General features: G+C 49.1%; 1 protein-coding gene, 1 long non-coding RNA gene and 1 pseudogene across 8 annotated transcripts; 2 read left to right on the top strand and 1 right to left on the bottom strand.

The window, feature by feature from the left end:
• The first annotated feature begins 14,716 nt into the window (after positions 1-14,716).
• On the top strand, positions 14,717-19,552 carry LOC136453188 (receptor-like serine/threonine-protein kinase SD1-8). The gene is made up of 6 exons (XM_066453768.1): positions 14,717-16,160; positions 17,729-18,057; positions 18,204-18,414; positions 18,518-18,755; positions 18,841-18,991; positions 19,125-19,552. Exons 1-6 carry the CDS (start codon positions 14,840-14,842, stop codon positions 19,425-19,427), a joined length of 2,553 nt encoding a protein of 850 aa, XP_066309865.1. The 5' UTR covers positions 14,717-14,839; the 3' UTR covers positions 19,428-19,552.
• A 25,484-nt stretch (positions 19,553-45,036) lies between these two features.
• LOC136453186 (receptor-like serine/threonine-protein kinase SD1-8) lies at positions 45,037-59,209 on the bottom strand (annotated as a pseudogene).
• Positions 59,210-61,695: 2,486 nt separating this feature from the next.
• LOC136453185 (uncharacterized) lies at positions 61,696-66,496 on the top strand. Of its 7 annotated transcripts, XR_010758964.1 has the most exons (8): positions 61,696-61,859; positions 61,968-62,031; positions 64,821-64,888; positions 65,001-65,129; positions 65,239-65,485; positions 65,562-65,654; positions 65,759-65,977; positions 66,082-66,496. It is a non-coding gene; the product is annotated as an uncharacterized lncRNA (long non-coding RNA). The 7 variants fall into 7 exon arrangements; XR_010758965.1 differs by lacking the exon at positions 61,968-62,031; XR_010758966.1 differs by lacking the exon at positions 64,821-64,888.
• Positions 66,497-71,834: the final 5,338 nt, after the last annotated feature.

Below are 71,834 nucleotides of genomic sequence, written 5' to 3'. Positions count from 1 at the left end.
AGCTTGGGCCAGCCCGGATCAGTGGGTCCGGTCCACCAAAAGACGACGCGCGGCCCGACCAACCTGTTCGGAGTCCCGCGCAAGGAGTCAAGACAGATTTGGCGATCAAGCAAGATCTTAGTCGGTTAGAATAGGAATCCTTATCCGGCCACCTATGGCAATTGTAACTGACTAGGATTAGTCTCCAGATCTGTAACCCTGTCCCCCAGACTATATAAGGCGGGCAGGGGACCCCTCTAAAAACATCTCTCATTGACATACAGCAATACAATCAGACGCAGGACGTAGGTATTACGCCTTCTTGGCGGCCGAACCTAGATAAAACCTCGTGTCTGTCTTACGTCACCGTCTTGTTTGTGGCTTGCGCATCTGTCTGCCGACAATCTACTACCTTGGGCATACCCCTAGGTAGACTGCCGACTATATTTCGTCGACAGTGGCGCGCCAGGTAAGGGGTGTGCGTACTGCTCTCCAAGCAAACAAGATGGTCATCATCTCCGGCTCCATGGCTACGCCGAACAGCCTCACGTTCACCGTCGGCCAGATCACCTGGACCACCGGCTCTGATGACTTCATCGCCATGACCACGGAGGAGGCGTGGATTCAGTCTGCGCCAACCACTGCTTCACCTGCATCGGCTACGGCTCCGACCACGGTGGATACGGCTCCGACCACGGTGGATGCGGCTCCGACCACGGTGGATACGGCTCCGACCACGATGGATCTGGCTCCGACCACAGTACATCTGGCTCCGACCACGCCTGCATCATCCTCAGCCACGCCGATCACTCGTCGTCCGCTTCCCCGCTACAAAGGAAAGCAGATCGACAACACCGACCTGCTTGACTCCATCGATCGGGTCGGCACCAAACTCGCCGAAACCCTAGCTCTAGTAAGTGCAATTCAAAGTCGACCTAATGAACAGGTAACCGCCCCCCACAACAGATCTACCCGACCCGCTCGGGCCAGTCGTCCTGCACAACTTGGTACAGATCTCGTGGTCATATCTACTCCTGAAGGGCGCTCCGCTCGTCGCCAGCCAGCCTCCGCGACGGGACTCCAGCTCTCTGAGTGTGAAGCCTTGATGGAGAACTACCAGGTCCAGCCCTATGGCCTGCGAAACGCTGCCTCCAACTATTTGTATAACATACAGCGCTGCTCAGATCTGTGTCTTATGCATCGACCTCGGCCGAAGCCACGCAACTTTGTCAACATGATCCGGATTGAGGATTATCAGGAAGGATCCGTCCACACGGTCCAAGAGGGTGACTCCAGCTCCTTGTCTGGCATCGCATCTAGTGCCTCCGTCCACACCGAGCTCCAGCATCACGACGATGAAGGCGTTGAATACGATCTGGATATCCCAGACCACGCCCCGGGGTTCCCACAATTCCCGTCTTTCCCGCCAAGGCGAGGGGATTTGATCAATGTTGTCAGCAACGACGAACCGCCAGCAGCTGGCGAAACGGAACAAGAAAGGATTGCACGCGAGGCACGCAACATTGACCGGTTTAATCGCTGGCAAATCGAAGCTGAAGCAGAAGAGGAGGCACGACGCATAAGGGTCCCGCCACGTGACCTCAACAATGTTTTCGACAGGGTGGGGGACAAACAGGTCTTCGGGACTCCAAGCGCCAACGTAGCCGTCGCCATGGCGACAATGCAACGGCTACCCAACACCCCCGAAACCCAGGCAGTTCGTGATGATATACAAGCTTATCTGACGGCTACTATGGCTCAGACCGCAGAGATGGTGAATCAAGCCCGGGCTCCATCCGTTTCAGTCGAATCAAGCCACAGCCGCCAATACTCAAGTCACTCACAGCCACCCAACCAACGTGGCTCGCACAACAATGACCCATCAGATAACCGTCAGGGCGGAAACGGTGGTCATGATGGTGGTCGGGACGACAACCGCCGTCGGGAGGACAACCACCGCGACGTTCGGGATGACAACTGCCGAGATAACCGCGATAATCGTCGCGGTAACCACGGTCGCAGGGCTAATCAGGATGGCAACCGGGATTGCCGTGATGGCAATAACGATCTCCACTGCTACCTTGGGGAACGCGATCTGCGCGATCGCATCAACTAGAGAGCCAACGATCGAGCATCCCACGAAAGTTATCGCCGTATGGAATATGACACTGCCCACGGCCCGCCGGGTTTGAAGCAGTTTACTCCGCACTTTCGCCAAGTCATATGGCCCAAGAACTTCAAGCTTGAGAAACTTTAGAAGTACGATGGCAAGGAGAACCCTGAATTATGGGTCATGCTCTACGAAACTGCGTGCAGATCAGCCATGGCTGACGAGCACGTCATGTCTAACTACTTCCCAGTCGTTGTTGGCCATGCAGGTCACCAATGGCTAGTCAGCTTGCCGGCGAACTACTTTGATTCTTGGCAAGAGCTCAAGCAGGCTTTCATTGACAACTTCATTGCAACTTGCGAGCAACCGGGAAACAAATACGATCTGCAATGGATTCGAGATCGGAAAGATGAGCCACTGCACGAGTACGTCCGGCGTTTCTCGGAGATGCGCATCAAGGTCCCGTCAATCTCCGACAATGAGGCAATCGAGGCTTTCATCACTGGCCTCTGCTTCCACGATGCCCTAAGGGACAAGCTCCTGCGCAAAAGGCCCAAATCGGTTACAGCGCTCCTGGCCACCGCTAAGAAATATGCAGACGCCGACGACGCTAAAAAGATAATTATCAAAGAGGCAGCAAGGGTTCCACGCTCTGACCACCCCCCACACCGCGACGACTACCGTAGCAACCGTGGTCGGAACGACAATTTTGACCGCCGCAACCAGCGCAACGACTCCCGCGACCAACGTAATCAGCGGCGTAACCATCATGACGATTATAGGGGCAAGCGTGCTCGGGAAGACGACGATGAGGTCAACACCGTTAAAAAAGGCGGCAGACATCGTAACTACGAAGACGACTACGCCAAAGCATTGAAAGGGCCCTGCCAGCTCCATCCTAAGTCAAACCATACCATGGAGAATTGCCGCGTTCTCAAGTCCATCTACACGCGTCAACAGGCTTCGGATACGTCCGATAAGCCTAACGACGCAGGGGAACAACGGCAGCTCCATCGATATACTGTTCAAGAACAGTCTGCCCGCCCTGAAAATAGCCTAGGCGGACCTCAAGCCGTACGAGGCACAGTTCTGGGGTGTTCTCCCCGGACAGAGCTCTACACCTCTCGGGCAGATCACGTTACCTGTGCAATTTGGGACTCCAGACCACTTCCGCACTAACTACGTCAACTTCGTGGTCGCTGACTTCGACGGCACCTACCATGCTATTCTTGGTCGACCGTCGCTCACCAAGTTCATGGCCATACCTCATTACAGGTATCTGGTGCTCAAGATGCCTACCGAGAAAGGAGTTCTAACCCTCCGAGGCAACGTGTACGCGGCTTATACCTGCGAGGATGATAGTTTCAAAATAGCAGAGGCTCACGACCTCTCTATTCGCATGGCCGAGACCATGCTCGACGCCAAGAAGACCTTGGCCGACCACCTGGAGATCCCAGAGCTCGAGGCTCCACGCAAGAACATCAAGTCTAAGGAGCACAAGGTGATCCAGCTGGTCGACGGTGATACTAGCAAAACAGCCCTTATCGGAGCCAACCTAGATCCCAAATAGGAAGACGCGCTCGTTAGGTTCTTGAGGAGCAACATGGATGTATTCGCATTGAAACCTGCTGACATGCCCGGTGTACCTCGGAACTTGATCGAGCACTCTTTGAATGTCAATGGCAAGGCCAAACCTATCAAGCAGAAGCTACGACGGTTCGCTCGCGACAAAAAGGAGGCGATTAGGGTAGAAGTTACACGGCTTTTGGCAGCCGGATTTATCAAAGAAGTGCATCACCCGGAGTGGTTAGCCAACCCGGTTCTTGTACGCAAAAAGAATAATGAATGGAGAATGTGCGTTGATTACACTGATCTCAACAAACACTGCCCTAAAGACCCCTTCGGCTTACCTCACATAGATGAGGTCGTAGATTCAACCGCCGGTTGCGAGCTGCTTTCCTTTCTCGATTGCTCCTCTGGTTATCGCCAGATCGTTCTCAAAAAGGACGACCAGATCAAGACATCTTTTATCACGCCTTTCGGCGCCTACTGCTACATGACCATGTCGTTCGGGCTCAAGAACACCGGGGCTACCTACCAACGCGCTATACAAGCCTGCCTCAAAGACAAGATAAAAGACGACCTCATCGAGGCTTATGTTGATGATATAGTTGTCAAAACCAAGAAAGCAAATACCCTTGTTGACAACCTGGAACGCACCTTTGCAGCCCTTAACACATTCAAGTGGAAATTAAACCCAAAAAAGTGCATCTTTGGTGTTCCTTCTGGCATACTACTTGGCAACGTCATCAGTCACGACGGCATACGCCCTAACCCAGAGAAAGTCAAAGCTATCTTGGACATGAAGCCGCCCAAAAAGGTGAAGGATGTTCAGAAGCTTACCAGATGCATGGCCGCCCTCAGCTGTTTCATATCAAGATTAGGCGAAAAAGGATTACCGTTCTTTAAACTGCTCAAAGCATCCGACAAGTTCGAGTGGTCGGAGGAAGCAGACGCTGCCTTTACGCAGCTGAAACAATATCTTACGTCACCTCCGATCCTCACTGCTCCCAGAGAAGACGAAACACTCCTGCTTTACATTGCGGCTACTAATCGAGTGGTCTCCATGGCCATGGTGGTCGAGCGCGACGAGCCTGGCCACGTCTGCAAGGTACAGCGACCAATCTATTTCATCAGTGAGGTACTCAATGAGTCTAAGACTAGGTACCCACAGATTCAGAAGTTGATTTACGCCATACTGATAACATCCTGAAAGTTGAAACACTACTTCGACGGATATCATGTGGTGGTCATGACTAAGTACCCTCTGCGAGACATCATTAGCAACAAGGATGTGAATGGGCGCATCGTTAAATGGGCAATGGAGCTATGCCCCTTCTCCTTGGAATTTGCAAGCCGTACTATAATCAAGTCTCAGGCACTCGTCGATTTCATCGTCGAGTGGACAGACTTAAGCATGCCTGCCTCTCTGGGATCCGACGAGTATTGGACGATGTACTTCGACGGCTCTCTCAACATTGATGGTGTGGGAGCAGGGGTCCTTTTCGTGTCACCATCCAAGGAGCAGCTCCGGTACGTCCTCAGGATTTATTTCCCAGCATCTAATAATGCCGTCGAGTACAAAGCATGCCTACATGGTTTGCGCATCGCGGTTGAGCTTGGCGTTAAACGTCTCTATGTCTATGGAGCCTCGGCTCTAGTCATCAACCAACTCAACAAAGACTGGGACACGACCAGCAAAAAGATGGATGCATACTGCAAATCGATTAGAAAGCTGGAAGGCAGGTTCTATGGCATCGAGTACATACACGTGGACCGGGACAAGAATCAAGCAGCGGATGCGCTGTCAAAGTTAGGATCATCCCAAGCCAAAATCCCACATGGCGTATTTGTCCAAGACCTGCTCACGCCTTCCATCGAAGAGGAAGATTCCACGGTCAACAAGCCTCCAGACCAGCAATTGGTGGCTACGGTTCCGGCGTCGAGCACCACCGAGCCGCCTCCGACCACTCATGAGCCCGACTGGAGAATACCTTTCATCAAGTACCTAACAGATGGCAGCGGTTACACTGATCGGACAGAAAACGAGCGCCTGATGCGTCGCAGTAAGCAGTACCTACTCGTCGATGGCAAGTTATGGCACAAGAACGCAAAAGAGGAAATCTTGATGAAGTGTATAACCCAGGAGGATGGCGAACATCTCCTAGACCAAATCCACTCTGGCTCCTGCGGCAACCACGCGGCCTCAAGAACGCTGGTCGGTAAGGCTTTCCGAGCAGGGTTCTATTGGCCGTCAGCAGTAGCCGACGCAGAGAAGCTAGTCCGCCATTGTGAGGGTTGTTAGTTCCTCGCCAAGAGAATCCACGTACCAGCACATGAGATCCAGACAATACCAGCCTCTTGGCCCTTTGCATGCTGGGGACTGGATATGATCGGGCCCTTCAAACCAGCTCCTGGGAAATTTACATGCGTTTTTGTGCTGATCGACAAATTTTCTAAGTGGATAGAATACATGCCTTTGGTACAGGCATCCTCAGAAAAGGCTGTCACGTTCCTCGACTAGGTCATCCACCATTTCAGCATACCCAATAACATCATCACTGATCTGGGTACCCAGTTCACCGGGAACACTTTTTGGGACTTCTGCGATGAAAGGAGCATAGTAGTAAAATACGTCTTGGTGACGCACCCTAGAGCTAATGGACAAGTTGAGCAGGCGAATGGCATGATCTTGGACGCATTGAAGAAGAGGATGTACAGAGAAAATGACAAAGCTCCCGAAAGATGGCTCAAAGAGTTACCAGCCGTGGTCTGGGGCCTCAGAACTCAGCCTAGTCGCAACACCGGTGTCTCACCATACTTTATGGTTTACGGCGCTGAGGCAGTCCTCCCAGCAGATATAGCTTTCAGATCAGCACAGGCAGAGAACTTTGACGAAGGCAAGGTCAATGAAGTACGGGAGCTAGAAGTGAATAGTGCAGAAGAGAAGCGGATCGATTCTTGTATACATACAGCCAAATACCTTGCTATTTTGCGCATGTACTACAACAAGAACGTTAAAGAATGGTTCTTCGTGGTCGGGGACCTGGTCCTGAAGTGGAAGACGAACTAGGCTGGCGTCCATAAACTCGCAACCCCATGGGAGGGGCCGTTCATGATCAAGGAAGTCACACGACCAACGTCTTATAGGTTAGTTCACTTGGACGGTACGGACGTACCAAATTCATGGCATATCGACAAGCTTAGACGTTTCTATGCTTAACTACTGAGATATGTACTCCTCTTGTCCTTTCGATTTACTTCAATAAAGCTATTATGATTTCTCCGACCACTCTGATGTGTCACTTCGAATTTTACGGTTATTTTAACTTAGCCAGACAAAGCCGACCACCATTCCTTCTTAGGTTTTCAGAGCAGGCCCTATCTCTAGTTCCTCCCAACGCGTGCACGAGATCCGCTCTCTATGCTACGGTTGATTGGCAGGTCCCCCCTGGTTTGACTTATCTACGTCTACGTGTGCACAGGTCACGCACCTCACACTCTGACCACATGTCAAATTGGGGCCGTACAAACTTTTCAGGATGACGTGTCGAGTAAACTGGTACAACTAAACAGAATGCTAACATGTTCTCACTTAGTTACATAAAAAGGAATCTCAAGCTTAAATACGTTTTATACAAAACAAACAAGCTTATGATGATATACAGTTACGTTATTACAAGCTTGCCTGAAGAGGCCCAAGTTTACAATAACACAACTATGTCCTTCTTCTACAACTCTAGCCTATTCTATTGGCTGGTCGGGACACGTGGCACTCGCTGCTCGCTGCTTCCGATATCCTGCTCGAGTCTCGAGGACTCTTGTACTGGTCGAGCTGAAGGGGATGGCCCCACCGATGCCTGGCTGGTTGAGACCGTAGGTTTCGTCGGTTGGCTCGCAACTAATGGCATTTCCAACTGACTTGTCGATGGCGTACCCTGTACAGGTGCTGTTCCACCTCCACATAGGTTAATGTCGCCAATTATCTTTAACGACAGGTCCAGCTGGGTCATCCGAAGCTCCTCAGCCTTGTCTGGGTCTACCTCCTTCGGGTACCCAGCCTCTAGGCGCTTGAGGTCGATCAGGGGGTAGTGGGTGGGCATGCACCATGCTTAGCACATGTGCACCCGTGTACTCACCCGCCTCCTTCACGAACTCTTGGAACCAACCCCATGCCTTTCGGCATCTCTCGACCAGTCCGAGCTGCAGCGTCCTTAGCGCTTCCTCTGTAAGCGCTGGGTCGATGAGGTCGAGGACGGGCAAAATGCCAGTTGCCACCTCCTGGCACCGGTTCTTCCATGTGTCCTGATCCTTAGTGGTCTCTAGGCATCACGCCTTCCAGCCGTCACGATCTTTCATCACGACCTCCAGATGTTTCTTGGCATTTACTTTTAAAACTACAAATCGTACAAGACATCAAAATGTAATGGCATGACAAGATAAGACGGGCAACAGAATGAGCAAGGTGGTCTGGAACACTTACTTTTCAGTTCCTCCTTCATCTTGGTTGTGCGGTCCCGGAGTTGAGACTGGTCACGAGCCAGTTTCTCGTTGTCCTCCTTTAGGCGACCACACTCTATGGTCACACGGCTATTCTCCTCTTGGAGGCGGGTTACTTCGGCTTCTAAGCCTGCACTACAGCTGTCACTACCAACAATGCAACAACACGTGTCATGCACTTGCTGTGATAAAATGACAACTTACTTATTTTTTTCCTGCTCTGTGTTACTGAGCTGGACGACCAGGTTCTGGTTTTGTGCCTCTCGGTCCGTCCTCTCCTGGTCGGCGGCTTCAAGTTGGCGGTGCAAGCGTTCCACCTTGGCCGCCAGTTCTCTATTGTTTGCGGTGATTCCCTTAATCTGGTCGAAGCACCTTTTTCAGTACTTTGCGGTCTTCATCAAGTCCTGCATATAAACAATCTAAGTAAGACAGTTCAACTAAAGAGCAGGATCAAGTGGTCAAGCCAAACATACCTGGACTTCTGTCACCAGACGTTTTGCCGCTCGTTCAACTTTTAGGGTCTCTTCGACCTCTAGGATTTCCTCATGCATAACCCACTCGTCGTTCCGCCAGCGCGACACATATACATGTTGTCATTTGTCTTAGGGATGGCCCAGGACCTCTTCTACTTCATCCTCTTCGGCCTCTTGTTCAGGAGGCGGCGCTGGTCTGGAGTTTGTAGTCTCTGCGACCACTATGGCTTTCCCATGAGCCGTGGCATCGGCAAGCGTGCTCTGTGCCACCTCTGGCTGCTGCTCCTCGGCTTGGTCCGGTCCACTTGGCGCTGAAGTATCCCCCTCAGCAGGGTTAGTGCTCGGAGCACTTGAACTTGGCTCGGCTCTCCTCTCGACCAGCTGCTTGGGGACTATCGTCTGGCTGCTCGTCTGCTGAGGTTCTAGTGGATTTTCTTCTATAGGTTCCTCCACAGCCGACTACTGGGTAGTTCTTTCTGCCATTGCTGGCGAAGCCATGCCGCACCCGGCTAACTGGTCGGGATTTTCGGTGGACGCCGACCTAATATATTAGAGATCAGTTCAGAAGACAATACTATTCAATACAAATTGTAAGTTTACATCAAGGTTACAAAATACTTACAGCTTGGAAGCACGGAATGACATGGCGAAGGAGTGCCCCTTCGACCGTGCTTGCTCCACGTGCTCGGCGGGTTCCACCGGGTCTTTTTCCATGACCAGTACCGGCGTCAGGGCTTGGTGCTCGACCCCTTTGCCGCTTGTCCTCTGTGTTGCAGTGGTCAGTGATGTGATCCCTGCTGGCACCGAGGAGCCACCCTGCTCCGTCGACTCCAATTGTCTCCTCTTTCGAGGGACGAGTCGAAAGATGTCTGCATCCTCTATTTCATCATCTGACAGCGGGAAGATGGCCTGACGACGCCTGCTAGCCACCAGCCGCTTGCCAGCAGCCCTGGCCATTGCCTCCTCCCCAACCCCAAGTACCGCCCAGTCAACGTCTTCGGCCCCGGCACTGGTCTAGGCGGTTGGGCCGGCAACTTGCGGCCAATCCACACCAGGGGGTGGAGACACGAACACTGCTGCCCTGTCACGGCCATTACTCTGGGAAACATAAAGGCGACAACACAGTCAATTTTTGTTACAACATAACTCAACAGGTACAAGGAAGCATAATTTACCTTTGGGGGAGGTCGGGCCAGCTTGAAGGCATGCTCGATGTCGCTTAACCTGACATAATTGGGATCGGCTAGGTTGAATAGCTCCCCAATCCTGGCCTTGACTTCGATCTTGTCAAGCACCTCTTTTCTAGTCCTCGTTGGATCTGCGCTCCCCTGGTATTCGTAGCCAGGATGTACCCTCCTCTGGCAGGGCTGGATCCTTCGGCTGATGAAGTTCCCGACCACGCTTGAACCATCCAGCTTCCCCCACGGGATCATCCCGAGCAGTTCTACGATCTGTTCCAAGTGCTCAGGCTTCTCCGACCAGCTGTTCTTCTTCTCCAGAATCAACCCCACGTCGCATAGGGTGATCGTGTTCGGCTCTTCGCGGATGTAGAACCACTTCTTGTACCATTCATCCAGCGACGTATTCCAAGGGCAGTGTAAGTACTGGGCCTTCATCCCATCATGCAGGTTGAGGTATACGCCTCCGGCTATCTTCGAGCCACCACTCCCTTTCTTCCGCAGACAGAACAGATGGCGAAAGAGGTCGAAATGGGGCTGGAAGCCACCATATGCTTCGCAAAGATGGATGAAGGTGGAGACAAGAAGAATCGAGTTGGGATGCAGATTGCAAATCCCAATCTCGTAATACAAACAGAGCCCCTGAAGGAAAGGGTGCACTGGAACCCCAAAACCACGCTTGAAGAAATCCTCAAAAACCACAATCTCACCTGGTTGTGGATCAGGGTAGCTTTCTTCTTCCGGCGTGCGCCATCCCGCGAGTGCCTTGTTGTGGAGCACTCCCATGGTGACGAGGTCTTCGATGGTCTGCTCGTTGCTCCTTGACTTCCACCACTCCTTCGCCATGACTCCAGTTTTCTTCTAGGCGTCTCTCTTCGCCATTAATCCGTTCTTGCTAAAGGGCTGGATGCGGTGGAGGGGGGATTGGTGATGATTTCGGAGGTATAGGGTTCGGCAAGAGGAAGAAGAAGGCTACGACGGCGAATGCTAATGGGGATCAGTAAAAAGTAACTTACCAGTTCTATATTATAAATAACCAAGAGCTGCGTCGTTTCGTCCACCCGAGATTCTTGGGAGACGTGCGCACGCGCCACAGACGGTTGTTTTCACAACCTCAAGATCTACGCCAATAAACGCGCCCCTTCGTTACCAGTGTACGCGCCTCTTCGTTCCTAGCGTGAGAGGGCCCACACTGACGCACCTCCTTATAGGTGCCAAGCGACTATTTGCTACAAAGGGAAAGAAGACAGTGTGACGTGCTATACCCGTCTGCTTTTTTGACCGGACGTGTCAGATTGGATTTGACAGAGTAAGGAGATAAATAAATACACCAAATAATAGTATAAGTGGCGTTCGTTTCTTCGCTGCATGTCTTGTGCTCAAGGATGGACTAGACCACTGCAGTGCTCGGGGACTGCTCCGACCACTGCCGTGCTTAGGGACTGCTCCGACCACTACCGTATTCGATGACTGCTCCAACCACTACTGTGCTCGAGGACTGTCCCGACCACTGCTCGCAGACCGCTCTCCTCGGCTACATGTGATTTGTACTCACATACAGTTGAGAGACATTTATTTAGACCTTGCTACAAGGCTCATACTTCGTCTTCCAGCAAGCTCGGGGACTACATCGGTACGATGCACCTGCCGGTGCATCTCGTATCGCCTGTACAACGATTGGATTCTAAACTTTAGTGGAAATTCTTTTTTAGACCCTGGCACCACGTGCCTGCGTCACCTACTACCAGGCTCGGAGACTAAGTGGGCACACTTCACCTTGTGGTGAATGTGTTTATTTAATCGACCCGAATGCTTTGACTGATTGTAAGGATTACTATCGTGCTCGGGAGCTATCCCGACCACTGCTCGAAGATCGTTCTCCTCGGCTACATGTGATTTGTACTCACATACAGTTGAGAGACATTTATTTAGACCTTGCTACAAGGCTCATACTTCCCCTTCCAGCAAGCCCGGGGACTACATCGGTACGATGCACCTGCCGGTGCATCTCGTATCGCCTGTACGACGATTGGTTTCTCAATTTAACTGGGGATTCTTTTTAGACCCTGGCACCACGTGCCTACGTCACCTACTATCAGGCTCGGGGACTAAGTGGGCACACTTCACCTTGCGGTGAATGTGTTTATTTTTCGACCCCTACACCTCTGATGATCAAGGATGCTACGTTTCAAGATTCACTTACATTTCTTCTCAGAAATACAAGTGGGCACACTTCACAGGACGGAAATCTTTTTCTTTTTTTTTAAGAGCACCATACATTATTCGAACAACCTACTTCTCCGGCGATAACGGTGGTCAGAGATGTCAAGACTCAAGCCTCACTATTCGGAGAAGGTTAAAATGGCGTGTCGCAGCATAATACATGGTGCTCGGGGACTAACTGTGGGGGTATTAACCTCTATACCCATACGGCTAAGCTTGGGCCGGCCCGGATCAGTGGGTCCGGTCCACCAAAAGACGACGCGCGGCCCGACCAACCTATTCGGAGTCCCGCGCAAGGAGTCAAGACAGATTTGGCGATCAAGCAAGATCTTGGTCGGTTAGAATAGGAATCCTTATCCGGCCACCTATGGCAATTGTAACTGGCTAGGATTAGTTTCCAGATCTGTAACCCTGCCCCCCGGACTATATAAGGCGGGCAGGGGACCCCTCTAAAAAACATCTCTCATTGACATACAGCAATACAATCAGACGCAGGACGTAGGTATTACGCCTTCTTGGCGGCCGAACCTGGATAAAACCTCATGTCTGTCTTGCGTCACCGTCTTGTTTGTGGCTTGCGCATCTGTCTGCCGACAATCTACTACCTTGGGCATACCCCTAGGTAGACTGCCGACCATATTTCGTCGACAAATGGCGACGTGTCGTTTCAAGGAATGGTTGTATGGTCCTAAGAACCAATGGCCGGAAGAACCACGGAGGGTTAAGGAAAAGAAGAAAGAAAGGGTAATCTACAAAGCACCTCCTGTCATGTGCGAATGTAGTGTTAAATCCAACTATGGCCTAGTCCCTTCGGAGCTTGGAATATGCCATTATTACGGCCATATGATTGAGTATGATGAGGTTCGTTATTTTTGTGGTAAACATGAACCCGAGAGGGAGGAGAAAGAAGAGGAAGAACGCTCGGGCAGGAAGGTTGGGCCAAGGTTAAATGGCAAGGAGCTCGATGCCAGTGACTCTAGCGCCGAGCTCGGCGCTAGAGTGACTGGCGCCGAGCTTGGCGCCGAGCTCCCTGCCATGTCATCCACCGAGCCCAGGACCTCAGCGCCAGGGACGCTGGCGCCGAAACGTGTTAGCTCGGCGCCAGCATCAATGACGCCGAGCTAAGGGTCAATTTTCTAAATTCTTTCCGCCAGGAGTCTATTTGTGAGAAACTTTAAAAAAAGACTAAATTGTAAAAAATTCGCTCATCTCATCGTCTTCCTCGTGCAGCGCTGCCTTCTTTTGATGTCTACTGAATCAACAATGTTGGGCTCCAATCAACAAGCTTCGGAGTTAGGATCCACCCCCCGGTGCCCTCTCCTCGCCACATCCAGACCCGCCCGGCGATGTCCATGGTCCTCCGGAGCAGTAGCGTCGCGCGCATAGCGGTCCAGCCCTTCGACCGGCGCATGAGCAGCTGCATCCCCTTCCCCGCCGCCCCACTCCTCTCCTCCATCGATGTGCGGGCCATGCCTGGCCTGGGCGCCCTGGCCGGCGAGCGCAGGCAGACCTGGCTGGCGGCGCGGATGCCGCGACGCGGGCGCCTCTGCCGGCCTGGAGGCGCGACCCCGTCCGACGTCATCTTCGATTCTTTCTCTGCTTTCCTCGATTGAAATTCTTGCCCTAAATTTCCTCTTCAATCGATTCGTTTATGGACGGAGTTGATTTAATTTTATAAGCCGTTTGTCTTTCTAGAGTTAGGGAGATTTAGTGAATTGCCTCTTATTATTTTTGTTTATATTTATTTATTTATAAAAAATAATAGGGGTGAAAAAGTGAAAAAAAAGGTCCCATACAGAACTTGAGCGGTGGGGGGAGGAAACGGGAAAAAACGGAAAAGAAACAGGCATGTGGACAGGAGCGTTCTAAACAACATCTGTTAATATAGAAAAACGGATACGATTTTCCGGCTGTTGACCGAGACCGAGTCACTTTTGTATTAAAGTTGGATGAAAAATTATTTGTGGCAAGAAATTTTGCCTCTTTAGCATAAGGTATAAATAGATATTTTCATATGTTTTTCAAGAAAATCGTGAAACTTGATATTTAACTCTACCGACACATGGACAGTAGCAAAACTAAAGTTATGTAATATTCACAAGTACATATTTATGTCTTTACAATGAGAGAAAAATCTATCAAAATTCTATTTTAATTTGATATATGGATTTAATAAAGCATTGTCATATTATTACCAATATTAATTCATATTATGGTTGTCAGAGACTTCATAAAATAAGTTATAAATAAAAATCTAACACACATATATATTTTTATAGCTTTTTACTCCCGTGGCAACGCACAGACATGTTTGCTAGTTGTAATAATAACCGGAAACAAGAAACTAACCCGTCATCGTAAGTTTAGAAACTTCATGCGCATCGACGGAGTCACGGAGGTGAGTGCGGTGCGGATCGGCTGGTCGGCTGGCCCCGTTCATGATCATGAGGCTAGCCGTGCGGCGGAACAAAAACCTGAGCGCACGCGTGTGCTTGGTTCTGTGGATCGGATCAAACTCCGTCGCTGACCTACCTACCCACTGGCGACGCTCAACTCGACCGCCTGGAAAACGGCTAGCCGTTCCAGACTCCAACGTTGACCTGGCTGGCTTGTGTGCTGCTACACTGCTAGTACTCCAAATGCCAACCAACCCGCACTGGGATTGGATCAAAAGGTGATAAAGAAGGCACTCAAACGCGGCCACAGACCCATGTGATGGACCAGAATAACAAATTCTCGCGCGCAGCTGCAGCCCCGCACGGCCGCACCGTTTTGCACTGGCGCGGAGTGCGCGATTCAGGCGAGATCGATCGAGCATGAGGGCGTGCGCGCTCTCCCTCGTCCTCCTCGCCACCGCCGCGTTCTTCCCACGCTCCACCTCCACCGACACCATCGGGCCATCCGAGTCCATCACCACCGGCGATAACCAGACGCTCGTCTCGGCCGGCGGGGTCTTCCAGCTCGGCTTCTTCAGCCCGGATGGCGGCGCCAGGACGTACCTCGGCATCTGGTACTACAACATCACGGTGCACACCGTCGTGTGGGTCGCCAACCGCCAGAGCCCGGTCCGCAGCACCCCAGGCGTCCTCCGCCTCTCCGCCGACGGCCGCCTCGTCATCCTCGACGGCCAGAACGGCACGGTGTGGTCCTCGGCGGCGCCGACCAGGAACGTGACCGCCGGCGCCACGGCGCGGCTCCTGGACAGCGGCAACTTCATCCTAAGCTCGGACGGGAGCGGCTCCGACTCCGACCAGAGCGTGGCGTGGCAGAGCTTCGACTACCCGACGGGCACGCTGCTCCCGGGCATGAAGCTCGGGGTGGACGTCAAGGCCGGCATCTCCCGGAACATCACGGCGTGGCGCGGCGCGTCCGACCCGTCGCCGGGCGACGTCACGTTCAAGCTGGTCACCGGCGGGCTGCCTCAGTTCTTCCTCCTCCGCGGCGACGCGAGGCTGTACACGAGCGGGCCGTGGAACGGCGAGATCCTCACCGGCGTGCCGTACCTCAAGTCGAACGACTTCACCTTCAGGGTCGTGTACAGCCCCGACGAGACGTACTACAGCTACTCCATCGGCGTCGACGGGCTGCTGTCGCGGCTCGTCGTGGACGAATCGGCGGGGCAGGTGCAGCGGTTCGTGCTGCTCAACGGCGGGTGGAGCAACTTCTGGTACTACCCCAACGACCCGTGCGACTCCTACGCCAAGTGCGGGCCGTTCGGGTACTGCGACAACACCGGCCAGTCCCAGGCGTGCGTCTGCCTCCTGGGGTTCCAGCCACGGTCGCCGCAGCAGTGGAACCTCCGCGACGGGAAGGCCGGGTGCGTGAGGACGACCAGCCTCAGCTGCGGCGGCGGCGCGAACGCGAGCAGCGACGGGTTCTGGGTCGTCAACCAGATGAAGCTGCCGGAGGCCACCAACGCGACGGTGTACCCCGGCATGACGCTGGAGCAGTGCCGGCAGGCGTGCCTCAGCAACTGCAGCTGCCGGGCGTACGCCGCGGCGAACGTCAGCGGGGGTGTCAGCCGCGGCTGCGTCATCTGGGCCGTCGATCTGCTGGACATGCGGCTGTTCCCGACGGACGTGGAGGATGTCTACATACGGCTCGCGCAGTCGGAGATAGACGCGCTCAATGCCGCAGGTACTGACTCTGACGCCATCTTTTTAATTTTTGGGCACATACTACTGCTTTCATTTTCAGTACTTCTGCATAAAAAATAAAATTTAGTACAGTTTCAAGCAGCTCTTATGATCTTAGCTGTTTTTTTTTTTAAAAAGGAACGGCAAGAGCTTTGCTGTCAGATTATATTAGACAAGGAAAAAAGAAAAAAGAGGTACATAGAAGCTGCCAAAATTCCGCTACCCAAATGATCTTAGTTACTCACAGTCAGACTCACAGTTGAGCAATTATATGCATCACTACAAATCTATATGAATTTTGTACATCTTTGCTAGGAAGTTAGGAACCTGACATGACACATGTAGAAGTGTGGATTGGACCATACTGTTCTGAGATTTGGTTGACATTTCTCGTCACCAATAGCTGTCGATGATAATTAATTGGCCCCTCTGTCCCATCATCCGTCTAAGGGTGTTTGGATTGAGAGACTAAAGTTTAGGAGGTGTAACATGAAGATGTTGTATGGGTTGTTCGGATACTAATTAAAGAACAAATTACAGAATCCGTCAGTAATCCGCGAGATGAATTTATTAAGCCTAAGTAATCCATCGTTAGCACATATTTACTGTAGCACCACGTCGTCAAATCATGGACTAATTAGGCTTAGAAAATTCGTCTCGCAAAACCGTCTCAATCTGTGCATTTAGTTTCGTAAATAGTCTATATTTAATAATACATACATGTGTCAAACATCCGATTGGACAACGACTAAAGTTTAGGAGGTGGGACCAATCACCCCCCCCCCCCCCCCCCCCCCCCCTAACTTCGCTTGGAAGGATCACAATTCGCAAGACAGCGTGTGCACAAGTTGAATTCTGCAGCACGCCCATGTTTCTCGGTCAAGAATAGGCCATCTCATCATAGGAGAAAGTGTCACTGGCCACCACTTCCATCCTGAAAAACCACACTGGAATACTGCATACACATTTGAGGAAAAAGAAAACTTGCACATAGCTTTCTGTTCCTCGACCCAGTCACATTTGTTGCGTTATTATATATGATGGAGCAGACAATTCAAGGATCACCTTTGAATGGAAGCAAAAGTGGCATGCATGGGTCAACTATCAAAACGTGTAGCTTGGCCAAAAACCTTGTAAGCAATTGTTTTTTGCACCCACAAACCATGTATCACAATCGCTTGGTTAGGTACCGTGCAGCCTGCCGGAAACACGTCACTGTACGAGCTATCGTCCAACACCACCCAAATTGATAATGACACATCAAAAGTTGTCTAGATATCGTAAACTATACAGGGAAGACCGTTTACATCGACAACATGCATTTCTAGGTACGATTATTCTTAGCAGGTGGTAGAAATACGCACATTTTTCTAGTGGTAGCAGCGGCAAAAATCGTAAAGAATTCAAAGGGATACATGCATGTTGATAAAAGTAAGTGGAATGAAAGGTTTAGTATTTTTCTAGTCTAAAACTTTTGCAACGGTCGCGTATTGACTAGTCGCATGCAGAACATACAGTAAGCGTTTTGCATGTTCACCACCTAACGTTTTGCCGCTGCTTGTTTTCCAGCGAGACACCGGGCCCCAAGCAAGCGCGTGGTGATCGCCGTCGTCGCGGCAGTTGCCGGCGTGCTTTTCCTGCTATCGGTCGTCTGCTGCTGTGTCTGGAGGAAGAGGAGGAAACGTCACGGCGAGACGGATTCCTCGGCGCCGAGCGGCGGAGACGACGTGCTCCCGTTCAGGACAAGGAAGCAGCAGGCGTTGGACGAGGACTGGAAGAGTGCCGAGAAAGACGTTGACGACCTGCCGTTGTTTGATCTGGCGGTGATCCTGGCCGCCACGGACAGTTTCTCTGCGAGCAACAAGATTGGCGAAGGCGGGTTTGGTCCTGTTTACATGGTAAGAACGATAGGAATTGAAGGAGTGTGATTATTAACAGTAGGATGATAAAACCTGAACATGGTAGAATAATCTGAAAAAAGGGTTTGTCAGCCGATTCTCCCTGATTTCTAACGGGATGCTGGGACCTGCGAACTGTTGAACAGGGAAAGCTTGAGGACGGGCAGGAAGTAGCCGTGAAGAGGCTGTCCCGGAGATCGATGCAAGGGGCGGTGGAGTTCAAGAACGAGGTGAAGCTGATCGCCAAGCTTCAGCACAGGAACCTCGTGAGGCTGCTCGGCTGCTGCGTCGACGAGGAGGAGAGGATGCTCCTGTACGAGTACATGCACAACCAGAGCCTCGACACATTCATATTTGGTCAGTTTAACTTTGCAGAAACAAATATCTGCGCAAGAAGTTTAATTTACTGAATTGTACCTGCATATAAATTCTAGAATGCTAATGGTTATGCGTTGTGCAGATGAAGGAAAGCGGAAGTTGCTAAGGTGGCAGAAACGCTTTGACATCATTTTGGGGATTGCGAGGGGTCTACAGTATCTGCATGAAGACTCAAGGTTCAGGATCATCCATAGGGATCTGAAGGCTAGCAACGTGTTACTGGACACGAACATGGTCCCCAAAATTTCAGACTTCGGCATCGCAAGGATGTTCGGAGGTGACCAGACCACAGCATATACATTGAAGGTCATTGGAACATAGTAAGTTCTTTCTTGATCTCCTGGTCCTATGGTCCTCAAATTATGGTAATTCAAACTGACATGAAAGACGATTTTTGGTTTTCAGCGGCTACATGTCCCCGGAATATGCGATGGATGGCGTGTTTTCCATGAAGTCCGACATCTACAGCTTCGGCGTGCTAGTTCTAGAGATCATCACTGGCAGGAGAAACCGAGGCTTCTACGAAGAAGAGCTTGATCTCAACCTCCTCCGATATGTAAGTACTAACAGTAAGCAGCACATCTCCTCAAAAAAAAAAAAAAAACAGTAAGCAGCACACTTATACTACAACTGTTTCTTTCTCAACATTTTCATCTAACTATGCTGGTCTGGTCATTTCATTTCTCCAGGCGTGGATGATGCGGAAAGAAGGCAGGAGCGTTGATTTGGTGGACAAGGTCATGGACGGCAGCGGCGTCAACTACAGCGAGGTGCTGCGGTGCATCCAGGTCGCCCTCCTGTGCGTCGAGGTGCAGCCCAGGAACAGGCCCCTTATGTCGTCGGTAGTCATGATGCTGGCCAGCGAGAACGCGACGGTCCCCGAGCCGAACGAGCCCGGGGTGAACATTGGGAATAAGAACACGTCGGACACGGACTCGTCTCATGGCCTCACGGCCAACGGCGTGACCATAACCGCGATTGACGCTAGGTAGCTTGGATTTACCAGACACCAGTAGTAATTCTTTTCTTGGTGCTATAATGATGTAATCTGTGTTGAATTAAAACTTCGACTAACAGGATTTATCTTAGCCTAAACATGATCACTAACAAAATTTTATGCGGAAATTAATCTGATACTAACCAGAGTTTCTAGATGCCATTGAGTGTCTCCGTAGACGTAGAAGAGTTGATGTAGATATTAGTCTTCACCAGACTGAGGCTTGATGCTCCAAGTTTGTGAAGAACGCGATGTAGATCTGCAATAGTACCTGAGTGTGGGTAGACAGCCTTTCTAAACCCCCAAGCGCCTAATCGATCGGTTATGTGAATAGTCACATGAATTAGAGAGATTGTGACACTAGTGACGCCTCTCCTATTTATAATCGTGCTGTGGGTCAGGGGGGCGAACCCTTAGAATTTTAAGGGTTGCCGTCGATCACGACATTTCTTATTTAGTTGGAAATAAATGACGAATGGGTGGACCAAAAGCTTAACACTTAATTAATCTCATAATTAAGTTTAGGATTAGCTGAACTGGTCACATCCTAACATTCTCCCACTTGATCGAACGACTAATGCAATTATGCAACTAATGTTCACTTCACACTTATGTTCACACTCAGTACTACAACAAGACCAGAGCAATGCGTCGTCAGCAGCATTAATCGTCACTGGGACCCATTACCCATAGTTCACTGCAATACCTTGTTAGAATGCTTATTACTTATTCGTAGTACATGGCCCTATTACCAGGAATCAAGTCAGAGACTACACTAAAACCCAAATAGATTTGTGCGCTCATAAATAGGTAAGTGTTCGGACTCAAATAATCAAATATGCTAGCATCAGCTTAGTTCTTATTTTTCTCAAGCTTAATAATCTCGTCCTGGGTTCTTTCTTTCACAACATTTAATCAATGTGCTTGGCATCAGCATTTGATGCGTTATTACTCGAAATAATACTACAACTCAACTGTAGGCCTATAACAGTACGTCAATACTCAATATTGGGATAATATCTCTTAAGCCACATAGCATGTCTTATTCATGGCACTAATTGAGCTTATCTTAATACTAATTATATTTGGAGCTTTTAATAAAGTTGTCCTTTTCTCCAAGAGTAGGTATAATCTAATTGTGTACTTTCTTATACATACTCAAGAAAATTGGCAAATAATTCTTAATTCTTACGAGCGACATGATGACTCTTTTGGTGCCTCATCAATATCTTAAAATTCTTTAGCACCTTCTAGTGGACATGTCGGGTTCATAAACCCGGGGTCCCTCGAGCACCAGCTTCCACGCCCGGGCTCGACCCAGGAAAACAACATATAGTTCATGGGCCGGCCCTAAAATCTAAAACACAGCAGGCCTGAAGGGGAGTCCGGTCGTCGATCGGAAGGTCTACCCTTAAGAACAAGCGCCCGCTCGTCAACTTCTTCGGCCCACCTCTCCGACCGGAGCGCTCGCTTCGGGCACCAGCCGTCTCCGAGCGGTTTCTCCAATCGGAAGGCCAGAAACGCTGCTTCCTACTCCGACCCCGCGACTCCGACCCTGCGATCGGGGCTCGTGGGAACCCTGCTCACCGCTCTTCTCCGACCGACGCACTGAGAGCCGACTGGAGCCATCCGACCGGAGGCTCCCCGTTCGGAAGGAACTAGAAGACGTGCGGAGGAAGGCAAGGCATGGCTCATAAGTCAAAACCACTGTACCAGGGACCATACCCTGCACGAAACAGTGCTCTGCAGCCACCCTGGCACAAAGTATTGTAGGGGCCGCTAAAAACTCCCATACGGTAAGCCCCCGCGTGTCTCTGGACATCGATCGCAGTATGGGCTCCAGGATTTGCCATACCGGGTGAACATAGCGCGGCTCCTCACATGCCGCTAGGCATCAAGAAGTATTTGCAGGTATCGGCGTCCATCCTTCCTGAAGAAGATAGCTCGACCTCCCGTGCATATCTAACATCCTACAGCGACATCGACAGTATTGGGGGGCGTCAACCGTTATCCAGTTTTCATCAGCGTAGGCAACAAGGCTTAGAAACATCCGTACTCTCTCCCTCTCACCTATAAAGCCATCCCCTTCATCTATAAAAGGGGATGCGCTCCCTCCAACAAGGAGAGATCGACTTCTTCAAGCTTAGACTCACTGGATCGACATCAACACCTTACAACCGCAGGACCACCAAGTTCCGACCGCAACCCTTCCAGTCGGAGCCAACCGAACCTCTTGTACACCCCCTCCTTTCTCCTTCTCGTTTGTAACCCCACTACAAACTTCGAGCACCTAGGCTCAGGAATAAAGTCACCGACCGACCCCGACTAGACGTAGGGCACGTTGCCTGAACAAGTATAAATCCTGTGTCATTGAGTGCTAGGCCACCTCCGATCACAACGTACAGCAAAACTATAAATATTTATGAGTTGGTCACTTTCTGCACCGACAGCTGGCGCCGTCCGTGGGGAAGATGATGTACGTTCAACACTCTTTTGGTCATCAGATGGCCCATTTTTCTACCACCCCTGCCGTGGCGGGCTCGGGCGATACGATTCGTTTTGGCTCACTGGAGTTCCTCGCGCTCTCGCCCACCGGGATGCGGGTTCCACCCGTCTTCGAGCCATCCCAGGCCTTCTGCTTCGGGAGCCTGGACTTCGTCGCCGACCGGCTCGGCGTACTCCACCTCCGCGAGGAGACTCGTGACCCGGCACCCGTCAGAGGGATGTCCTCCATCGACTCCGGGACGCGCGACTTCGACAACACGGCATCTACGCTTCATTCCGAGCAAACTCTCTGCTCAAATCCCGCTCCGCCATACGGCCGGTTCCCCTATGGCCTCGCATCTTCCGTGGACGCATACGCCTGGGGACTCCAAAAGGTGCTGGCACCGCACCCTCTCATGTCTGAGTTCGTGGGGATGACGAGCTATGCTCCCACCTGTTTCCTCGACATCATGGATGACGACGTCGGGAGTGACGGCTCCAGCATCGGCGACGTGGCGCCTAGCCACCATCGGTCCCGGGAGTACGCTGCGGCGGACGCCCCAGAACAACCGCTAGGGGTAACGGAGTCCTTCTAGACCCACGCCCCATCGAGCCCTCACGCGAAGACCCCCGAGCTCACACGTGAGCGAGGATCTGCGACGATAGTGGCCGCATCAGCCTCCAACCGCACCAGCGTGCTCGGCGCACCACACTATGCCCCGTCCGCATAGACCGGCGAACGGCGCTCGGGGTCGTGCCCGTCAGCCCCAGCGCAACGCCCCGGTTCGGGGGACCGACCCCCCCACAGTTCGCTCGGGCCAGTCAGAACATTGCCGCCGCGGCAATGCTCCTGCGTGACCTACCCGAGCCGAACGACCCTCGTGGACGGGCAATCCACCAGAACCTCCGGGCACTGTTGGAGACCACCGCCGTTCAATAGGTGGAGTACTTCGTATCGCAACGCCGACTCGTGACCTCGCTCCCCGTCCGGGGAACAAGGACGCAACAGATGGGGCACTACACCCAGTCATCGCCACAACCATCGATTGCGGCACAAGAAGCCGCAACCGCACCTCATCTTGACTTGGCGACCGCCCTGTGCCGACTGCCTATCAACGTGCGGCTCGGGCCGAACCAAGACGCGCGCAGCGTCGATCGGAGTCCTAGCCCTGACAGCCTGGAACCATGGACCTTTATCCAACACCCCCAGTAAGCACCTTTTTCTACCATGCTTCAACGGGGGCCGCGACAAAGGTAAGGCCAAGCGCCAGGATCAAGACGAGGGCCCCTCCACGCAGAGGGGAAAGAAGAACAGAAAGGATCGCCGCCGACAGGCCAACTCCACGTTGGCCGCCGCGGCAGATTACGCGGGCACTCAGCCCCAGCAAGACCCTCCGGGCCACTTTCATGAGCTCATGGAGAGCCCGTGCACCAACCACAACTATCCCGTCAACCATCTCTACAAGGACTGCCAGCTCCTCAAGCACCTACTGAGGTAGGCCGACAGGCCAAAGGAAGAAAAAGGCGAGGAGGCAGCGACCGAGGAAGGGGGCGCAACGGACAAGGATCCAGACGACTAGAGCATGAAGTGATCCGACCGGAAGCCTACCGACTGAAGGACAACGACGACGACGCTCTCTTCGATGACCTTGGAACAGCTATGTCTTTTCTTCTTTTCCTAAGTTTTAGTCTTACCTTTACTTAGCGAACGCTCCTATAAGAGCACCCCGACCCGAACACTTTTCGGCTCAGGGCGCTCGGGGGCTCCACTAGGGGGCTCTACTACCCCTCTATTTTTGTTTTTACCTTAAGTACTCTTTTACTTTTGTATGAAGAAACTCCTTCCTATCCGAACAAAAGGGTAGTTCGTTCCTTTGTTTTACCTTATGTAACTTTGCTTTGGAACATTCCGACTGATCGCACCCCGCCTTTTCCTACGGCTACGACTGGCCAAGCCTCGCGGGCCACGTCCTGGGCTCGCAAAGTTGCAGCCCACAGAACAAATGGGCAGGTACGAGAGAGAAAGAAATTTAAAACAAAATTATGCTAAGGGAGAACTAAGGAACGAAAGGGAACAAGCTTCCCCGAACGGAGCAACTCCATCACAAAAACAAAAACCGATTGCAGTCATTAAAACACACATGAATGTTTTACACAGGGGTTCCCCCCCCCCCACGAACTTAAAATTCTTACATTTACTAACTACTTATATTTAAAAAGGTATTAAACCGACCCGGCGGCATCCACTGACGGCGTGACCGACGAAGGAGCATGCTGCTAGCTCCCTGGCAGTACGACGTTTGGCTCGATCAGGGCCGAGGTGACGTTCCCCCCCGAACCAGGCTCCGTGCTATCTGCAGGCTCAGAGACATCCTCTCCACGCATGCTTCGAGCCATGTCCTGACGGCAAACATCCATCACCCACTCGGTGGAGACATGCTCTGACACCGACCGCGCGTGCGGCAGTAGGCTCACCCCGATTGACTGGATGTCCTCCATGCTCGGGCCTTTAGCATACCTGCCGTAGATAGTGGTGAAGTCCAGATTCGGGTGGTACATCGCCACCGAGGTCAGCACCCCCGACGCTCCATAAAATAGCCCGCTCCTGACAAGGTCCTTGACTGTGTCCGTGACCTCCGCCAGCTGAACTACGGACACGCTGGTACTTGGCGCCACCCTGAGGACTTCCGAGATGACGAGCTGGGCAGCATTGCGGATCTGGCCGAGCTCCCCTTCGAGAGCACGTCGCTCTTCACGGGACTTGGCTAGCTCCTCGACATTCTGGCTGAAGTTCGCCTTGGTCGTCTCCAGGTCTCGCTCCAGCGCCTTCACCTTTTCACCCAGCTCTGCAAGAAGGGCGACAAGCTCAAAAATAGGCTTGGGGGAAAAAATCAACACCACGAGAAAACAAAAAGGTACGCACCGATGTGAGAAGCCTCAAGGGTGGAGAGATCCTCTGCCTGCCGAGCCACCTGCTCGCGCAGCCGGGCACTCGCGTCCTCCATTCCCATCACCTGGTCCCAGAGCATGAGCACCTCCCGATCCGCTTCCGACCGGGCCCTCTACTTTGTTTCTAGGGCCTTCTGTGCCGACTCCAGGGTGGCTCGCTCCGGCTCAAGGGCTACCAAGGCCTCTTGGAGCGCCACCTCAGTGTTCGCCAGGGATGTCCGTAGCCCCGCCTCCATCTCCGCCTGGCGGACCTTTGCCGCCTCGAGCCCTCGCTCGGCAGTAGTTGCCCGCTCTGCCACACGCTGCTCCTCCGCCCACGCCGCAGCCGCCTTGGCTACCCGGACCTGGGACTCGCGGCAAGCGGACTCCACCCGACGCTCAAGCTTGGCCATCCAGGCGTGTTCCGCCTGGAGGAAGTGAGACTTGTGGGACGACACCTTCCTTATTTCCTAGGGAAAACAGGCGTTATAAAAACAATCGACAAAAGATTCAAAGGGCAAGGAGAAGTACCAGAAACTCAACTCCGCGGCGAGCTGCAGGTCAACCTCAACCAGCTACCGGGCAAACTGAGCCTGCTTCCAGGCGCTCTCCAGCTTTGCGGACAACTCGGTGAGCTCGGACACCATGGCATGCCCTTGTCCCCCCAAAATTTCCCAGAGCTGGTGCTCCCAGGAATCCCAGAGGACGAACCTCACCTTCGACAGGTCTTCAGGGAAGGGCCACTCTAGGTCACCCTCCGATGAACCGCCAGAGGGCCCAGCCTCCAACCGGACCACCGCCAGCTCCCGCGGAGACACCGGCGGGTCCGCCACGGTATCCGCCTCGTCGTCAGACGGGATCTCCACCACCACGTTTGCATGGGATGCCGCTTGGCGTCCCAACTCTGTCCCAGCCATGCTTCCCTCTCGCGACTTTGGCCCCGACGGCAAGGTTGGGTCGTGCAGCCCTCCACCCGGCGAGATGGGGAGCTCGCCCCCCCCCCCCTCGTCTCCTCCACCGCAACCGGTGGAGGAGGGGACGCAAGAGTTACCTCCGACGCCACCCCCGCCATCGGCATCGGGATCACCGCCAGCAACGTCGCCGCCGCTATCATGTTACCAGCAGCCGTCCCAGGGGACACCACCCCCAGGAGGGAAGGGTTCACCGCCGCCACCCTGCTGCCCCCTTGCTCACCGCAACACGCTGCAGAGTGGGCCTCCAAACCTCCTGCACGGTGGCCGGGGCGATGCTCAACCCCGGCGTCCCCCGGCCGCTAACAAAAATCATGGGTAAGCCGCACTCCAAAAAGACTCGACCACCAAAAGTCAAAGAAGCAACAAAAAGAAACATACCGGGTGGCGAGCGGCACTACTCTAAAGACTGGCTCCGACGACGACGGGCCCACAGGACGAGGACCGCTCCCAGACTACGACCCACGCCCCCTCACTTCAGACAGGGTCGGAGTCATCCCAACCCGCTCCTGCCCGGCCTGCGGGTCGTTACGACCTCCGGCTCGGGGCTCCCCGACCAGAGCAGCGGGCGAGGCGTCCCCTGACTGCGAGTCATGCGTCGACCGGGCACCAGTCTGCCCCTCGGACCGCCCAGACTGTTTGGCCGCACCCACGGTAGGCGGGGCCTCCTCCGGCCGCAAGTTCGGCGTTGGCACCGGTCCTATCGCCGCACAGTCGCCGGGCCGCCCCTCGGACCGCCTGGCTCGTCCAGCCGCGTCCGCCACAGGCGATGATGGAGCTGGCAACGCCATCGAGGGGCGGGTTGACCACGTCCGCTTCACCACAAGCTCGCCAACGGCGTCCGCGCTAGCTGCATGCTTCCTCGACGCAGGAACCTCTGCGCGTCGCGCGGCCTCCTGCTCCTCACCAGCAGACATCGCCGTAGGGTCGCAACGCACCGCCGAGGTCACAATGACCTCCTGACTCTCCTCCTCATCGAAGAAGGCCATGTCATCTAGATCTGTAGGATCATCCGATGCGAGTTCTGACTCGACGTCGCTCGCACGTTCCCCGGCTCTCACGCGCCAATGAAAGGTCCTTGTTTGGTTTTGGTAATTGAGTGACAACTTAGGTGGATTAATTGTGTTTATGTGAGATACACAGGTGATTAGTCCACAGGTACATGTGTGTGAGCAACATATGCCATGGAGGTGAAAATGGCTTGGAGATGTTGGAAAGCTCACACATGTGATGATGGAGCTTAAATGCACATGAGACATGACATTGAGTCATGTGATCAAGGTGGAGAAGATCAAGACAAGACTTGGCTTGATGGACCGGTTGCAAGCGTGAAGGGCAAGTCGAAGGCTTTGGAGTGATGGACCGCGTGGCGGTGAAGCTTGAGCAAGACTTGGCGCCGATGGACGATGGCAACGGTGAAGAGCAAGTAGAGTCAAGATCGATGAACCAATATGATCATGTGATGATATGAAGTGGATCATATCATTGTTGATCATGTTGGTGCATGTGTTGCATCGACATTGAAGGAGATGGAATGGAATGCGCAAGGCAAAGGTATAACCTAGGGCATTTCATTTCACCAGTCATAGGTGTGTAGAGAAGTTTATAACTAGGTTTAGGATAGATGGCCATACTATCAAGAGGGGCAAACTTGTTTGCATATTGGTCATCTAGTGCCACTCGAGTGATCTAACTTTGCATTGTCGCTAGGATCGAGTGGCGTGGCAAGTTGAGTGGCTAACATCCTTTGGGAAATGATTGTGAAAAGCTAACACACATACACATGGTGGTGTACACTTGTTGGTGTTGGCACATTTACAAAGGAGGTAGTGTTTGCAGGGTTGAGATGGGTTTGGGTCCCTCTCTCCCTCCCGCCGAGCAAGCTCGGCGGGATTCGGCGCATTCGGGAAAATGGAATGCCTACTTTCTATTGCGCCGGATGCAACCTCTTGGTGGTTGGCACATTGGTGCAAGGGTGAAGAAGTTAGAAGTAAAAACGAGCTGATCGCGAAGACGCTGGCGTCGGTCAACTGACCGGACGCTGGGTCTGAATGCACCAGACACTGGCTGGCTGCGTCCGGTCAGGCTGACGTACGATGACGCAGAAGCTGGAGTGTGACCGGACGCTGGCTGTGTCCGATCAAGTGTGACTGGACGCGTCGGATCGAGGTCGGTACCTTACTGGAAACGACTGGACGCTGGGGGTTTAGCATCCGATCAGTTGAAAGCTGCTGCGTCCGGTCAAGTCAAGTGACCGTTGGAACCGGGACACGTGGCCGTCTGTGGGCGACCGGACACTGAGGTCCAGCGTTCGGTCAACACGACCGGAGCGTCCGGTCGGCCCGACCGTTGCCCAGTGAAGGGGTAACGGCTAGTTTAGCCCTTGGGGCTATAAATAGAAGTGGCCTTCGGCCATGGCTGGTGCTGAGCACCTCAAGGGACTTAGTGTCCATGCTTGTGAGTGCTTGGGAGCCCTCCATCACACATATACTTGATAGTGATCATTCGATTGTGTGAGTGAGTGATTCTAGTGCGATTGCATCGTGAGGTTGCATCGAGTGGCACTAGGTGATCGAGTTGCAAGCCGGTGGTGCTTGTTACTCTTGGAGGTTACCACCTCCTAGACGGCTTGGTGGTGGTCTCCGTGGAAGCCCGCAAGAAGCTTGTGCGGCGCTCCGGAGAAGTGCTTGTGAGGGGCATTGTGCTCGCCTCGCGGGAGCCGCGAAGAGCAACTCTAGTAAAGCGTGTCATTGAGCTACCCTCACTCAAGGGGTAGGTTCTTGCGGCGCCCGACGTGCGGGCTTAGCAGGTGATGCTAATTAGCCGCCGAACCACCAAGTGAGCGGTCGACACAACGGGGACTAGCGTGTTGGCAAACACGTGAACCTCGGGAGAAAAATCATCGTGTCAACCTTGTTCTTCCCGTTGGTTTGCATCCCCATTACACAAGCTTGCAATTACTTTTATACATATTAAGCTTGTGTAGTTGCTCTTGTAATTAGATAGCTTGTGTAGCTTGCTAGTTACCTTCTTGCTTGTGTAGCATAGAAGTAGCTCCCTTGAGTGGCTAATTTGGTTTTAGTAACCTTGTTAGTCACATTGCTTAGTTTGTGTAGCTAAGTATTTGCGCTCTCTAATTAGGCATTGGTTGCCTTGTTATTGAGCTTTGCTAGTGAGCTTAGTTGGCTTTGTGCTTTTGCTTACTAGCATGTGTAGGAGCTCCCTTGTTGCTTAAAGTACTAGTGGCATAGGTTTGTGTGACCTTGCTCCTAGAATTGTTTAGGAGAGCTCTAACTAGCCCGGCACCTTTGTTGCATAATTGTTATCTTTGCAAGGTGCTAGTGAACATATATAGTGGGGTATAGTCTTGGCTAGACCGATAGTTTTAATTCCACATTTGTATCGGTTAGCCGATGTGATTAAGATTCAAAAAGACTATTCACCCCCCCTCTAGTCCACCATCTCGACCCTTCAGCCGAGCGACCTCCTTCTTCTTCTCTTCTTTCCGATAAACCTCCTTGGTTTTCTTCTTCTTCCAGGTGTCTGCCACCTCCTTCTGGGCGGCCTATCGGGCCCGGCCCACTAGCCCCTTGGGAAGGTGCGGTCGGGACTTGTACCTCCCAAGCCCCTATAGAACGAATGAACTGAAATCAAAAAAGAAAGAGGGGCAGAGGAAAAAGCACGAGCAAAGTAAGGGAGCATACCAGCGAGGGCACGATCGAGGCATTAAACGGTATGGGTTTTCCCACCACAGTCTCTTTAGCCCTCAGCTACAGCACTCGGCCGACGCGACTCTAGATCTCATCGTCCGGCAGCTCCTCTGACGATGCACGGTCTGGGTCCGACCAGCCATCGTACTTCCACATCGGGTGCGTCCTCTCCGCCAACGGCTCGACCCAGCTGCGGGAAAGGGTGTGGAACACCCGCACCCTGTCGAGGCTGTCCCTTATGAGCTTCCAGAGCTCCTCCTCGATGGCCTCCACCTTGTGCCTCTCCATGTGGGCATAGCCCCACGACCAACTCTTCTGCTTCACCGGCCTCCCACTGGTAAACGCCGAAAACAGTGCCCCCACCAGATTCCTAATGTAGAACCACTCCCCATGCCATCCCCGGTTGGAGTCACATGGGGAGTACACGGGATACAAGCCTCCCACGCGTGGCTTCCTCTACAGGGCGAAGCCTCCAACTGGAGCGATCTCGGCCGAACTCCAGCCCGCCATGGCTCTCCCAGAGAAGAAGAGCTAGAAGAGGTCCACATGCGGCTCCATCCCGAGGAAAGCCTCGCAAACGGTGACAAAGCCAGCGATGTGCAGCACCCCCATTGGGTTGAGTTGCTGTAGTTCTAGACCCTACTCGTTGAGGAGCCTGCGCAGGAACCAGTGTGCAGGGTATCCTAATCCACGCTCGTGGAAGGTAAGGAAAAAAAACCACCTCATCGGGACGAGGTTGCGGAAACTCCTCCTTCCCGAGGACCCTCTAGTGCGCCACCTCCTACGGCGGCAGGAACCCCTTCGCGACGAACACCTCCAGCACTGATGCCCTCATGGTGGATGACCTCCAGTACGACATTTTGGTGAGTTCCTCTCTTCTCCCTTGCTCTCTCCCCTTCTTTCCTAGAAACCTCCGCAGCTCTCAGGAATGCTCACGACAAAGAGCAGGAGAGAAGGCGGCGGCAGATGAAGAACAGGCAAGAGAGCGGAACGAAAACCCTCTCCCCTCTCCTACTTAAGGAAAAGGAAGCGGCGATTATGGAGGGACGCACCGATTGGGGAAGCCAGAACGACGGGGCGAGATTTCTCTCTTTCTTTCATTTAATGCAGATAAGACGCGCCCTGCTCGATGGAATGGCTCCTGATCGGACGGGACGTGGCCTGGCCGTGGTCCACCACTACCGCATGATCAACCACTACCACATGATGGGCACAGGAATTGAAGCGCCACCGCACGCAGGTGGCTCCCCACTTCCCTAGGTCAGACCTAAAGGAACCAGAACAACAGGTAAGGATAGACACCGACTGACAGGTAAGGAAGCAAAGGGACGCCCCATGTAGGCCACGCCGACTCCATCGTGGAGGACGAGCATGGGTCCCGGTCAGACATTTCCGACTGAAGCTCTCCGAACCCCGTCACACAGGTCGTTAGAGTCCCAATCGGACTTTTCCGACTGAGGCTCTCCAAGCCCCGTCACTCCAGTCGTCAAGGTAAACATTACCAAAACCCCCTCTATTTCATTACAAATCATTCATACATCCATACGCGCATTCATCTCATACGCCTAAACCCCCCGGACGGTTAGGGCATGAACCGCTCGGGGGCTCAGGAACTAAGCATCGCACGTGCAGCGAAATGCACCAGAACGCTCCGTGTTGCACCACGAAGCGGTGGCTTGCCTCATTTGACATGAGCAACCAAACAGAGCCATGGGAGAAAACTGTAGATGAGCACCGTGCGGTCTTCGCCTGGTCTGGCAAACCGGGTCATCTCAACCTTCTCGTTCGATCCTGAACCTCTCGCCAGACCCATAGAATCTCCATCGAGGGGAGGCCGTCAGACCACCCGGGTCGGTCTCCGGAACGACATAGGCATCTGCCGGGTTGTAGGTAAAGGAGTAGTGGAATGCCACAAGAGGGCTATGACGACCCTATCACAAACGACGGACCCGGATTCCGCTCGATCACACCCGTTAGCGAGCTCACCGAGCTAGTCCTTGAGCCCGAGTGATCGGGACAGGCGACGAAACTCAGCCCCTTCGGTTGTGAGGAACCGGATGGGGTAGCGCAAAACAACTCACATCGACCCCCACGAAGGCCCGATAAGGCTCGGGGGCTCAAATGCCAAGGGACCGCGACTCTGAACTCGCGTCGACAGGATCGGCGACATCCTGCTACGGCTCTTGGGACCGTGACTCCGAACTCGCGTCGACAGGATAGGCGACATCCAGCTATGGCTCTTGGGACTGCGACTCCGAACTCGCGTCGATAGGATAGGCGACATCTGGCTACGGCTCTTGGGACCGTGACTCCAAACTCGCATCGACTGGATCAGCGACATCCGGCTACGGCTCTTGGGACCGCGACTCCGAACTCGCGTCGACTGTATCGGCGACATCTGGCTATGACTCTTGGGACCGCGACTCTAAACTCGTGTAACGGCTTCACTAACTAAAACTAACTCTCTCGATCCACGGCGAGCACCGATGCCTGGGTCTACCCGTGACTCTACCTTACCTGATCCCACGGCACGCACCGATGCCAAAGATCAAACTCTGTTGCATCCAAAACTAAGCTATCTCCGTTCACGGCGCTCACCGATGCCAGGGCTTGTCTCAAACTAAACTTCCTCGCCCGATCCCCGACGCGCACCAACGCCGGGATCAGTAAGTTCTGTCTCAATCCAATCCCCGCGCTTAAAAACACCTTAGCTACACAACGACGCCATGGTTAAACAAAATTACATCTCAAAACTCAAAACACGTGCACCCACAGACACAACACAAAGAACCCCCCAGTCGGTTCTGCCCGAACCACCTGGGGACTCGGGGGTACACCCGTGGGTGCGCTCGCGCGCACCCGCCAGCAAGACAAAAAATCCCCCGAACGATTCGGCTCAAATCGCCCGGGGGCTCGGGGGCTCCTGTTGGGTTCATAAACCCGGGGTCCCTCGAGAACCAGCTTCCACGCCCGGGCTTGGCCCAGGAAAACAACATATAGTTCATGGGCCGGCCCTAAAATCTAAAACACAGCAGGACGGAAGGGTAGTTTGGTCGCCGACCGAAAGGTCTACCCTTAAGAACAAGCGCCCGCTCATCAACTTCTTCGGCCTACCTCTCCGACCGGAGCGCTCACTTCGGGCACCAGCCGTCTCCGAGCGGTTTCTCCAATCGGAAGGCCTGAAACGCTGCTTTCTACTCCGACCCCACGACCGGGGCTCGTGGGAACCCTACTCACCGCTCTTCTCCGACCGGCGCACTGAGAGCTGACTGGAGCCATCAGACCGGGGGCTCCCCGTTCGGAAGGAACCAGAAGATGTGCAGAGGAAGGCAAGGCATGGCTCACAAGTCAAAACCACTGTACCAGGGATCATACCCTACACGAAACAGTGCTCTGTAGCCACCCTAACACAAAGTATTATAGGGGCCGCTGAAAACTCCCATATGGTAAGCCCCCGCATGTCTCTGGACATCGATCGCAGTATGGGCTCTAGGATTTGCCATACCGGGTGAACATAGCGTGGCTCCTCATATGCCACTAGGCATCAAGAAGTATTTGCAGGTACCGGCGTCCATCCTTCCTGAAGAAGATAGCTCGACCTCGCGTGCACATCTGATATCCTACAACGATATCGACAGTATTGGGGGGCATCAACCATTATCTAGTTTTCATCAGCGTAGGCAACAAGGCTTAGAAACATCCGTACTCTCTCCCTCTCACCTGTAAAGCCATCTCCTTCATCTATAAAAGGGGATGCGCTCCCTCCAACGAGGAGAGATCGACTTCTTCAAGCTCAGACTCACTAGATCGACATTAACACCTTACAACCGCAGGACCACCAAGTTTCGACAGCAACCCTTCCGGTCGGAGCCAACCGAACCTCTTGTACACCCCCTTCTTTCTCCTTCTCGTTTGTAACCCCACTACAGACTTCGAGCACCTAGGCTCAGGAATAAAGTCACCAACCGACCCCGACTGGACGTAGGGCACATTGTCTGAACCAGTATAAATCCTATGCCATTGAGTGCTAGGCCACCACCGATCACAACGTACAACAAAACTACAAATATTTACTAGTTGGTCACTTTCTGCACCGACAGGACCTATTCTGGATTAATAAACTAATATTTTGCCTAGTATCCCAATGCCAAGTCTAGACTAGTATTGACTTTGAGCATTCTTAAAGTTAATGACAGCCGAAGCATATGGAACGTCTTCCTCTTCAACTGTTACTAACTTATTCTTAAAATTATTTGGGATAATTAATCTTACTGCATTGTGCAATTACACTGTGCAAATAGCAGGTGTGGCATTACTTATTCAAACTCTATCACTTAAGCATTCATTTGATATGCCTTTTGTGATAGTCCTAGTACTCAATTGGTCCTGTATTGGTGTATTTCAATAGCCAAAAACTCAGAGACTTCACCAAAATATATCATATTAAAAATTTTGGTGAGTATAAAACTCTTATGTGACATTCCTATTGCCACATAACTCAACTTCACCCATGTAGAGTATGAGGACAATAAACTTCTCCACCCTTTTTTTATAAACATAATTGTCCACTTAATGAAATTCTAAATTATAGTGGGCTATGTTTTTAGTTTAAATCTTTTAAAACTCCCTTTGAAGTCACGCTAAGAATTATAGACCCTTTTATAGCCAACTGGTTTGACTTCATCAGGAAACTTATTAACACCCACACTTTATATATACTTATGGACTTAAGCTCATAAAATTGCTTAGTTTAGAATAACAAAATTCTTCTTCTTGTGCAATCATCTTATAGATTTATCATGGATCACAAGTAGATTAATAACAATAGAGGTTTACTTATGTGCCTACTTATCAACTAATGGTTGCTACATATATCTGTTGTGGCTTACTAATTGACTCTTAAAAATCCACATTAGAAACTCTAATAATTTAAATGGCGGTATACTAATGGCTTATGGCACAAACTAAGATATTTATGTTTTCTTGAGTCATTGATACAAAAAATTGTATCTCTCCAATATTTAATCTTCCTCCTTTGTGAACTCCCACTAACTCCCACTGATTTTTGCATTCTCTAGGAACACATCATATCTTAACAACTTAGTGAAACAGTTATAACAGTAGAAACGCAATCCCTTGGACTTTGCTTCCACTGATTTCTGTGTTCTCTAGGAACATAATCAGGGTGCCACATGGATAGCTCATTTACTTAGAATCTCATTTCTTATCCTTAGCTTGACGGTACTTATGTCTTGCTAAGGTTTTGTCCGGTAAAACTTTTATGGTCAAAGATTCATCAATCAGCGTTGACCAGAATGACAAACATAAGCCATATAAGTCTCCAAAAACAAGCTCTATGAACTAGTCTAATCAGCGTTGGCCAGAATAAACTACAACAAAAAACTTGGTGGACATGCAAACACTAATCAACTTTGGCTAGAAATAGTGAAAGCAAGCCATACGTCAATTAGAGACTAATGTTGGGCTGAGGGACAAAATTAGTATGATTTTCTTATTATTATTTCTTAAGTTCCATGCTTTCTTATTTGAATAGAGCATCTCTTTCTTGATGAGATAGTCCTTTCTCCCCTTCGAAATGTGGCTTAACTATAGTGACACAATTTCGACAAGGTCTCATCACCTGACTAATGATTAACTTAAAGATAATAACATAAGGAAACTCATATCATAGGAAATAAATCTCTGCCAATTAATAAGATAAACCATAATGGAATAAATTTGATGTATTCACTCCAAACTCAAGAACATTTGTTCAAAATATAAAGTATCTCATACTAAGATGACATAATCATCATTAAGAACTAAGTTTAAAACTAATCTAATGTGAAGCTCTAAGGCTCGACTTCATCTTTATTCCATCAATGGCTCTTTAGACTTTGCTCCCCTTGCTCCCCTAGTTTGGCAAGACCTGAGAAGTTAAGATATGCATTATTGCACCTTAGTTAATCCACCATATGTTGAGGAAATATCTTAAGTAAAACTTATGAGACAACTTAAGTTACCTGTCTTTCGAAGTCATTCTTATACTTATCATCAATTTGGTAACTTGCAAAATTTGCAGACCATTGGAAACTTATCATTTTGAGCATGTTTGGTATGGCTTTCTAGCATAGAACTCATAAGGCAATTTACGATAAACTCATGAGACACATGTAATCCAAGTGCCTTCAATTCATAAGCCATATCAAACAAGCTTTTAACATGGTTACCCAGGCCACTTATCCCATCATAATGGACATTAATTAAGTTATCAAAGAGTAAAACCTTTCTAAAATGTGCTTTTATGGAGTTGTGAAGCTCCTTAGCACTTAATTCCCTGTTATCCTTTTCAGTAGGGGAAAACTCCTTATATCAAAAAAGATTGAGTATCTTATGATCATTTTTGCAATCCTATTGGATTTCTCCCATTTTTCTAATTTAGGAGTGTATTCCTTCATCCTCTCAATATAGTAATCATAAATAGGAGAAGGAGCATGTGGTTTTTCCTCATTAAGCGCATAATCAAGGTCTAGCTCCTTAAGAATAGCATGCACCTGATTATTCCAAGTAGGAAAATTAGTGCAACTTAGGGGTTCTATGGTACTTATATAGTCTGCATAATTTACTGAAATTTTTTTGAAGCAAAATAATGTCACAATTAGTAAGCTGTATATATGATGTACTTAAAGCATGAAGTTAAAACAACGTTGGTCAGTATTAACAACATGCTTGAGAACTTTAATTTGCATCACCATTGGGCAGAAACAAACCAAAATTCATCTTAAATAACTCATAATTAAAGTCAATGTTGGTCAGAAATTAATTATGAGTAATCTCTATTTAAACTTCTCGTTGGTCCCATTCAACCAGAGACCATCATATTATTCAGTGGTGGATATAATGTATATATAAATATAAATACTTATTATTAAATGCAAAATTAATGCAAAACATAATCTTAGAGCATCAATATAAAACATAATAATGCTCAAGAAAACATAGAATTAATACTGAAACTAAAACTAAAAACTCAAACTTAAAACTTATTTAAATAGTGCATAAAACTAAGTAAAATTCTCTAAAGAAAAAATTCTTAAACTTAAATATTCTCAGCAACATATTCCCAAAAACATACTTAGATTAACTTAAAGATTACTAAATAAAATGGATAATAAACTTTATATGAAATAAGAATAAATATCATCACGAGGGCATTAAACTTATATATATAGTTGCTAAGAAAGAACTAAGCAAAACTGAACATAAATGAATGGTAATTCTTAGGAAAAGTGTTCCACGTAAACTTAAATGCCCTAAAACTCATTAAATATAACAAAAATGAACATATTAATAGTTGGGGAATGAACATAATTATTTGGGAAATAAACTTAATGTGTAGGCCTATGCTTATAATTAAACTCAATTCCGCCACATTGAATTAGCCTGACTAATGGAGTGACGGCCGACCATCATGTGGTCAGCTGCCGCCCCGTTTCACGCTCGCCTATACATCAATAGGCCGGATAACGGCCCATTCTCCTTCTAGCTAATGCGCGAGTTGTGTGATCCGTTGGATAGATAGATCAGCGGCTGGGAGATGCCAAAGACAAACGACGATCACATACTTAAGCCACTCTGAAAAAACCTAGCCACATTCCTCACACTCTTCTTCTTTTCACTCCCCTTGTTCCAGCCAGCTCTCCTGCTCGGCTGCTGCTCTGCAACACATCGCTGCTCCCGCACGAAGCCACAGGCACCACAGCGCGCGCATGCGGTAGGGTCGTGCGCAGCTCCGTCGAGCTCTGCAGCGGGGTGCACTCATGTGGCATGGCAACGGTGACCCGAAATCGGTCAAGCGACGGTGCGATGCACGCTAGGTGCGGCACCCGTGCAGGCGGGCACAAGCGCCAGTGCCCCTCAAGGCCGCAGCGACGACGGCGCTCCTGAAGCCCAACAAGTCAACGCAGCAGCGCCGTGAGACCAGCGTGGCGGCGGCTGCTACCCGAGGCCCTCACGCGCGCAACGCAGGGCAGCGGCGCCCTTAAGCCACCACGGTGGCGTCGGCGACCCGGCCAACAGCACGGGTACAAGCCACGCGCACGCATGGCTAGGGGCGGCACAGCCGGCAGCGGCGACCCGACCTACAACGCCGGGTACGAGCCACACGGGTGCACGCTCCATGTCTGATCTTAGGGTTAGTTAGTGTTGCTGATTTGGGGAAAGAATTTTTGGGGATTTTGTTTATCGCTGCTGATTTGATTCAATCCCTCCTAAATGCTTAACTCGGATTAATTTTGGTGAAAAACACCCTTAATCGTAGGAAAATATAAATTAATCCGAGACTAATTGCTTAGATTAATTCTTAATCTGAGACTGAATGCGTCTGATCTTATCTAACTGGTCACTCATGGCTTCCTCAAAAGTAATTAAGACAATCACTTAATCAGGCGAGAAAAAATGTCTTGTGCATGTTACTGGAATCATCATTAGATCATAATCATACATCTCGAACTCAAACTGCATATGCACGATCCAAAATTACAGCCAATAAACATGTGTTATGAAACAATCTTACTTAGTACTCATTTGTACTTAAACACGAAAACAGATCTAATCTCAGTACTAATGGCCCTTTAGAACTGACGTAAAAATCAGGAAACGGATATGCTTTGAGTGCTAATGTCCAACTTAAAATATAGTAGATTAAAACTGAATGGATCTTGAGAGAGGCATAAAACTAATACACTCTGGCCTAGGATCATGTTAGGATCTAAGCAAGCTCTTGATACCGATTGTTGAATTAAAACTTAGACTAATAGGATCTTATCTTAGCCTAAACATGATCACTAACTAAATCTTATGCGGAAATTAATCTGATACTAACCAGAGTTTGTAGATGCCATCTGAGTGTCTTCGTAGACATAGAAGAGTTGATGTAGATGAAGTAGATCTTAGTCTTCACTAGATTGAGGTTTGATGTCCCTAGTCGGTGAAGAACGCGATGTAGATCTGCAATAGTACCTAGATGTGGGTAGACGGCCTTCCTAAACCCTCCAGAGCCTAATCGATCGGTTATGTGAATAGTCACATGGATTAGAGAGATTGTGACACTAGTGGCACCTCTCTTATTTATAATCGCGCTGTGGATCAGGGGGCCAAACCCTTAGAATTTTAAGGGTTGCCATCGATCACGACCAGGGTTTTCAATTTCGGTATTGCAAAAATTTCGGCCACCACCGAAACTACCGAATTTCGCGAAATTCGGCCGAAATTTCAGCGAAATTTTTTTAGAGACTAGCACATGAAGTATGCTTTTTCTAAAAAAACATTTAAATCTAAACAAATATTAGTATGATTTATGACTACACATCTATTGAATACAAAAATATGCAATATAAACAATAAAAAATTGAGTCTAAAGTTATATAACACATGTATTAGCGTATTACAAAATTTCGGATTTTTCTTTCGGCCACCACCGAAATTACCGAATTTCACGAAATTTCGCCGAAATTTTGAACCCTGATCACGACAGTTCTTATTTAGTTGGAAATAAATGACGAATGGGTGGACCAAAAGCTTAACGTTTAGTTAATCTCGTAATTAAGTTCAGGATTAGCCGAACCGATCAAATTTCAACAATCTGTGCATTGTACTGTATACGTAGCTTTTGTACAGTACAGCAAAGGTCCCGTTGCCACAAAGGCCCGGCTCTCTGTTTTTTTAACCACTGGCCACACTCGAAACCCTCCTGTAAGATGTAAAGTTCAGAGCTTGTGTAAAGATTTATTTACATTCAAGTCACCCGGTTCAATTTATTGACAGAAACAACGAGTGCATTTTTCTTCCATGTAAACTTGAGCAGCTTCACTTTCGATTCGATGGGGGGCGCGTACCGGTGTACGTGAAGTCTGCGAGACAGTTCCTCTCCATCACCTCCGTAACCTCAACCTGCTCGGCTGCTGCTCCTTTCGTTAGGTCGTGTTCCGGCGTTCCGCTGGCCGCCGCCAGTCTGGACGTGGTTGTGAATCCAACGAATGATTGATTCTTTGACGACTGACGAGTCACACTCACACGGGCATAACCTTTGCTTACTAGTACCAAGTCATCGCGCGCGGTCGACTCGTGCACGTCGATTGCGATGCGAGCACCGCGGACACAAGAGAATTCTTCGTTGGCGATGCGTCGGTGAGACCGTCTCTGATGGTCGCACGCGCTAGCGCTACGCGGCCACGGGCTGGAACGAAGCGGAGATGAATCCGTGAACACAGATTTTCCTGCGATTTATGTTTTCTTCCGATATTCCATATAGGAACGGTAATCCTAGCGCCCGGATATCCGGTGCGCGAGACACGTCCGAACGCCGTGTCCTTCCTAAACCCGTCCCCTCTCCCACGGGAATAGAATAGAACGCCGCTCCCTGCTTTCCAAACCCGCCCGCCCCCCGCGTCACCCCGTTCCCCCACCGCACAACCTGTTCCAAGAGCACAAAAACACTTCAAAGTGCAACATGGCAAACATATGGAAAACTATGTAGTGCAACATCGACATATGAATATTGCAACATCGCAAAAATATATAGTACAACATCGAAAAATATATACTGCAACATCGAAAATTATGTGCTACAACGTCGCAAAAACATGTACTGCAACATCGAAAAACATTTCATGCAACATCGGAAAATATGTACTGCAACATCAAAAAATTATATGCTACAACATCGAAAATTATGTACTGCAACATCGAAAATTATGCAACATCGAAAAATATATACTGCAACATTGCAAAACCAACCATAAACCTTGGAAAATGGGACCATTCGGAAACTATCTGTTGCAACAACACAAAAATCTCATTGCAACAGTCGAAAACCATCTCTTGCAACATCCAAAAAAACCTATTGCAACACGGAGAAAATAGCAAAAGGGCGTACGGAACAACAAGGAGATGGGTTCGAAGTGCAGGCTGCTCCAGCCCTGTCCCATCACCTCCGAGCTCGCCGGAGGAAGCAGGGCAGGACCTTGGAGCTCACCGGAACCCTAACCACCGCGGCGTCCCTCAGATCCAGAGGAGGAGGAGGGCTCAGATCAAGAGAAGGATCGACCTACCTCATCGGAGACGCTGCCATCGTCCTCGTCTCCGGTCGGGGGCACGGGAGCTAGGCCGCTGGGGAGCATGGGGTCGCATGGAGCTCGCGGAGGGGGAGGGACGGAGGGAGGGAGGGAGCACGGGCGGGCGGGGGTGGCAGGAAGCTTGCGCGCGGTGCGGGAGCCGGTGTGGCGATGGGGGAGCGAGCGATAGAGTAGGTCCGGACGTAGTTCCCGCCGCCGTCGTCCTCGTCTTCACGTATGTTAGTGGTTTATTTTCTCTCTTCTTTTTTTATTGTCAAGGCAGTTTTCCTTACGGTAAGGTTAGCGCCACGACGTCTGGCCCTAGACACGTTCGGACGCAGCTCCCGCGCCCCCATGCCCGCATCGCATCCCACGACTTCGTCCCGTTCCCAACCAGCGCTAGCGTCCGGAACCGCACCTGAAAGGATCAAGGTGCCCAAGATGAGGGTGAATTGGGCTAATTCTAAAATTCTTTGCAATAATTAAACCCTACGGTTAGTCCACTTCATCCCTTGTGCCTAGAAAGTGTTTCTAGTGTTCTAACGCATAAAAAATTAGCAACCTATGTTCCAATCATACTCTAGCATGATAATTCTATGAATGTAAAGACAAGAATTGAATTGCTCAACGTAAATGCATAAAGTAAAGAGAGAAGGAGGAACGCGGCGATGTTTTATCGAGGGATCGGAGAGTCGCCACTCCCTACTATTCCTCGTTGGAGAACCCGCGTAAGGGTGTAGCTCCCCCTTGATCCGCGCAAGGATCAAGTGCTCTCTACGGGTTGATTCTTCGACACTCCATCGCGGTGAATCACCCACAACCGCTCACAACTTGAGTTGGGTCATCCATAAGCTCCGCCGGATGATCACCAAGCTCCCAATCACCACCAAGCCATCTAGGTGATGACGATCACCAAGAGTAACAAGCATAAACTCTCACTTGACCACGATAAGCCTAATGAGAAGGGTGGATGCACACTTTGCTACTCTTGCTTTCACTAATGATGCCTTTCTCTTGGATTCTCAAATCTCAATCACCTCACTAGGACCTTGCTCTTCTTGGCACTCTCAAGGGTGTTTCTCAGCTGTTGGAATGAGTAAAAGTGATCCCTTGAGTGAATAGAGGAAGTATTTATAACCCCTCATTCAAAACGAACCGTTATGTGCCACTGCGGGGTGACCGGACGCTCTGGTCAGTTCACCCGCCACTCAGCAGTTTAAGTTGTGACCAGACACTGACCAGCGTCTGGTCACAAACACTACCCTCTGGAACCTTACTGATGTTGACCGGACTCTAGAATCCAGCGTCTGGTCACTTTACTACTCAACGTCCGGTCAGTAGCCGGAACCTGACCAGCGTCTGGTCAGCACTAACCGGACGCGTCCGATCATGATTCTCCCTCTCTGCAACCTTACTGGAGTTGATCTGACTCTGGCACCCAGCGTCCGATTACATTTCACTTAGCGTCCGGTCGCATCCAGACGACTACACCTTGATCAAATGAACTGACCGGACTCTGCGCCAGGCCGCCAGCGTCCGGTCAACATTTGACCCTCTATTCACTTCCAACTCGCAATCATATGTGAATGAAGTTTGCTCCAAATGATCTAAGGGCTATTTTGGAGCTACCTAGTGCTAGATTTGACAAGTGTGCACCACACCTAACCCACTAGACTCACCTAGGTCAAGCTACCCGTCCATACCCCCCTTAATAGTACGACCAAAGGAAAAAACAAAGTCCTAAACTACTCTAAGTGTCTCTTCAACTCCAAACGACACTTAGAACTAGTCCATCCTTAATCTTGTCGTCCATCCTTTGAAAACCGAAACGATTTCCATCGTAGGGGCATGACAACCATGATTGCCCAATCAATTGCCATTACCATGACCTAACTTAATTGCATCTGCAAAACACACGTTAGTCACAGTAATCTCGTATTGTCATTAATCACCGAAACTCAACTAGAGACCTAGATGCTTTCAGCGCCCATCCTGCGCCCAGCATGGCGGAACCGTGACCCGCGCCCACCTTCCCTGCTTGCGGATGCACGCCGTGGAGGCATCTGTAGGCCTCAGGCACCGACACGTGAACCACGACGGCGCACTAGCAGCAGCAGTCGAACAGTGCCCTGCAACACAAGATCTATTTTTAAAATATCTAGATGTTGCAACATACGTCTAAAAAATAGATGAAACACTTGAAACATACGTTTGAAACATGCGTGTATAGCCATTACAACATATGCAACACCAGATCAACTTTTGAAACATCTAGATGAAACATTTGAAACAAACGTCTGAAACATCTAAAACACTTAAAACATAGGCTTGCAATATGCGTATATTGTCATTGCAACATATGCAACATCCCAAATCAACTTTTGCAATATTCAAATGAAACACTTGAAACATAAGTTGGAAACGTCTGAAACACTTTTAACACAGAGTAGCCGACAACCATGGTCTACCTGGTGGGGGACTGCGGTAACCAGCAAGCTCATGTCCAGAGGGAACGTCAAGAGCAAACGGCCCAGCGTGCGCAAGCCTCCCCTTCCTGCCGTGGGAGACGAAGTTCGAACTGGCGGCAACCTCCTCCTGGTGGCACCAGGGTGGTGGTGGCGTGGTGCTCGCGCGTGGCCGCGACGGGCATGATGGACGAGGTCGCGCCGGTGGATAGGGCCGAGGCGCGGGATGGTGGCATGGTGCGGCACAGCAGGGGGAAGGACGATGCGTCCGCGGGGGATGGGCACGCGGTGGGGTAAGGGGGTGCGGCGGGGCAAAGTGCTGCGGCGGATGTGCGGTGATGCCCTAACAGCCAGATGCGAGTGCGAAGGGGAAGAGCATGTCTGTTAGGCTGTCTGTGGCGTAGAGCCATGAAGATAGCGCGCGGATGGGGGCGGACACCCGTGGCCAAGTTTTCCTTAACTTGATTTTTGGCGGGCCCGCTCTAGGTAAGGTAGTAGGCGGCAGGTCTAGGCCACGAAGGAGAAAGTTGGCTGGCCAAGTCAACTCTATCCAACCTCGGGCACTCAATCGGACAACTGAGCGCCCTGTTCGCTTGGCTTGTAAGCCATACTTTTTTAGTCAACGAATAATTTTTTTTCTCACAACAAATCAGTCAACAGTATTTTTAGTCATGCCTTATCAGCCAAGCGACAGAGATGGTTGTTTGGACTAAACAACTTTGCCAGGATCTCAACCAAACAGGCCTGAAGTGCCCATCCCCCAAGTCTATGACATGTAGTAGTAGTATTCGCCTACTATTCGGTATGTATGACTAAAAAGTCTAAGAATTTAAGAAGACAGCAGCTCAGCATCAAGATGTATGCTAACTGACAGCAGCTCAACAAGTCGCAATGCCTCACCTTTCAGAGAGTCCGACTGCACCGCGACCCGCCGATTGCCGATTCTACGAGGCGAGACTCCGTGCAGGCGAATGATTCAGCAACAGTAGGCTGCCAGTCAGCACGAGATCAAAGTAAGCACTGTAGGTTCCCTTTCTCTTTCCGTAATTTCTAAATTCTAAAATTGAGAATCTATCCGTTAGTTTATCTAAATTCTGATTTTGTGGATCGTCTAAAAGCCCATTCTCTATTATATTGGTCTAAAGACTAATCATTGGTGTAGTATTTTGTACTCAGTCTCATTAGTTATTATAAGCAGTGACTGTGAGTTTTTATTTTACCAAGGGCCTCTGAGTTTTACTTCAGCTCCAAGCCCTGGAAAACTCAGTGTAACACCCAAGGTGTTAAGCAAGATCATTACATGTGCATCTCAAATAAGTTGCTGTTCATAGAAGGTGCATCCGTTTGTTGGATATTATGGTGACAAGAAATGATTTTTTTTTTTAACAAGTGCCGACCCAAAACATTTTTGCCGATATTGGTTACATCAACGGGTGCAGTTATAGCCATGTGAAGACAACAAGAAATGGATCATCCAAGTTATCCTAGACGCAGCTGCGATGCAATTATTTGCTTCGTTTAGATGTCCAAATAATGTTAGAATTGAGTTTTGAGATATACTTTGTTTTATATACCCTACTGTAATAAGTGGTTTGATTCTGTAGGCGCAAGAGATGAAGTTAGATTTAGTTCCTTTATCTACAAAAACGCAGTTGCTCAGGTGCTCACTTTGTATACGCACACGTTGGCCTTCGGAACCACTCATACGAAGTGTGTAATGAACTAGGACTGACATGAAGTGCTTCGTAATATTTGCAAAATTTCTTAATTTCTGACATCGTGTCACTTGTCGATGATAAAAGCAACAAAGATTCTACACCTGCTGCTATTATTTAATATTCATATAATTTTCTGCTGCTTAATCACACAAGATAGTGAAGAGGCCACCAAATTTACTCTACAATACACATTTCCCTAGTAGTTTAAGTTTCAATAAGGTGTCTTAGTCATAACTTCTATCGACCTTCAAGCATGGTGATTGTTGCACTGTCAAATATGCTGCAGTCTGGCTTGGTTGATGATGTGTCTGTTTCCATTAGAACTCTCCTAGCTGCAAAGCCAGGTTGCTTAGGAGTTGGCAGTGAGGTGGCATCAGGACTAGCTAACATCAGAAGCACCTGAGACATCAGTGGACGGTCGTCTGGATTCTCGTGCACACACAAGAGTCCAACTCTGTACTTCGTCTGAGTTGAATGATCCATTCATTCTTTCATCTGCTAACTCTATGCTCTTCTCCTCGTTCCATAAGCTCCATGCCTGCAGAAAGAACATGGTTACCAGGTTTCAGAAGTTTTATTGAGAAATACTACTTGTATTCGATAGACGAGGTAAGTTGTCACTTACATGACCTAGAAGGCTTTGGTTGTTTGAATAGGAATATACTCCTCTGTTTCTCCTACCACTAACAATTTCCAGCAATAATACTCCATAACTGAATACGTCTGACTTGACAGAGAAGATTCCATCCATTGCATACTCCGGAGACATATAACCACTGCAAAAGAGCCACATGAATTTGATTAGTACCGCAAAATGTATTTATATGATGAGCATTGCATTCCTTTTTTCTAGAAGTACATGGTATCCCCCTGTTACCACACTTACTATGTGCCAACCACTTTTCGGGTATTAATTTCTGTCTCTTCATTGCCAAATATTCTTGCCATGCCAAAGTCTGAAATTTTGGGAGTCATCTCCGTGTCTAGAAGAACATTAGCTGCCTTTAGATCTCTATGGATGATTCTGTATCTCGAGTCCTGGTGGAGATAGAGTAAACCTCGAGTAATGCCTTCTATTATGCGATACCGCACTAGCCAATCAAGTACAACATTGTCTTTTTCTGTTGACATACAGGAGGAGGTTATTTTTTTGCTGTGGAAATATATCATCAAATGTTCATGGTGAGAAAAGATAGGTTGAGACTCATACCAAGGCCTTGTTTAGATTACCTCCAAATTCCAAGTTTTTTCACTCTCTCTCCATCACATCAATTTTTGGACGCATACATGGAGCATTAAATGTAGGTAAAAAAAATAACTAATTGCACAGTTTGGTTGTAAATCACGATACGAATCTTTTAAGCCTAGTTAGTCCATGATCGGACAAAGTTTGTCAAATACAAATGAAACGTGCTACAGTGTCTAGGTTGCAAAAATTTGCAATCTAAACAAGGCCCAAATAGGAAATAGTCGAGGCTCTTGTTTGCCATGTACTCATAAACAAGCATCCTTTCTTGTCCACTAATGCTGCATCCAAGAAGCCGAACAAGATTGCGATGCTGGAGCTTGGCTATCAACAAAACCTCATTCTTGAACTCATCAAGACCTTGTGCAGATGTCTTTGAAAGTGTTTTCACTGCGATTTCCATTCCATCCTCGAGTTTACCCTGCAATATTATATTGATGGAAACCATTCCAATTAGCCATACAAGATCTGGAGTTCAGGACTTGGGATACTAGATAGAAAACTAAAAAAGGGCATTGGCATCATATCTCTTCTGTTTCATTTGGGATAAATGTGTTGTGTTGTGGTAGTCTCAAACAAGTAGTCTAATAGTTGCTTTAGATCAAGAATTTTGTTGAAAATCAATTAGCATCTTTTTTCTCGTTACTAAAAGAAATGTTAGCATGAATATGCATATCTGATTTTTAGATAAAGGAAAATCTGACTCTGTTCATATGGATTATTGAGTGGCACCTTATATACTGGTCCAAAGCCACCCTCGCCAAGCTTGTTGTTGATCGAGAAACCATCCGTAGCAGCCGCAATTGTCCCCAGATCAAATATTGGCAGTTCGAGGTCATCATCATGACTGCTCCCCTCGTACCGACGCCCGGTGCTGCGTGAGCCACTCCATTTACTGGATCCTGTTACATATTGTCATGTAAAAGTCAGGACAACATCAAGAAACATACATATATAGTCGTTTGTCCCTTGTCTTCAGTATTTGTGTCTTTCCGAGCCTGTTTGGTTCCCCTGCTAAAGTTTAATCTACTAAAGTGCCAAATAAATTGACTAAAAATGGACTAAAGTACTTCAGTCACAGTAATATCCCAAGAGTGACTAAAGTGGGCTAAAATGGAGAGTGGACTGAGACTGCCCCTCATTATTGCCGGTCTTCTAATCTGATTTGTGTATTCATTAGGGTAGTTTAGTCGTTGTTGAACTGTTTTAATGGCTTTTAGTCACTACAACCAAACAGAGGTAACTAAAGTTTAATTATTGATTTTAGTAGCTAAATTTTAGTCATGGAAACCGAACGGGGCCATTAGTGTGATGATAGTTTAGTGCGTGTTACCGGCTGTTCTTGTTAGCCTTCTCCTTCTTGACCAGATGAGGAGAGCAGCAACTGCTAGAAGAAGCGCCAGCACCGAGACGCTGACACCAACTGCGATCTTAATGCGTGTCTCCCTTGATTTAGCTTCTAGTACATCTGTATAAAAAGCATGCATGAATGTTAGTACTCTCAGCATATTGACCTAGAGGAATGAAGCATTTGGAAAAGCATGCATGAATGTTAGTACTCTCAGCATATTGACATAGAGGAATGAAGCATTTTTCAGGTATCAGCATGTTCGTTTGTTGGTTTTAGCTAGGGCTTATCAGCCAGTTAACAGTGTTTTCTCTCACAACAAACCAGCACCAACCAGGCTTATCAGCCTAGAAACCGACCAGCGAACAGGCCGTATATGGGTTATAAACAGTTTTTCATACTAATAAGACGAGGGAGATCATCGTTTGATTCAGTTTTTGCATGCATCATGTGACTAAAGGGTGGATCCAGACGAAAGCACTGTAATGGCATGCGATATATTCTTGGATGCGACATGCCAAACTAGCATCACATGCCCCCTGCCTCGATCAACAATCGAGGACGAGATCGGTTGGCATGGGACCTTGGTTTCGCAGATGGACGTGATCAACTGCCAAGTGGGTCTATATGTAAGATCGAATGGTTGTTAGCCTTTTGTGATTTGGGATGCGCTACAACACGGCGGCCCCAACATGCCTGCCGGCGCGCTGTTGCTTGGTGAGATGCTACTGCTAGCTGTTGGCCTTGCCTTACTGGCTAGGGGTTTGTATCCAGAGACTAAAGTTTAGTAGATGTCACATTGGATATTTAGATACTAATTAGAAAGACTAAACATGAGCCTAATTATGTTTAATAGATTTACCTCATAAATTAGTCTCCATCTGTATAATTAGTTTTATAAATAGTCTATGTTTAATAATGTATAAATATTTGATGTGACATGGATTAAATCTTATCGTAGATCTGTCAGCTGATTCAGGTCTGCATCATCACTTCGTCAGCGCATCCGAGGTCCTTTTCAGAGTGAGGCAAGACCGGAAAGGCCCTGCGCCCTCGGCGTGCTGCGCCAGCCGTCCAACCAACAGAAAACCGAGCAAAACTCATGGAGCGGCAGGAGCGCGCGCGTCCCAGCTCGGCAGCCTCCGACGTCCAAGGGCAGAGGCCACTAGCAGAGGGCAGAGGAGGCCAGAGGCGCTCTGGCGCGGCTGCCGCCTGCCGCGCCCGCGCTGCTTGTAGATTATTTAGAATTAGGCCCTGTTTGGCATGGCTCCAACTCTGGATGGAGCTGCTCCACTCCAGAACTCCAGGTGGAGCCAGTTCTAGTTGGAGTCGGAGCTCTAGGTGGAGCCAGCTCTAGGTGGAGTCGGAGCTGCAAAAGAGGTGCTCCAAAACTCCACCTCCATTTGCACTACAGCTTCATGGAATTGGCAGCTCCATGGAGTTTTGGAGTTGGGGTGTTTGGCTGAAAAATTGGCTGGAGTTGCTGGAGTTCAGCTCCAGAGCCATGCCAAACACCCCCTTACTCTATGGTGAAGCCAGAGTCGGTGGAGCAGTCCAACAGAACAACCTATGCCTTGATAGAAACGTGGAATGCATGTCAGATGGGATGGGACCGTCATTCGCCTCGCTCGGAGTCCTGAGTCGGAGCAGTCGGAGAGTTCGTATATAGGGACTAGGGCTGGGCCGTCGCGTAGCCCGATGATCTCTATGGAACGCTCAACACGTTTGTCCGCTTTCTTCCTCATGATTCTTGTTCACATGATTGATGCTTCAACTTCTGCCCCATCTGTCACCTATAATGATAAAGGTTAGCTTATCTTGTGGATCTATCCGTGTCCATCACCTCCCACTATACCCTCTCCGAAACGAGATTTCACCTACCAACACCTATAAATGTCCATACAGCTCGAGGCACGGCGACCCGACACGAAGCACGTAATTTTAACCCGGACCAAGCACGACACGGCCCGATGGTTAGCGGGCCTAGGCTGGCCTGGCCCGAGGGAGCAGACCGTGTCTGGGCCGCTGCTCAGGCCCGTGGGCTGGCACGGCACGGCACGGCCTGCGACGGTCGCGCCGGCCTCCCCCCTCCCCCTCCCCCTCCTCACTCCTCCTCCCCTCCCCAAGGCCCAGCGCGGCCCACCGTCCCTGCCTCTCCCCCCTTATATATAAGTGGCCGCCTGGGGCACCACCTCCACCTCCACTCCACTCCGCCTCCACAATCCCTCCATCCGGCCTCCCCATCCCCGGCCATGCCGCCGCCTCCACCTCCACTCCGCCTCCCCCCCATTCCCATGTCGCCGCCTCCAGAGCTCCATCTCCACCACGCGACGGCGGCCGCCGCCTCCATGGCCCCCCGCGCGTCTGGTTGTGGCCGCCTCCTCCGCGCCCCCCGCATGGCTTCGAGCGAAAAGCGGAGCGGCCTCCATCCCCTCCGCGGCGCCAACCCCGCTCCTTCTCGGCTCCTCCCTGTCCCTCGACCACGCTGAAGTCCAGCGCGACAGCAGCGCCGGCGCTGAGCACGGCAACGGCCGCCTCCTCCATGTCCCCCGCGCGTCTGGCCACCTCCTCCGCATCCCCCTACAGCGGCTTCGAGCGGAACGGCCTCGATCCGGCCTTCTACGCCCTCGATCCGGCCTTCTACGCCCTCGATCCAGCCGCTACTTCGCCGGACTCGCCTCCTCCGCCAGCTACTTCGCCGGATCCGGCATCAAGCGACCCGGGGGGAGCTCGCCGGCGGCCGCCGCCACCTCCACTCCTCGCCTCCCCCCTCTCTGTCGCATTTGGTGGGCCTCGGGCCGGCCCGACCTGCTAAAAAGGTCGGGCTCATCGGGCCAGCCCGGCACGGAAATTGGCCCGATAGGCCGTGCCTGGGCCGTCGGCCAGGCACGATGGACTGGTGTGGCACGGCCCGGTGGCCCGATGAACCCTTCCGTGTTGTGCCCTAGCACGGGCCTGTGCCGTGCTGGACCGGGTCGGCCCATTGGCCATCTGTACCAGCACCAGATTCTTCTTGTGCCCACAAGGTTGAGCTCTGCTCCCGTCTACATAGGCTTAAAGGCAACACGCAGGACCAGTTTTACATTTCAGCCCTCTCGCCACTCATACAAGTACGTACGTGTGCAACAGTCGTCCTTCTTTGAGCAGTGAGACTATCTCCAGCGACCGCTACCTAAAATACAAGATCTATTCCATGTTTGTGTAGCGCTACAGGTAAATGATTGAATACCTATTTTTTTATCTTCTCCAACAATATGACTTAAAAAGAACCATTTCTGTAAATGGGTCTACAGGAGAAAGGATACTCAGATTTAGGTTATACCTCTTCTGATACCTAAAATAAGTCGTTTATGTAGATACTCTGTTAGAGACTATAAGTATATTGTTGGATACTCATTTTAGATTTGGGTCTCTGAGCACACCCTGAAAAGCCAGACTTGCCTGTCGCTTTTCGGATTTTGACCAGTGGATGATAAAAGGAGGTACACGTCACCGCGTCAGGAACTCAAAAGGGTACCTCACATGCTAACAACCATGTGTTTATTTATACGAAATACTTTGTCACGGGCAGGGCAACTGACGTGGACGGCATCCGGGTTCTAGTAACCTGACAGGCTGCGCGACAGTTACAGGCTTGCAGCGCTCGGGAGATTTGCCACCGCAACCACGCAAAATTGGATTTGTCGGCGCGAGCGTGAGCGCGAATCTAAGGGAAACTGACGGGCCTAATTGACGACCACTATTTTTTATCTCTTCTTATAATAACATGTACAAGAGCCTAATTGCCAAATGCAGGCTAATTAATAAATGGTCTATTTTATATCGACGCAAAAAACAAGGGGAACAGAGATTTGAAACTTAGTTATACAAGATAAGATAAATGTGTCTTGAGTAAATGACTTTTCAAGTTGCATAATGAATAAAGGGTTTGACAAGAGCTTTTAAAAGACAAATTTGTTAAAGATAAGATATCTTGAGCATTTTGTATAGAGCAATGTTTTTCTAAACGTTAAACGGTGAACAGATGGTCACCTATCGTTTAGCAATTTACATGGTGTCTAAATGGGCTAAACGGCCGTTTAGGTGAATAGTGGTATAAAGACAAGCGATTCTCCTTTTATTATGAGTTTCATGGGTGTTAAAGAGGCCTTTTTAGCCTGTGTTTTTAGGTTGGCATCAAATCATATTTTGTGAAAAATATTTGGTTGGGTAATCATCCTCTAAAATCATAATACCCAACTTTGTATAATATAGCACACATTAAACATGCAAAGGTTACTGGGGTACTAAGCACAACAACACTTATAAATTTCTAGTTAATAAGGGGTTAACTTTTCATAAATAGTTTAGCGACTAAAGCTTCCTCTAAATATAAAAATCTTCATATGCTTCTTTAAAAAAGTATCATTCTAAAAAATATCAAAGAGAATTAGAATGGAGATACGACTTACTATTTTTGTAGTAAGCCAGAAACCATTTAAATCTCCAACCATGGCTTTTAGCAAATGACCTCTCCAATAGTAGAGCTATATAGTGGGCTATAGACGATAAATTGTACATGGACACAAATACCTTGATCTACCTCAAACCACTATAGCAGTAGTGCTAGCCGTAGATTTAAAACATTGATGGTTACTATGGAGGGTAGTTGTAGTCAGGGGCGGATCCAGGGCCCGGGCTGCCCGGGCTGCAGCCCGGGTCGAGTCCATATAGCCCCTGTAACATATGTGGTGTTTAGCCTAAAAAACTATAGTCTTAATTAGATAAAAGGAGGCCTAGGAAGCAAGATCAGACTGTTTTGAACGTGAATCAGCAGCTCAGCCCGGAGCGCAGCCCCGTTCTGGATCCGCCCCTGGTTGTAGTTCACATGGAGCTAGGTCTTAAACCACATTTGAATAAGGGATAGATATCTTAGATCCTTTTTATTAATAGGTATAGCGGTGAGTTGTTGATCTATCTAGCTGACAAAGATCTAAGTTTTTTTTGACAGATGACGACTTGAAACTCTTTTACATGTTCTATTCGGGGAACACTTTGGCTTAAGTTTTTGAACCCGATTACAACAGCCTAAGTAGCAGAAGAAGATGGTGTTGCTGGTAAGTTGCAAGCTAGAGCATGTGTCTATGCGTTTTTTAGCATCCTTTGAATTGCATTTTATTTCTCGAATTGAGTAATAAGTTTGTTTGTTTTGTAAATTCCCTCTAGTAATTATGATTTGATCAGTACGATTTGATCCTCGTAATAATATGGTCTGATTCCTCTATTTAGAAGATGAAGCTAGATGTTCTTTCAGTTGTCCAGAAAATGAGCGTTAATTAAGAGAAACGGACTAGCCCATCAGTACACGGGTGGCAGGTACTGGAAGCCTGTGCAACGAATGGTCTACATGCCTCACGTGATGCACGGTATTGCTATTGCACGGTGAAGTCGCACGTCAAGGGTCTACGTACGTGCCTCAGGCGATGCACGTATTATTGAGCTGCAGCGACAGCGAACCAGCAACAAGCAACAGTTCCTATCGTATTATCATTGACCTTTTGGCTTTTGTTGCAGCCAAAGCTTACTGCTTTCGGTAGTGCTCTACTTTTGGAAAGTACTCGAGGGGACGCTCAACGGGGCCGCTGTCTCACTCAACAAAAGCTCTTTTTTTGCTTACCTTTCTCCCTCTCCACTATTATTGCACGATCTCGGCATCTCACCGTCTCACATTGTTGGAGATAAAGGAATTGAAGGGTACTGTACACTACGGGAACAGGCGATTTACCGAGTGCCGGACTATTTGCCGAGTGTATTTTATCGGACACTCGGCAAAGACCGTGTTTGTCGAGTGCCAAATAAAATACACTCGGCAAACAAAAACATACGGCAAAATACGTCTTTGCCGAATGTTTTTTTTCTGGCACTCGGCAAAGATGTATTTTGTCGAGTGCTATTTTTTGGCACACGGCAAAATACGTCTTTGTCGAGTGTTTTTTTCTGGTACTCGGCAAAGATGTATTTTGCCGAGTGCCTTTGTTTTGGCACTCGGCAAACAGGCTTTTTGTCATGTGCATTTTTTTTGGCCCTCGGCAAATCAGTTTTTCGAAGCAATTTTTGACGCTCTAAATGAATTCAAATGAAAAACTTTTAAACTACAAAGTTGTATAACTTCTCAAGATCTACAAAGTTTATTTTGGTCATTTCTTCATTTAACAAAGCGACACTAACGTTATTCATAAAATCTACATCTCTCATATTAGTTTCATGAAAGTAGAAGACAGATATATAAGATTTGTGAACAATGTTACTACCACTATGTCGGATGAACAAATGACCAAAATAAACTTTGTAGATCTTGATAAGTTATGAAATTTTGTAGTTGGCAACATTTTGATTTGAAATCATCTTGTCATGCAAAAATGACGTTTGAATTTGAAAATTTTAAAATTTGAATTTTTCAAATGGCCTCGGATGGAAAAACTTCCTAAATGAAAATTGTAGATCTCCAAAAGTTATGAAACTATGTAGTTGACAACTTTTTATTTGAAATCATCTTATCATGCAAAACTACGTTTGAATCTCTCAAATTTAAAATTCAAATTTTTCAAACGACCTCGGATGGAAAAACTTACTAAATGAAAATTGTAGATCTCAAAAAGTTATGAAACTTTGTAGTTGACCACTTTTTTATTTGAATTCATTTAGGGCCTCAAACAAGCAATTTACTTTAAGTTTGCCGAGTGCCTTTTTTCTGCCACTCGGCAAAGCCATATTTTGCCGAGTGCCTATGTTTTGGCACTCGGCAAAGAGGCATTTTGCCGTGTGCAATTTTTTTGGCCCTCGGCAAATCAGTTTTTTGAATCAATTTTTGAGACCCTAAATGAATTCAAATGAAAAACTTTTCAACTACAAAGTTGTATAACTTCTTAAGATCTACAAAGTTTATTTTGGTCATTTATTCATTTGACAAAGCGACAATAACGTTGTTCATAAAATATATATGTCTCCTATTAGTTTCATGAAAGTAGAAGAGAGAGATATGATTTGTGAACAATGTCACTACCACTATGTCGGGTGAACAAATGATCAAAATAAACTTTGTAGATCTTGAGAAGTTATAAAATTTTGTAGTTGGCAACATTTTGATTTGAAATCATTTTGTCATGCAAAAACGACGTTTGAATTTGAAAATTTTAAAATTTGAATTTTTTAAAAGACCTCAGATGGAAAAACTTCCTAAATAAAAATTGTAGATCTCCAAAAGTTATGAAACATTGTAGTTGGCGACTTTTTGATTTGAAAACATCTTGTCATGCAAAACTGCGTTTGAATTTCTAAATTTTAAAATTCAAATTTTGTAAACGACCTCGAATGGAAAAACTTCCTAAACTAAAAGTGTAGATCTCGAAAAGTTATGAAACTTTGTAGTTCACAACTTTTTTATTTGAATTCGTTTAGGGCCTCAAACAAAAATTTACACTCGGTTTAGTATAATATATTAGGAACTAAAACGGAATCCAGACACAAGTGACAGTGTGGTGCAGTGGTAGAGGAGGTTTGTGCGCAGCGGGGGGTCTCGGGTTCGAATCCCGTCGGTCGCGTAGCCGTGAAATTGATGCGAAAAAAGCCGGAGATGGATGGGTGCTGACCGGTGGGGGCCTCCACCAATTAAAACAAATTTTCCATTTTTTTGGGGTAAAAATTTCTATTTTTTCGGGTTTTTTTCGGTTCCAACTTTGTCGAGTGTCGGGCACTCGACAAAGGCTTTGCCGAGTGTCGATTTTTGGCACTCGGCAAAGAAATTTTTGCCGATAAGATCTTTGCCGAGAGACCTTTGCCGAGTGTGGCACTCGACAAAGCCTTTGCCGAGTGCTTGGCTAGCTTTGCCGAGTGCCCCCAACACTCGGCAAAGAGGGCGTCTGCAGTTGTGGTAACAAGGACGGGTTAAAGTAAAGCGTAAAGATGATCGCTCGCGGTGACCAATTCGGCATCTCGCAGCAGCCCCTCCCATTCCAATAAAAACGGATAACACATGGCCTCCCTCCATCTCTCTCTCCATCGGCTGAACCACGCCTTGCTCGGTGCCTCTCGCCGTCTTCTTTGCCGGACAGTGGTCACCGACGACGGCGATCCGCGGAAAAAGGCAGGGGCAACTCTGTTTTGGACGGACTGAACCCTAGCAGCCATGTTTCCACGAGAGAACGAGAACGTGAAACAGGAACGAACGAGAACGTAAGTATCATTTTATAACGCGAGAACTTAAATATTTCGTAATCAGAAACGTGGATGTTCCCGGAACGAGGAACCTGATCATATTCCACGTTTCTGGTTAGCTGCTAAGGACTGAACAACGGTATTGATGCGAATATACGAGATCCCATGCAGCGAAGCATGGTACTACCATGGTGGACGTAAACGACGCAATACGGAGTGCATAAACAGGGCGGCGTTCGATTCGTACGTACCGAGATCCGCGGCGGCGAGGCGGACGAAGAGGTCCCGGCCGAGGTCGGGGTACGCGCGCAGGTCGGTGAGCCCCGTGGTCCACATGACGCAGCCGGAGCCGGCGCCGACGCTGACGTTGGCGCTCGCTTACGCGGTGCAGCAGCAGTTCCGGAGGCACGCCTGGCGGCACTGCTCCAGCGTGAGGCTCCCGCCCACCGCGCTCCGCTCCGTGTCGGGCACCTTGGCGTGGCGCACCGTGATGAAGCCGTCGGTGCCGCTACGGCAGTCCAGCGGCGTGGACCGCACGCACCCGTCGCGGCCGTCCCGCAGCGCCCACGCGGCGGGGGCCTTCGAGGTGAACCCGTGGAGGCAGGAGCAGACGGGCATGTTGTTGGTGTCGCACACGCCGTTGGGGCCGCAGGGAGACACCGCGTCGCACTGGTCCTTGGGAGCGTACCAGTACAGGTTCCACGCCCGCGCCGCCTCCACCCACGTCGAACGCTGCAGCAGCCCGTAGATCCCCGTGCTCACGACACCCAGATGCGAGATGATCGACGCATTGTGCACCTGCATCGTCGTCCAATGTGATGGTTACTTGCATCTAATAAGCAATCAAATGGAGCTACAACTAAAAAGAACAAAGTGCGGATATTTTTTTTTGTACGACATTTATTTTGGTTCGTCCATCTGCCCACGTCTACGATCCCACGACATCTCTTTGATATGGCTAAAATAGGAAGTGTGCCATTCTCCTTGATTGAATATTACCTGTCATGTGATAGAGGAATCACGGTAAAATAGAAAGTAGAAAATTATTGTGTTATCCATATACACATTGCATGTTTGCATGCACCAGCATACATGGCAATGAGCAAAAGCAAAGAGAATTAACACAGAAAGAAAGAGAATTAAGACAAAAGGAACCGCTTTACATTTCTGAGAACCTTGTCAAATCTGCCTACATTTAATTACTTTCCCTCTTTGCATTTATAAAAGAGACAGCCTTTTGCTCATTTCATTTGGTTTCACGCTCACGCGTTCTATCGTCCTCGTTTGTTGTTTCTTGCGTGAACCATAGTTGATATCATCTGTCTTCTATGGCTCAGCCTTCCAATTCCAAGAGAAGGTCCCTACCTCTTTCTGACTGGAGATCCGGCCTGCCAAAGGATCTCCTCGAGTCCATCGGGCAGCGTCTCGCGTCAGGCCACGACGCGGCGTCCTTCCGATCCGCTTGCTCCCTATGGCGCGCCGTCATCCCATTCGCGACCTTCGGGCCGCTCCTGCTGCTCCCGTTCGACTCCGACTCGGACCGCGTCGGCTTCTACTGAGTCCCAGAAAAGAAGGTCTTGTCCAAGACGCTGCCCGACGTGCGCGGCAAGGTGGCGTGCGGCTCCTCGTGTGGGTGGCTGGCGCTCATGGATGAGGCGGCGTCCGTGACGCTGTTGAATCCATTTGCCAGTGCCCGTGCCCCCCGCATTGAGCTCCCGCCAACAGACGAACACGTCGCGGCGGCGTCCTCATCGGAACGCGTGTCTAGGGTCCACGACTGGTGGGTCCTCTATCCCACCAACGACTATAGGGACGCGGATGCCGTAGGCAGAGCCATCCAGCTAGAAGACATGAGGGACGTGTTCTTCCGTGAGATCGTGCTCTCGGCGCCGCCTGACGCCGCCGGCCGCGAGTGCGTGACCATGGCCATGCTGGGTGCTCCACGGAGGTCGCGTTCTGCCGGGTTGGAATCGACAGCGCATGGACGCTGCTCGACACCAAACTGGAGTTCTCTGTGGGGTCCATCGTCCACTGCCAAGATAAGTTCTTGGCGATCGACTGCACTGGAGAAATCTCCGTCTGCACCAGCAACGCCACCGGCGCTACTCCAACCGCGGCACTGCTGCCATCGCTGTTGCCACCTGCAGGGCTCTGCCACCGCAGCTACTTGGAATCAAACGGTGAGCTGCACATTGTGGGTGTCATGGTGAGCACGTTCCACGAGACACAGAGCTTCACCTACAGCAACGCGATCTACAAGTGCAACCTCCACGACCGTACGCCGGAGTGGTCTATGGTGAGGGACATCGGTGATCAGACACTGTTCGTGTCTAAACATTTCAATGAAAACTTTAGTGAAACAAGTGTATCCAAGTACAAGGAGAACAAAATCTACATATCTTAGCCATTGTACGGGGATCCATACGACTTAGTCCATCGACTGGAGATCGTTGATATTGCTACCGGCGCATCCAAAGTGAAGCCCGTTCAGAAAAAGATGCAGGGTTCCGAGGCTCTAGGTTGGATTCGACCCAATTTCTGGAAGCTCTAGAGTTTGTGAGCCTACGACGCCGCGCACTTCGTAACTGTGTTAAATTTATAAAATTTGTTTTTTAAATTAAATGTCACTTTAACGTTGATATTTAATTTATATTTTTAGTATAAATTGTTATCCCTTAGCAGCACGGACACCCTACCTACCTAGTCTGTTAATAAGTACGTACCTGGAAGCTGTAAGTTACTTCCTGCGCATTGTTTAAGAAGCTGAAGGTAAGCCGGAGTAGGTGGCGGTGTCCGGCACGCCGGTGAACTGGACGCCGTCCCAGGGGCCGGAGCGCCAGACTTTCTCGCCGCCGTTCCAGATGAACACCTGGGGGTCGTCGTTGGTGTCCATCACCATGGCGACGGGGCCCGGGGAGGGGTCGGACGGGCTCTTCTACGACGTCAGCGTCCTGTTCTTCCTTTTCACGTAGTCGATCCCCACCTTCATCTCCGGGAGCATCGTGTCCGTCGGGTAGTCGAACCCCTCCCACGCCACGGCGCCGCCGACGCCGTCCGCGAGCACCAGGTTCCCGTTGTCGAGGATCTGGGCGGTGGGGCTCGCCAGCCTGGACGCCGGCTGGACGGACCACACGACGGTCTTGTTCCCCGCGGCAATGGCGAGCGTGCCGCCGGCGGACACGGAGAGCGTGGCGCCCTGGTTGTCCCCGACGGCGCCCGCGATCGGGGCCTCGCGGTTGGCGACCCACACGTCGGTGCGGAGGGAGACCTTGTTATACCACACGCCGAGGTAGGTGCTGTTGGCGCCCGGCGGGGTGAAGAAGCCCAGCGCGAAGTTGCCCTCGCCGCCCGAGACCAGCGTCTCGTTGGCCGCCAGCGGGCTGCCCGGCGTGATGGTGTCCCTTGCGGTTGCGGCGTGGCAGGCCGCAAGGTGGCGGAGTAGGTAGAGGAGGACGCAGAGGAGTGGGGACGCCATTGCTCGGCGCGGACGACGACGATGGGCCGCCAGTCCCTGTGCCTCCGCCGCCGCGTCGGCACCGCGAGTGGAGTCTGTCATGCACGTTGCCGCTTTTGGACGGGAGCTGCAGGGATAGGGTGGTGGTGAATATGTCGGCGGGGGGGGGGGGGGGGGGGGGGGGGGGGGGGGGGGGGGGGGGGGTCGGGGACAAGGAGCCGAGGGCGCCTTTTGTGGCTCAGATGTTTCTGCATCACTATTGCATGTGGGTTTCAGAAGTTCAGAAGTAAATTCAGTTACCAGAAGGCCATTCAATTTCAAAATTCCAAACTGTCTTCCAGAAGTAAATCATTTTTTTCTTCACCGAGGCACGCCCGAATTTCATTACCAGAAGCAACGAAACTATGGAGTCTATAGCACGCAAGCGCTTTCCAATGAAAGCGAACAGGAACTAGAACCGACAGCTAGAAAAAAAACAGAGCAGAGAACATGGGGCCCGAATTTTTTACTTTTTAGCTTTTTTTTTAAATTTGTCACAAATAGACTTTTGGAGGAAAGATTTCAGGATCTGGACCCTTAGCTCGGCGCTATTGATGTTGGCGCCGAGCTAACACGTCTCGGCGCCAGCATTCCTGGTGCCGAGCTCCTGGGCTCGACGCTGACGCGACGCTGATTTAGCAGGCAGTTCGACGCCGTAGACGCTGGCACCGAGCTTGGCGCCGTAGACGCTGGCGCCGAGCTTGGCGCCCTGCACGAGAGGCCCAGGCTTTCTGCTGCTTTTTCAGCAAAGACGGCAGCTGCAGATCGGTGCTCGTGCTCTATCGCCCGGCCACGCGCCGCTTTTCGTGACGCTTTCTCTCTCTCGGCAGAATATTGGAGGAGCTGAGGCCGGGGAACAAAGCGACACGGCGGCTGCAGGCTCGAGGACGGACGGCCGCGCTCGCATGGTCGTACGGACCGGGGGCCGGGCGATAGAGCACGAGCACCGATCTGCAGTTGCCGTTTGCCTTTGCTGAAAAAGCAGCAGAAAGCTTGGGCCTCTCGTACAGTGCGCCAAGCTCGCTGTCAGCGTCTACCGCGTCAACTGCCTGCCAAATCAGCGTTGAACCTAGGAGCTCGGCACCAGAGACGCTAGCGTCGAGACGTGTTAGCTCACCGCCTGCTAAGGGTCCAGATTTTAAAATCTTTCGTCCAGGGGTTTATTTGTAAGAAACTTAAAAAAAAAAGTAAAAAGTAAAAAAAAATTCGGACACAGGGCTTCCTTACCTCCTACTCCTAGGCTCCTAGCACGCTCAGCTTAACAGCTACTACTGGTCCGCGCCGCGTCCCCTCCACACATCAGACACATGACACAACGAACATAACCAATACGACAAAGCCCAGGACGCCACATACAGGCAAAGCAACACAAATTAAACCGAAAGCCTAGGCTAAACTAATGTCCAACACAAACAACATTGCAAAGGACTCCAGGCCATCGCTCCTCCAGTTGCAATCAGCGCTAGTTCATGATCCTTGGCTTCTCCCTCCTGATGATAGTGCAACATCGTTTCTTTGAAGATGTCAGCTCCATTCTTCAACAGGCAGAACAATCTCAGTAGGAGTTCTTCCTATAAAACAAATATGATTTCTAGCTCTCAAAAGAGCCCAGCATACAGCAGCTAAGCCAATATTTTGGAAAGTCCCCCGTTTTGGATGAAACTATGAACCTAATCACAGAATCATTCAAAAGAACTAGATCGACAATTGGTCTACTCCCTCCGTCCCATTGAGTTTGTCGCTCGGGAACCGTGATTGTGAGGGGGGCACGGTTTTCAAATGACAAACTCAATGGGACGGAGGGAGTAGTCATGAACTGTCTTTCAACTACTACTTTTTTTTGTTTAGTTTATAGAATGAAATCAGCGGATACACCATATAACCTCATCTCTTACGAGCTACTAGTAATTAATACAACATGACAATTGGTCGAGCAGGAAGGCAACTTGGAGGTGCTCAGGATGCCGACTTTATGCGTTTTCTAGAATCATGCTCTATATTTCGGTGTCTAGCTCAGAAAAACACAGAGCATGATTTTAAAAAAAATGAAACAAGTTTCAAATTTTTCTAAGTAAAAACAAAAATTCTAAGATTAAATTTGCTTTTAATATTTTAAATGCGTATTTTTTTCAGAAAACTACTTGGATAATTTTCTGAAAAAAAATCTTTCTTAAAGTCCAATAACCTCTAAACTTTTGCGGAAGTTCAATTTACCTCCCTCGTGACTGACGTGAACACGTTAGCCAAAAACACCTTCAAAACTGGGTTCAGGAAGTTAAATCTAACAATTTAAAAAAAATTTATGCTATATATCTGTTGACAGTTTTTTTTTCTGATTTTTATCTGTTGAATTATGGGCCCTTCATTTTTGCTTTAGGATTCGTGCAGCTTCTCGGGCGTATACACTCGCTAACGGGTCCAAAACGGCGCCTATCGAACCCGTGAGCCTGTTATTTTTCACGGACTTTTCCCCCAATCACGTCTTGTCCGTGCGCGGTCGCTCAAGCCGTTCAGGTCCTCGCTGCCGCTTTTCTCCCGCGCCGCGTCGGACGGTGGTGGTGGTGGGGTGGGGGAGGGGCGCCCTCGCCAGCCTTTCCCCTGAGCTGCGACAGGTGCTGGGGGGTGGGGTGCTATCCTCGTGGCGGCTCGCCCTGTGCCGCAGTGAGCTGTGGGTGGGGCGCGGTCGTCGCCGCCGCTTCCCTGTTCCAGCGGCCACAGAGGAGCTACTGCTGATTGAAGGATCTGTCGCTGTTCTTCGTAAGTTTCTTGTTCCTGTACTTTTTTGCCGCTGATAAGAGGAGCTATTGCCGCTGTGAGTGCTGCCTTTGCTTGGGTGCCGATGTGGGTGCGATGGTTCAATGGCAGCTCGTTGATGCGGCCGCGGCGTTGACGAGTGCGGCCGACGTCGAGGCGGGGGAGCAAGACTTTGGTGAGGATCTCAATCGGGATGGATTCCAATGGTGTTGGGTTGAGTTGGCTGTTTGTGTTTGAGATTGTAGCTTTCCCTTCTCTAGGACGGATCGAAGCACCATACTGAGGGTCTGAGGCGCTATAGTTGTCTATTTTTTGTGCGTCTGGGAACCCTCTTTTTGCAGCAGATATTTGTTCTGTGTTTCTGATTCCAGTAATCATATGTCAGTTTAATCTTCAGAGTTCTGAAAGCTGTTGGTTCTTTAGGTGTTTGGTAGACCCTTTTAAATCAAAAGCACACACACTCAGGTGTTATGGTCTTTGGCATTTCATAGTTACCTATTTCATTGATGTGTGAGATGCACCTTGTGTGGTTACATTGTCATCTGGTTTCTATTGCACTTGTAGTTGTAGCTGATTAGGTGTAGTCATTGTCTTGCAAGCAGACAGTCATCGGGAGGTATCTGTCCAGTTAAGTTTTGAGTTGCCTATGTGTGTTTTGAGTTCCCTAGGACGGATCAGGGCACATGTACTGTGGCGATATACTTGTTTCAATAGCGTAGTTGCCAAACTTTTTGTGTGTGCTATATGGATCAGGGAACATTTTGCAATGGCACATATTTTAAGTTCGGCCCACTGCTATGGCTACTAAGATAGTGTTTGCTGATGTAGCTAATCATACTGCTGATCTTTTGTAAAATAAGTAATTGTGAATAGTCAACGTTTGTTAAAACATGTAGTTGTTGCCATAGCTTTGTATGGCCGTGCCCTTTTCTTTCTTTTCGGTCATACCTGATAGTGTTACTTTTTTGTCAATCAAAATTGAAAAAGTTGGGTGATGTATTAGGGCAATATTTATCTAACTTTTATATTCTATGTGTGTGGGTGTATGTGAGCTTTTTTAGTGTGTGAGTGTTTCTATGTATGGGTGCTACCTTTTGGGGGGGGGGGGGGGGGGGGGGGGGGGGGGGTGTTAAGTGTGAGTGCGTCTGTGTGTTTGTTTGTGTGGTTGTGTGTGTGTGTGTGTCTCTCTCTCTCTATGAGAGCGTTTGTGTGTGCCTCTCTATGTGTGTGTTTGTGTTTTTTATTTTTTTGGTTTTTTGTATTTCTGATGTTTGATCTGAGTATGCCTTTGCTTGCCTGTTTCTTCTTTGTCTCTAATTTTTTAGATGAGTTTTGTAGATTGTTTGTTTTGTGATTTTTAGGTTAGGTTGAGATTTTTTTGTAGGTTGCTTCTTAAAGGTGAAGCTTCTGTATTTGATTATGGTTAGTTGTATTTTTTTTTGTGCTAAGTAGTTTTTTATATTTAGTTGTCATAGTTTTTTTGGGTTCAGTTGATGTTTAAAGTGTGCATTTGAGTAGTTGATTAGAGCATGTGTCTGCGTAGAGTGTTTTTATAGTTGATTGATTTAGTTCTTAATGTGGTGATTGTGTGATGTGTGAGGGAGCAATAAAGGGATTGTTTGGATGTGGTGATCTAAGCATTGTTTTATTTTTTGCTCTCTAGTAGTAGTATTCTTCTAGTGTTCAGATTGGTTGTTGAATGCCTATTATCATTTTGTTTCTGATGTTTTTTTCAGCAATCGTGATTTCTATGTGTTGGAGTAGTTTTATTAGTTCTGAGGATGTTTTTGAGCAATTATGATTTTGTGTTATTATGATTTGTAATGTGAATTTAGCTGAGTTGAGTTGATTGTGGTAGATGTCAGGTTTTTTTAGCTCAATTGATGTTCAGAGTGTGTATTTGATTTTGTAGACTGGTGTGTTGTAGATTTTGGGGATTTTTTTTGTGTTTTGTGATGTTTAGAGTTGAGTATGTCTCTACTTGTCTCTTCTTTGTTTTGTGTGTTTTTCTTTTGTTAGATTATTGGTTTTTTGCGCTGTTGAATGGCTGAGTTACCCATGTACTTGTAACATCCTAATGGGCCTAAGTGGGCCAATCCAATTTCAGTATGGGCCGGTGCTACTGTAGCAGAGGGGTGTCGGGTACTGTATCAGCTGGATTCCAGGCTACTGTTCGCCGAAACACTGTTCATCCGAAAATGGGCCGGCCAAATTCGGAGTACTGTTCATACGGCACTGTAGCGTCGCGAAAAACACTGTGCAACCAGGTTTAGTACCACACTGGAAACTCTGAATTCGCCGGATCGACTTAAATACCAGGGCCAGAGACGCGTAGTAACCTTCGGTTAACCGTTTTGAACGAAGCGAGGACGAAAGTTCAAGCGGGTTGCTACGCGGGTGGGACCACTCCTAGGAAGAGTGGGCCTGGGCCATGTATGTCGGGACTGGACGTTACAGTACTTGTGCTTCTGCTACTTCAGCTGCATTTTTTGCTTGCTTCAAGCCTTCAATCATTGGTTAGTTAGCTTTGTGTTTTTTTGCTTTTTTAGGGACCAAAAGAGTGAGCAGGATGTGTATTGTTGATGACTTGATGAGCTGATGAATGCTTTCAGCAATCATGTTAATTTGTTATTCATTTTTGAGAATTTGTTTTTTTGTATGATCTGTCGTTTAAAACTGATTGATTTCAGATTTCTATTTTTCGATTGTTGTCTTTTTCTATATTTGTCCATGTCCTTTTGAGAAAATGGTTGCTCGGACAATTGAATGTCATTTGCTCTGAATGTGTAAGAGTATATTTCTCTGAATTTAGTATGTCTAAGATTGGCTGTAGGTGCGACCATTTGGTTTGGTTTTTTTTAGTTTTGTGTGTTGCATTGTAAAAGTTAGATGCCCATTTAGGTATACTCATGTGAGTGGACAGGTTCTAATTTTAATGATAATTTCTTTGTGGTCATTATTCAGATTGGTCCACTCAGATGCTGGTCAGGTCGATTGTGTCTTTCAAGGTCTATAGGTCTATAAGTGCAGTGGTGCGTATTATTAGATAGTAGCGGAGACCAATCATAAAGATCAATGGTATCTCAGCTTAAGGCCGCCAATCCAAATCAAATGATCTGAGGTTTGATGCCTACATTATTGCAGTTGTCCATTACTGGTGGGCACAACTTTGTCATTAGCAGTGATGGTGAGTGGGATGCACTGCGCTTTCATGAGGCTCTAAACTACACCAAGGGTCTACCAGCTGAAGCTGCTGCTAATCAAATTGTTAAGGTACTACTACCTATTTTCATCCCTGGTGTATCCCTTGTCAATAAGGCATGCTTTATGGTTTTATCTGTATTCACAGGTCTTGTCTTTTTTTTGTGACTTGTATTCACAGGTCTTGTTATGTATGAAGTTTTCACTTCAAAGGGATTAAGAGATGACACTACTTGCATAGTTGTTGACATACTACCTCCAGAAAATTTAAGCCCCCCACTAAAGAGGCCTAGAGGAGGAGTCATCAAAGCTCTGTTCTGTCGGAGGCCCTTTGATAAAATGTCTGAAGATCAGATGGACAAAGGAAGTTTAGAACCTCATGTTGTGGAGGAAATATACTAGGAGAGCCCTACAATGCTTGTTGGAAGGTTAGCATTCCTATTTTCTTTTGATCCTAAACTTCTCTGTTCATCATGTAATGTTGTCATGTAACTTCAAATACAGAAGAAAAATGGAACATTTCAACACTCTAGCTTCCTTGCCAGAGGGTCCACTTCTACTGTTGGGCGATTGGTTGTTGAGAATGGAACTTTGAAGGTATCTATCAATCTGCTACCATTCTGAGCAAATATTCAGTTGCACTTTTCATTGACCAGTTTGTTAGATGTCATGGTGAGGCAGATCTGCTATGTTTGTGACAGGCTATTTGGCCTCACAGCGGGCACTACCCGACGACAGAGGAGAACATGCAAGAGTTCAAGAGCTTCCTCAAGCTTGGTTGATCTAACCAATGTTAAGGTTGGCACATCGGAACCTGATCATTCAGAAAGTTAACTGAACATCAGTGCACGGTTCGCGTGTGGGACATCCGCCTCTCTCCTCTCTCGAGCACGCACGGGACCACCGTGGTGGATGAGAGGGTACGGACGTAGCCGCCTCTTTTTTACTGCTGACAATCCACTTGTGTTGAGTCTCCTGCATTCTGGCCTGCCTCCTAACTCTCCCCGTTCATACTTATCACCAGGAACAGCTGATTGAAGCAGCTTGAGCAGCTGTCTCGGTCAACAAAGCTTGTGTGTTGACCCGTACTGGGGTACATGGATGCACTTGTGGCAGCAGTGAACGAAAATAAAAGCAAGAGAAGACTAATGCTCGCTTGTTGTCCCAGTCGTTGACGATCAAGTTAGTTTCCAACTGTTGAGCACGCATCAATCGTGCAAGTTGATTGGGATGGCGTCATTCTCTGCCTGGCAATCCAGGGACCTGATTTTTGGCACGACTATTAGGTCTGTTGACACTGTTATTAGCTTTGATGAGGGAGTTATCCGGAGCTAATCCAACCGTGCCGTCTGGCGGAGAATTGAACCTGATTTTAATTGTTTGATAATTTTTGGATGTGCTATTGTTAACGGGTTTTGGATCTTGTTTGATATTGACCCATGTTATACAAATTTGACAGATTTTTTCTTGTAATGTCTGTCAGTTTTTCCTGACACATGTGTCATCCTTTGATTTGTCAAAAAATTGACAGATTTGAGGTTGACAAATCTGTCAACAGATGTCTAGATAGACCCTTTAAAAAATGAGCAAATCTAAAGATCCGATTTTAAAGATGTAGAGGAGACAGATCGGACTCTCATGGTAGTTGAGGGGACCATGGGATGTTATTATCATGTTATAGATAGACTTTTTTCAAAGAAGAAATGGATGGAGGTGGCAGAGCAGCCTGCAGCCCAACTACGTTGTGCGACTTTGGATGGCCTAGTCGTGCCAAGACTGGGCCAAAATAAGTATAGAGAAGGAGATAATCCAGCTTCTTGGGCCTGCCGTTCCTTATCTCTGCGTGGGCCAGCCCACCTCCGAACTCTTTGATTACTTTTGCCGATTTTAGTCCCACTCGATTTTTTTTGTGATAAACAACCCAGTTCGTTGTCGTTATCGCTGAAAGAACTAGCAAAGTGCTACACGCAAATTGCACCGTGTGGTTTGACTCTAGTACAATTTAGATCCTATATCGATCTTATTCTTATAGTGATTATAGATAATGATATAAACTATAGATTTTAGAAGAAAAAAAATAGGTGTTTTGAATCTCACTCTCACGCTGATCATTACCTTTGTACAGTGAAAATCTCGTGGAGAAAGATTCTCCAAATAAGTATAATCTTATTTTAGAATCCAATCGTTTGGATCTCATTCTCATTTTTCTACTCATTTTCTTATGAAATCCAAATAAGACCTTAACTTCAGCCCATTTTGGTGATGTCACTTGATAGCAATATATTTTTTTTAAAATTGAAGACTAACATATTGTTTACTGATCATGTTCTTAACACAAGTGACATCCATGACTATTTAGTCTGAATCCCCGCTGGCCCCCACCCTTCCTCTCGATCGCGCACATGACATGAGGGATCGCCCTGGAGAGCGGAGGCCTCGACTCGCAGTGGAGTAATCCATCATCAGTCCGCAACTCCGCACACATGACATGAGCTTTATTCGCCATCATGCTGTCTAGGATTGGAGAGGGAGGTGCCGTGCCGGTTGGCTCGGAGGCCAATCCGAGTAGGCCGCGCACGTATTCTCCTTGTCACCGGACGTCATGGGGGCTGTGCTTAATTTTCCAGAACTTCGGGTCACCGACAAGGTGGCCACCGCCCACCATCCATGATCCGATTCCATCAAGTGGCCGTGGACCGATCGATCGATCAATCACTCGATCATTTAGGGTGCATTTGTTTGCCTGAACCAGCTGGGCCATTGCTCCCGTGGGTTGCAACCGGGGGTGTTTGTTTGCCCGGCCTCCCTCCCCAGCCCGGCCCGCACGGCCATCAAAGCAGCCCCGGCCAGGCCTCGGGGGAACGTTCCTCCCGGGCTCGGCTCGCTCGAGCGCGGCGTTGGCCATTTTGGCCTCCCACCGGTTGGCCCCCGTGGGCTCGGGTGGGAGTGGGGAAATCTCCGCGCCTGGCACCGCTAGGGTTTTGGCCTCCATTTATCCTCCCTTCCTCCCCGCGGCGCTCTCACTCGCTCTCTCCGCTCTCCTTCCTCGCTCCGCTTGGTGGTGTTGGCACGATCGTAGACGCTCCCAGGCCTTAGGGTTTGGGAGTTCTCCCGTCGTCGTCATTGTGGTGGAGGTGGTGCTGGTGGTGTGGCTGCTACGTCTCGGGCTCCAGTCCGCCGCCTCCTCCTTCTTCTTCGCCTGGTGGTGGTGGTGGCCGGTGCCACGCGGGACCCCTCTTCTTCCACATCTCCGGTTCTTCTTCCTCCTCTCTGGCTCAGGTGTGGTGGTGTTTGTTTGCCTGGACCTCTTCGCCTCACCTCTTCTTCCTGTCCCTCCTCGTCGCTCGTACAAAGGTGATATCCCTTCTTGGACCTTACCTCGCGTGGATCTCGTTTACTGTGGAGCTAGATGATCTAAATATTGAGATTTGAGGTGGCCGTGTGCAAATCCTTGGCCATCGAGGTGCGAATGTTGTGGATCTGGTGATTTGAAGTAGTCTACTGGTACTTTTGTGGTCGATTTGCTATAATTTATGTGGTTCTTGGTCGGCTAGGGTTTATTGTTCATTCGTTCATTTTGATACGGTGTACATGTGATGCTTTGCAGTGTTTATACTAGTTGATGATGCTGTTAGTAGGTTCTGGGTGGCTTCTTTTGATAGAAGCAGTCGTTCCTGCTAGTTTATGTCCATGTTTATATGAATACAGTTCAATTTGAGGCTAGCAATGGCATGCCTGATTACTAAAACATGTCTCTAATAACTGAATGGAGATGGATCTAGCTAGCCAACGCTCTGCCATGGCCAGTCAGGCTACAGCAATGGTTGTGGTCATGGTGGCTTTTCTGTTTTCTAGAGTTAAGAGACTGAGGGGTGAGGATGAACCCATAGTGTATGGTCCTAGGGCTGTAGCAGATGAGCATCAGAGGAAGAACTTAGACTTGATTTACAACTCCACTGATAAGGAGTGCATTGCCATGTTAAGGATGAGTAGGGCCCCTTTCTTTGCTCTCTGTAATCTGTTCAGGTAGAGGGGGTCTTGTGCTTGAAAGTATAAATGCAAGTGTTGGGGAACAAGTTTCAAATTTCCTCCATGTAGTTGGACACAACCAAAGGTTTAGGGTGGTCCACTAGAGTTTTAGAAGGTCCATAGAGACTGTGCACCGCCATTTCCACCAAGTGTTGTATGATGTTGGGGAGCTTAGGAGTGAGATGATCAAACCACCTGGCCTTGAGACCCACCCTAAGATTTTTGGGAGCCACAGATGGAACCCATATTTCAAGGTACTAAACCTTTTTTGCCTTTAGTCAATGTAGACAATCTAAGTCACATACATCTAATTTGTTCTAATGAAATGTACTTTAGGACTGCATTGGGGCTATTGATGGCACCCATGTGTTGGCTAGGGTGCCTAGACACATGTAGGCTGCCTTCAGGGGTAGGAAGAGTAACCTAACTCAAAATATAATGGCTGCTGTGGACTTTGACCTGAAATTCACCTATATCTTGGCTGGTTGTGAGGGATCAGCACGTGATGCTTTGATCCTGGCTGATGCTATTGAGAGATAGGATTGGTTGAGTGTACCAAAAGGTAACTGAATTGTCAATAGCATGTGTTATTGTTGTGTTATTAGAGCAATCATAAACTGATTACCGTCCCTGTTGATGTTGTAGGCAAGTTCTACCTAGTTGATGTAGGCTATGCATGCCACCCTGGGTTCATGCCACCTTATAGAGGTGTGCGCTACCATTTGTCTGAGTTTTGTAGCAAAACATATCCTAGTAATGATAGGGAGCTGTAAAGCCTAAGGCACTCTTCCTTAAGAGTGACAATAGAGCGTGCTTTTGGTGTTTTGAAGAATAGGTTTCTATCCTAGACAATAAGCCCTTCCACACCTACAAGACCTAAGTGAAGCTTGTCCTAGCTTGCTGCATACTGCATAACTGGATCTTGTCCTTTGGTATTGATGAAGTGGTGCCAACTGAAGAGGCTTGGGTAGCCAACCCCCATGTTGTCATAGACAACCAACCTGTGAATCACTTGTAGTCCCAAGAGAGCAGTGGGATGGCAGCTAGGAGAGATGCTATCTCTGCTAGCATGTGGGCCAATTAGGGCACTTCTAGGACTTGAACCATATTTTTGTAACAACTTTGTAATATAACTCAGGCCGCCACTGTATGGTACTATTGAATTGTGTGTATGACTTATTATTTATTTCATGGACTATGATGAGACTAATGCTTTGGTATTGCCTATCTTCTTGGTTCTTATGATTCAATGCTGCTTATGTGATGATGATGATGATGATGATGGTGTATGTGTTAGTTAAATGCTATCTTGCTGCACTACCTAGGATGTCTTCTATCAATGCCAATGTTGGTGAGGGGTTTGTCAGTGCTGCCTCACTAGTTCCTGGGGTTGGGATGGCTTCTTCTACTTCCCTTGCTGGTAGGGCTCCTACTGTTGCTATTGCTAATGTGCAACCTCTGCCTGCTGCTGGTGCTAATAGGGCTGCTAGTGTTGTCAATGCTGGTGGGGGTGGTGCTGGTGGGGCTGGTGCTGGTGTTGATGTTAGGCCACCCATGAGGTGGACTAATAACACTAGTGTGGCAGAACCGCATAAAATAACTCACTTCCAAAGGTGCTTGTCTTCCATTAGACACTAAACATCCCAAGAGTCAGCTAAATTAAACAGTTCTGTCGAGCACGCCCCATGGAAGAACAAAAAAATCCACATTTTTCAATAGGATCATAAATGGGAGAATAAAGCTTACAACATTTTAGCCATTTCTTACATCACTCTCCATGCAACATCATAATATAATTGTTGGAGACCAATACTAGGGTACCCAAAGAGGAGGAGCTAATGGCCATCAACATTGATTCGTTTGCGCGATCAAGAGCGCGACTACACCACTTGTCGGGCTCCGCCTCATCCAGCCACCAAGGCCATGGGCTCCATCTCGTCTGACCCTCGAGGGTTGGCTTTGCCTCGGTTAACTCCTGAGGGATGGCTCCGCCTCACTCGACGTTTGAGGGCTGGCTCCTCCTCGCCTGACCCCCGAGGGTTGGATCAGCTGGCTCCGTCGACGTCTGCGCGTGACTCCTTGATGGTTGTAGGACCGTACCCTACACACCTGCAGGACCATACCCTGCACACCTATAGGACAATACCGTCAGGCCATGCTAAAAGGGTGCTTTGCGACCTTCCAGGCATGTCAGAGCCCAAACAGTATTGTAGGCGCCGACATTTGCCTCACAGTGTTGTGGGCGTCATCATTTGCCCTTGAGCACGGATCCTTACGGAAGCTCACGACAACCACTATGGTCTAGAAGGAAACTCGGATCACCCACAGTAATGGACGTGCAGTCACTATGTTGCCTGCTCCCTGTATGGCCGCTGATCAGCACCCTAGTCCGTCGCGCCGCCCACCGAGGTGGGATGGGATAGGACAACCCGCTGACAATGCTAGGACATGGCATCGTCAGCGGACAGACGCCCAGCGTGGCCCTATCAAGGTCAGCGGACATGCGCCCAGCGTGGGGCTGTCCCTGTCACTGCCTGCCATGTTAGCGGGGCCCGCATAGATAGAAAAGGAAGACCCGACATCCCTCAAGGACTTCCTTTGCCTCTTGTTTTCCTCTTTTCTCCCATCTGTAACCCCTACTACGAACTTTTCAGTGCTAATAACACGAGCAACAGCCATGAACTGGACATAGGGACATTCTGCCCGAACCAGTATAAACCTTGTGTCTTTTTAGCATACCATCCAGGC

Source organism: Miscanthus floridulus, chromosome 5 (genome assembly GCF_019320115.1).
Source record: "Miscanthus floridulus cultivar M001 chromosome 5, ASM1932011v1, whole genome shotgun sequence".
Lineage (NCBI taxonomy): Eukaryota > Viridiplantae > Streptophyta > Magnoliopsida > Poales > Poaceae > Miscanthus > Miscanthus floridulus.
Note: the sequence above shows the minus strand (reverse complement) of the source record. Positions and strands in the feature narration are given on the sequence as shown.

What these genes read in the sequence shown, in the direction of transcription:
- LOC136453188 (XM_066453768.1), top strand. Translation starts at nt 14,840, where the DNA reads ATGAGGGCGTGCGCGCTCTCCCTCGTCCTCCTCGCCACCGCCGCGTTC. An exon ending in CCTCGACACATTCATATTTG is followed by an intron (nt 18,415 to 18,517) that starts GTCAGTTTAACT and finishes TGCGTTGTGCAG; the next exon opens with ATGAAGGAAAGCGGAAGTTG. An exon ending in ATCTCAACCTCCTCCGATAT is followed by an intron (nt 18,992 to 19,124) that starts GTAAGTACTAAC and finishes TCATTTCTCCAG; the next exon opens with GCGTGGATGATGCGGAAAGA.